Here is a 72,089-nt window from a genome sequence, read left to right as displayed (position 1 = left end):
ATATAAAATGACATCAGGAAGTGAGAGAATTAGATTACGTACATAAATTTTGGAGACTAATTCTTTTGCGCTTAGAATTGAATAATCGAGTTGGGACCCATTAACTTTTCATATTTATGACACAATCAATGCTTGTGCCAAATTTCATGTTTCTATAACATTGGGAAGTGAGAGATTTAGATTATGTATGTAAAATTTGGACGCTAATTCTTTTGCGCATAGAATTGAATAATGGAGTTGGGACCCATTAGCTTTCCCTATTTATGACATAATCAATGCTTGTGCCAAATTTCATGTTTCTATGACATTGGGAAGTGAGAGATTTAGATTATGTACGTAAAATTTGGACGCTAATTCTTTTGCGCATAGAATTGAATAATGGAGTTGGGACCCATTAGCTTTCCCTATTTATGACACAATCAATGCTTGTGCCAAATTTCATGTTTCTATGACATTGGGAAGTGAGAGATTTAGATTATGTACGTAAAATTTGGACGCTAATTCTTTTGCGCATAGAATTGAATAATGGAGTTGGGACCCATTAGCTTTCCCTATTTATGACATAATCAATGCTCGTGCCAAATTTCCCGTTTCTATGACACCGGAAAGTGAGAAAATTACATTCCGCATGTAAAATTTGGACGCTAATTCTTTTGCGCATAGAATTGAATAATGGAGTTGGGACCCATTAGCTTTTCCTATTTATGACATAATCAATGCTCGTGCCAAATTTCCCGTTTCTATGACACCGGAAAGTGAGAAAATTACATTCCGCACGTAAATTTTGGACGCTAATACTTTTGCGCATAGAATTGAATAATCGAGTTGGGACCCATTAGCTTTCCCTATTTATGACATAATCAATGCTCGTGCCAAATTTTCCGTTTCTATGACATTAGAAAGTGAGAGATTTAGATTATGTACGTAAAATTTTGACGCCAACTCTTTTGCGCATAGAATTGAACAATCGAGTTGGGACCTATTAACTTTTCCTATTTATGACATAATCAATGCTCGTTCCTAATTTCCCGTTTCTATGACATTGGGAAGTGAGTGATTTAGATTATGTACGTTAAATTTCGACGCCAATTCTTTTGCGCTCGAATTGAATAATCGAGTTGGGACCCAATTTATTTTCCTATTTTGGAGATGATCTATGCTTGCGCCAAATTTCATGTTTCTACGACATTGGGAAGTTGGAGAACTTTTGGCGAATCAGTGAGTGAGTCAGTGAGTGAGTCAGTGAGGGCTTTCAGCTTTATATATATAGACTAGCTGATATACCCGTCTTCGCCCGAGTTAATTTGGTACTGGTGTTTATCTGGTGTTCACACGGAAAATCTTATGAAGTCGTGGTTACTTTAGAGACACTGAGGAAAAACATATGTTCACCATTTTGCATAGTTCTCTGCGTTACCCAGGAAACACCACGTGGAGGTAACCATGCGACGTTTCCTTCATATAAAATGACATCAGGAAGTGAGAGAATTAGATTACGTACATAAAATTTGGACACTAATTCTTTTGCACTTAGAATTGAATAATCGAGTTGGGACCCATTAACTTTTCATATTTATGACACAATCAATGCTTGTGCCAAATTTCATGTTTCTATAACATTGGGAAGTGAGAGATTTAGATTATGTATGTAAAATTTGGACGCTAATTCTTTTGCGCATAGAATTGAATAATGGAGTTGGGACCCATTAGCTTTCCCTATTTATGACACAATCAATGCTTGTGCCAAATTTCATGTTTCTATGACATTGGGAAGTGAGAGATTTAGATTATGTACGTAAAATTTGGACGCTAATTCTTTTGCGCATAGAATTGAATAATGGAGTTGGGACCTATTAGCTTTCCCTATTTATGACATAATCAATGCTCGTGCCAAATTTCCCATTTGTATGACACCGGAAAGTGAGAAAATTACATTCCGCATGTAAAATTTGGACGCTAATTCTTTTGCGCATAGAATTGAATAATGGAGTTGGGACCCATTAGCTTTTCCTATTTATGACATAATCAATGCTCGTGCCAAATTTCCCGTTTCTATGACACCGGAAAGTGAGAAAATTACATTCCGCATGTAAATTTTGGACGCTAATACTTTTGCGCATAGAATTGAATAATCGAGTTGGGACCCATTAGCTTTCCTTATTTATGACATAATCAATGCTCGTGCCAAATTTTCCGTTTCTATGACATTAGAAAGTGAGAGATTTAGATTATGTACGTAAAATTTTGACGCCAACTCTTTTGCGCATAGAATTGAACAATCGAGTTGGGACCTATTAACTTTTCCTATTTATGACATAATCAATGCTCGTTCCTAATTTCCCGTTTCTATGACATTGGGAAGTGAGTGATTTAGATTATGTACGTTAAATTTCGACGCCAATTCTTTTGCGCTAGAATTGAATAATCGAGTTGGGACCCAATTTATTTTCCTATTTTGGAGATGATCTATGCTTGCGCCAAATTTCATGTTTCTACGACATTGGGAAGTTGGAGAACTTTTGGCGAATCAGTGAGTGAGTCAGTGAGTGAGTCAGTGAGGGCTTTCAGCTTTATATATATAGACTAGCTGATATACCCGGCTTCGCCCGAGTTAATTTGGTACTGGTGTTTATCTGGTGTTCACACGGAAAATCTTATGAAGTCGTGGTTACTTTAGAGACACTGAGGAAAAACATATGTTCACCATTTTGCATAGTTCTCTGCGTTACCCAGGAAACACCACGTGGAGGTAACCATGCGACGTTTCCTTCATATAAAATGACATCAGGAAGTGAGAGAATTAGATTACGTACATAAAATTTGGACACTAATTCTTTTGCGCTTAGAATTGAATAATCGAGTTGGGACCCATTAACTTTTCATATTTATGACACAATCAATGCTTGTGCCAAATTTCATGTTTCTATAACATTGGGAAGTGAGAGATTTAGATTATGTATGTAAAATTTGGACGCTAATTCTTTTGCGCATAGAATTGAATAATGGAGTTGGGACCCATTAGCTTTTCCTATTTATGACATAATCAATGCTCGTGCCAAATTTCCCGTTTCTATGACACCGGAAAGTGAGAAAATTACATTCCGCATGTAAATTTTGGACGCTAATACTTTTGCGCATAGAATTGAATAATCGAGTTGGGACCCATTAGCTTTCCTTATTTATGACATAATCAATGCTCGTGCCAAATTTTCCGTTTCTATGACATTAGAAAGTGAGAGATTTAGATTATGTACGTAAAATTTTGACGCCAACTCTTTTGCGCATAGAATTGAACAATCGAGTTGGGACCTATTAACTTTTCCTATTTATGACATAATCAATGCTCGTTCCTAATTTCCCGTTTCTATGACATTGGGAAGTGAGTGATTTAGATTATGTACGTTAAATTTCGACGCCAATTCTTTTGCGCTAGAATTGAATAATCGAGTTGGGACCCAATTTATTTTCCTATTTTGGAGATGATCTATGCTTGCGCCAAATTTCATGTTTCTACGACATTGGGAAGTTGGAGAACTTTTGGCGAGTCAGTGAGTGAGTCAGTGAGTCAGTGAGGGTTTTCAGCTTTATATATATAGACTAGCTGATATACCCGGCTTCGCCCGAGTTAATTTGGTACTGGTGTTTATCTGGTGTTCACACGGAAAATCTTATGAAGTCGTGGTTACTTTAGAGATACTGAGGAAAAACATATGTTCACCATTTTGCATAGTTCTCTACGTTACCCAGGAAACACCACGTGGAGGTAACCATGCGACGTTTCCTTCATATAAAATGACATCAGGAAGTGAGAGAATTAGATTACGTACATAAAATTTGGACACTAATTCTTTTGCGCTTAGAATTGAATAATCGAGTTGGGACCCATTAACTTTTCATATTTATGACACAATCAATGCTTGTGCCAAATTTCATGTTTCTATGACATTGGGAAGTGAGAGATTTAGATTATGTACGTAAAATTTGGACGCTAATTCTTTTGCGCATAGAATTGAATAATGGAGTTGGGACCCATTAGCTTTCCCTATTTATGACATAATCAATGCTTCTGCCAAATTTCATGTTTCTATGACATTGGGAAATGAGAGATTTAGATTATGTACGTAAAATTTGGACGTTAATTCTTTTGCGCATAGAATTGAATAATGGAGTTGGGACCCATTAGCTTTCCCTATTTATGACATAATCAATGCTTCTGCCAAATTTCATGTTTCTATGACATTGGGAAGTGAGAGATTTATATTATGTACGTAAAATTTGGACGCTAATTCTTTTGCGCATAGAATTGAATAATGGAGTTGGGACCCATTAGCTTTCCCTATTCATGACATAATCAATGCTCGTGCCAAATTTCCCGTTTCTATGACACCGGAAAGTGAGAAAATTACATTCCGCATGTAAAATTTGGACGCTAATTCTTTTGCGCATAGAATTGAATAATGGAGTTGGGACCCATTAGCTTTTCCTATTTATGACATAATCAATGCTCGTGCCAAATTTCCCGTTTCTATGACACCGGAAAGTGAGAAAATTACATTCCGCACGTAAATTTTGGACGCTAATACTTTTGCGCATAGAATTGAATAATCGAGTTGGGACCCATTAGGTTTTCCTATTTATGACATAATCAATGCTTGTGCCAAATTTCCTGTTTCTATGACAACGGAAAGTGAAAAAATTACATTCCGCACGTAAAATTTGGACGCTAATTCTTTTGCGCATAGTATTGAATAATGGAGTTGGGACCCATTAGCTTTTCCTATTTATGACATAATCAATGCTCGTGCCAAATTTCCTGTTTCTATGACACCGGAAAGTGAAAAAATTACATTCCGCACGTAAAATTTCGATGCCAATTCTTTTGCGAATAGAATTGAATAATGGAGTTGGGACCCATTAGCGTTTCCTATTTATGACATAATCAATGCTCGTGCCAAATTTCCTGTTTCTATGACACCGGAAAGTGAGAAAATTGCATTCCGCACGTAAAATTTGGACACTAATTCTTTTGCGCTAGAATTGAATAATCGAGTTGGGACCCATTAGCTTTTCCTATTTATGACATAATCAATGCTCGTGCCAAATTTCCCGTTTCTATGACACCGGAAAGTGAGAAAATTACATTCCGCACGTAAAATTTGGACGCTAATTCTTTTGCATATAGAATTGAATAATCGAATTGGGACCTATTACCTTTTCCTTTTTATGACATAATCAATGCTCCTGCCAAATTTCACATTTCTATGACATTAGAAAGTGAGAGATTTAGATTATGTACGTAAAATTTTGACGCCAACTCTTTTGCGCATAGAATTGAACAATCGAGTTGGGACCTATTACGTTTTTCCTATTTATGACATAATCAATGCTCGTGCCAAATTTCCCGTTTCTATGACATTGGGAAGTGAGTGATTTAGATTATGTAGATTAAATTTCGACGCCAATTCTTTTGCGCTAGAATTGAATAATCGAGTTGGGACCCAATTTATTTTCCTATGTTGGAGATAATCTATGCTTGCGCCAAATTTCATGTTTCTACGACATTGGAAAGATGGAGAACTTTTGGCGAGTCAGTGAGTGAGTCAATGAGTCAGTGAGGGCTTTCAGCTTTATATATATAGACTAGCTGATATACCCGGCTTCGCCCGAGTTAATTTGGTACTGGTGTTTATCTGGTGTTCACACGGAAAATCTTATGTAGTCGTGGTTACTTTAGAGATACTGAGGAAAAACATGTGTTCACCATTTTTGCATAGTTCTCTGCGTTACCCAGGAAACACCACGTGGAGGTAACCATGCGACGTTTCCTTCATATAAAATGACATCAGGAAGTGAGAGAATTAGATTACGTACATAAAATTTGGACACTAATTCTTTTGCGCTTAGAATTGAATAATCGAGTTGGGACCCATTAACTTTTCATATTTATGACACAATCAATGCTTGTGCCAAATTTCATGTTTCTATAACATTGGGAAGTGAGAGATTTAGATTATGTATGTAAAATTTGGACGCTAATTCTTTTGCGCATAGAATTGAATAATGGAGTTGGGACCCATTAGCTTTCCCTATTTATGACATAATCAATGCTTGTGCCAAATTTCATGTTTCTATGACATTGGGAAGTGAGAGATTTAGATTATGTACGTAAAATTTGGACACCTAATTCTTTTGCGCATAGAATTGAATAATGGAGTTGGGACCCATTAGCTTTCCCTATTTATGACACAATCAATGCTTGTGCCAAATTTCATGTTTCTATGACATTGGGAAGTGAGAGATTTAGATTATGTACGTAAAATTTGGACGCTAATTCTTTTGCGCATAGAATTGAATAATGGAGTTGGGACCCATTAGCTTTCCCTATTTATGACATAATCAATGCTCGTGCCAAATTTCCCGTTTCTATGACACCGGAAAGTGAGAAAATAACATTCCGCATGTAAAATTTGGACGCTAATTCTTTTGCGCATAGAATTGAATAATGGAGTTGGGACCCATTAGCTTTTCCTATTTATGACATAATCAATGCTCGTGCCAAATTTCCCGCTTCTATGACACCGGAAAGTGAGAAAATTACATTCCGCACGTAAATTTTGGACGCTAATACTTTTGCGCATAGAATTGAATAATCGAATTGGGACCCATTAGCTTTCCCTATTTATGACATAATCAATGCTCATGCCAAATTTTCCGTTTCTATGACATTAGAAAGTGAGAGATTTAGATTATGTACGTAAAATTTTGACGCCAACTCTTTTGCGCATAGAATTGAACAATCGAGTTGGGACCTATTAACTTTTCCTATTTATGACATAATCAATGCTCGTTCCTAATTTCCCGTTTCTATGACATTGGGAAGTGAGTGATTTAGATTATGTACATTAAATTTCGACGCCAATTCTTTTGCGCTAGAATTGAATAATCGAGTTGGGACCCAATTTATTTTCCTATTTTGGAGATGATCTATGCTTGCGCCAAATTTCATGTTTCTACGACATTGGGAAGTTGGAGAACTTTTGGCGAATCAGTGAGTGAGTCAGTGAGTGAGTCAGTGAGGGCTTTCAGCTTTATATATATAGACTAGCTGATATACCCGGCTTCGCCCGAGTTAATTTGGTACTGGTGTTTATCTGGTGTTCACACGGAAAATCTTATGAAGTCGTGGTTACTTTAGAGATACTGAGGAAAAACATATGTTCACCATTTTGCATAGTTCTCTGCGTTACCCAGGAAACACCACGTGGAGGTAACCATGCGACGTTTCCTTCATATAAAATGACATCAGGAAGTGAGAGAATTAGATTACGTACATAAAATTTGGACACTAATTCTTTTGCGCTTAGAATTGACTAATCGAGTTGGGACCCATTAACTTTTCATATTTATGACACAATCAATTCTTGTGCCAAATTTCATGTTTCTATGACATTGGGAAGTGAGAGATTTAGATTATGTACGTAAAATTTGGACGCTAATTCTTTTGCGCATAGAATTGAATAATGGAGTTGGGACCCATTAGCTTTTCCTATTTATGACATAATCAATGCTTGTGCCAAATTTCATGTTTCTATGACATTGGGAAGTGAGAGATTTATATTATGTACGTAAAATTTGGACGCTAATTCTTTTGCGCATAGAATTGAATAATGGAGTTGGGACCCATTAGCTTTCCCTATTCATGACATAATCAATGCTCGTGCCAAATTTCCCGTTTCTATGACACCGGAAAGTGAGAAAATTACATTCCGCATGTAAAATTTGGACGCTAATTCTTTTGCGCATAGAATTGAATAATGGAGTTGGGACCCATTAGCTTTTCCTATTTATGACATAATCAATGCTCGTGCCAAATTTCCCGTTTCTATGACACCGGAAAGTGAGAAAATTACATTCCGCACGTAAATTTTGGACGCTAATACTTTTGCGCATAGAATTGAATAATCGAGTTGGGACCCATTAGGTTTTCCTATTTATGACATAATCAATGCTTGTGCCAAATTTCCTGTTTCTATGACAACGGAAAGTGAAAAAATTACATTCCGCACGTAAAATTTGGACGCTAATTCTTTTGCGCATAGTATTGAATAATGGAGTTGGGACCCATTAGCTTTTCCTATTTATGACATAATCAATGCTCGTGCCAAATTTCCTGTTTCTATGACACCGGAAAGTGAAAAAATTACATTCCGCACGTAAAATTTCGATGCCAATTCTTTTGCGAATAGAATTGAATAATGGAGTTGGGACCCATTAGCGTTTCCTATTTATGACATAATCAATGCTCGTGCCAAATTTCCTGTTTCTATGACACCGGAAAGTGAGAAAATTGCATTCCGCACGTAAAATTTGGACACTAATTCTTTTGCGCTAGAATTGAATAATCGAGTTGGGACCCATTAGCTTTTCCTATTTATGACATAATCAATGCTCGTGCCAAATTTCCCGTTTCTATGACACCGGAAAGTGAGAAAATTACATTCCGCACGTAAAATTTGGACGCTAATTCTTTTGCATATAGAATTGAATAATCGAATTGGGACCTATTACCTTTTCCTTTTTATGACATAATCAATGCTCCTGCCAAATTTCACATTTCTATGACATTAGAAAGTGAGAGATTTAGATTATGTACGTAAAATTTTGACGCCAACTCTTTTGCGCATAGAATTGAACAATCGAGTTGGGACCTATTACGTTTTTCCTATTTATGACATAATCAATGCTCGTGCCAAATTTCCCGTTTCTATGACATTGGGAAGTGAGTGATTTAGATTATGTAGATTAAATTTCGACGCCAATTCTTTTGCGCTAGAATTGAATAATCGAGTTGGGACCCAATTTATTTTCCTATGTTGGAGATAATCTATGCTTGCGCCAAATTTCATGTTTCTACGACATTGGAAAGATGGAGAACTTTTGGCGAGTCAGTGAGTGAGTCAATGAGTCAGTGAGGGCTTTCAGCTTTATATATATAGACTAGCTGATATACCCGGCTTCGCCCGAGTTAATTTGGTACTGGTGTTTATCTGGTGTTCACACGGAAAATCTTATGTAGTCGTGGTTACTTTAGAGATACTGAGGAAAAACATGTGTTCACCATTTTTGCATAGTTCTCTGCGTTACCCAGGAAACACCACGTGGAGGTAACCATGCGACGTTTCCTTCATATAAAATGACATCAGGAAGTGAGAGAATTAGATTACGTACATAAAATTTGGACACTAATTCTTTTGCGCTTAGAATTGAATAATCGAGTTGGGACCCATTAACTTTTCATATTTATGACACAATCAATGCTTGTGCCAAATTTCATGTTTCTATAACATTGGGAAGTGAGAGATTTAGATTATGTATGTAAAATTTGGACGCTAATTCTTTTGCGCATAGAATTGAATAATGGAGTTGGGACCCATTAGCTTTCCCTATTTATGACATAATCAATGCTTGTGCCAAATTTCATGTTTCTATGACATTGGGAAGTGAGAGATTTAGATTATGTACGTAAAATTTGGACACCTAATTCTTTTGCGCATAGAATTGAATAATGGAGTTGGGACCCATTAGCTTTCCCTATTTATGACACAATCAATGCTTGTGCCAAATTTCATGTTTCTATGACATTGGGAAGTGAGAGATTTAGATTATGTACGTAAAATTTGGACGCTAATTCTTTTGCGCATAGAATTGAATAATGGAGTTGGGACCCATTAGCTTTCCCTATTTATGACATAATCAATGCTCGTGCCAAATTTCCCGTTTCTATGACACCGGAAAGTGAGAAAATAACATTCCGCATGTAAAATTTGGACGCTAATTCTTTTGCGCATAGAATTGAATAATGGAGTTGGGACCCATTAGCTTTTCCTATTTATGACATAATCAATGCTCGTGCCAAATTTCCCGCTTCTATGACACCGGAAAGTGAGAAAATTACATTCCGCACGTAAATTTTGGACGCTAATACTTTTGCGCATAGAATTGAATAATCGAATTGGGACCCATTAGCTTTCCCTATTTATGACATAATCAATGCTCATGCCAAATTTTCCGTTTCTATGACATTAGAAAGTGAGAGATTTAGATTATGTACGTAAAATTTTGACGCCAACTCTTTTGCGCATAGAATTGAACAATCGAGTTGGGACCTATTAACTTTTCCTATTTATGACATAATCAATGCTCGTTCCTAATTTCCCGTTTCTATGACATTGGGAAGTGAGTGATTTAGATTATGTACATTAAATTTCGACGCCAATTCTTTTGCGCTAGAATTGAATAATCGAGTTGGGACCCAATTTATTTTCCTATTTTGGAGATGATCTATGCTTGCGCCAAATTTCATGTTTCTACGACATTGGGAAGTTGGAGAACTTTTGGCGAATCAGTGAGTGAGTCAGTGAGTGAGTCAGTGAGGGCTTTCAGCTTTATATATATAGACTAGCTGATATACCCGGCTTCGCCCGAGTTAATTTGGTACTGGTGTTTATCTGGTGTTCACACGGAAAATCTTATGAAGTCGTGGTTACTTTAGAGATACTGAGGAAAAACATATGTTCACCATTTTGCATAGTTCTCTGCGTTACCCAGGAAACACCACGTGGAGGTAACCATGCGACGTTTCCTTCATATAAAATGACATCAGGAAGTGAGAGAATTAGATTACGTACATAAAATTTGGACACTAATTCTTTTGCGCTTAGAATTGACTAATCGAGTTGGGACCCATTAACTTTTCATATTTATGACACAATCAATTCTTGTGCCAAATTTCATGTTTCTATGACATTGGGAAGTGAGAGATTTAGATTATGTACGTAAAATTTGGACGCTAATTCTTTTGCGCATAGAATTGAATAATGGAGTTGGGACCCATTAGCTTTTCCTATTTATGACATAATCAATGCTTCTGCCAAATTTCATGTTTCTATGACATTGGGAAGTGAGAGATTTATATTATGTACGTAAAATTTGGACGCTAATTCTTTTGCACATAGAATTGAATAATGGAGTTGGGACCCATTAGCTTTCCCTATTCATGACATAATCAATGCTCGTGCCAAATTTCCCGTTTCTATGACACCGGAAAGTGAGAAAATTACATTCCGCATGTAAAATTTGGACGCTAATTCTTTTGCGCATAGAATTGAATAATGGAGTTGGGACCCATTAGCTTTTCCTATTTATGACATAATCAATGCTCGTGCCAAATTTCCCGTTTCTATGACACCGGAAAGTGAGAAAATTACATTCCGCACGTAAATTTTGGACGCTAATACTTTTGCGCATAGAATTGAATAATCGAGTTGGGACCCATTAGGTTTTCCTATTTATGACATAATCAATGCTTGTGCCAAATTTCCTGTTTCTATGACAACGGAAAGTGAAAAAATTACATTCCGCACGTAAAATTTGGACGCTAATTCTTTTGCGCATAGTATTGAATAATGGAGTTGGGACCCATTAGCTTTTCCTATTTATGACATAATCAATGCTCGTGCCAAATTTCCTGTTTCTATGACACCGGAAAGTGAAAAAATTACATTCCGCACGTAAAATTTCGATGCCAATTCTTTTGCGAATAGAATTGAATAATGGAGTTGGGACCCATTAGCGTTTCCTATTTATGACATAATCAATGCTCGTGCCAAATTTCCTGTTTCTATGACACCGGAAAGTGAGAAAATTGCATTCCGCACGTAAAATTTGGACACTAATTCTTTTGCGCTAGAATTGAATAATCGAGTTGGGACCCATTAGCTTTTCCTATTTATGACATAATCAATGCTCGTGCCAAATTTCCCGTTTCTATGACACCGGAAAGTGAGAAAATTACATTCCGCACGTAAAATTTGGACGCTAATTCTTTTGCATATAGAATTGAATAATCGAATTGGGACCTATTACCTTTTCCTTTTTATGACATAATCAATGCTCCTGCCAAATTTCACATTTCTATGACATTAGAAAGTGAGAGATTTAGATTATGTACGTAAAATTTTGACGCCAACTCTTTTGCGCATAGAATTGAACAATCGAGTTGGGACCTATTACGTTTTTCCTATTTATGACATAATCAATGCTCGTGCCAAATTTCCCGTTTCTATGACATTGGGAAGTGAGTGATTTAGATTATGTAGATTAAATTTCGACGCCAATTCTTTTGCGCTAGAATTGAATAATCGAGTTGGGACCCAATTTATTTTCCTATGTTGGAGATAATCTATGCTTGCGCCAAATTTCATGTTTCTACGACATTGGAAAGATGGAGAACTTTTGGCGAGTCAGTGAGTGAGTCAATGAGTCAGTGAGGGCTTTCAGCTTTATATATATAGACTAGCTGATATACCCGGCTTCGCCCGAGTTAATTTGGTACTGGTGTTTATCTGGTGTTCACACGGAAAATCTTATGTAGTCGTGGTTACTTTAGAGATACTGAGGAAAAACATGTGTTCACCATTTTTGCATAGTTCTCTGCGTTACCCAGGAAACACCACGTGGAGGTAACCATGCGACGTTTCCTTCATATAAAATGACATCAGGAAGTGAGAGAATTAGATTACGTACATAAAATTTGGACACTAATTCTTTTGCGCTTAGAATTGAATAATCGAGTTGGGACCCATTAACTTTTCATATTTATGACACAATCAATGCTTGTGCCAAATTTCATGTTTCTATAACATTGGGAAGTGAGAGATTTAGATTATGTATGTAAAATTTGGACGCTAATTCTTTTGCGCATAGAATTGAATAATGGAGTTGGGACCCATTAGCTTTCCCTATTTATGACATAATCAATGCTTGTGCCAAATTTCATGTTTCTATGACATTGGGAAGTGAGAGATTTAGATTATGTACGTAAAATTTGGACACCTAATTCTTTTGCGCATAGAATTGAATAATGGAGTTGGGACCCATTAGCTTTCCCTATTTATGACACAATCAATGCTTGTGCCAAATTTCATGTTTCTATGACATTGGGAAGTGAGAGATTTAGATTATGTACGTAAAATTTGGACGCTAATTCTTTTGCGCATAGAATTGAATAATGGAGTTGGGACCCATTAGCTTTCCCTATTTATGACATAATCAATGCTCGTGCCAAATTTCCCGTTTCTATGACACCGGAAAGTGAGAAAATTACATTCCGCATGTAAAATTTGGACGCTAATTCTTTTGCGCATAGAATTGAATAATGGAGTTGGGACCCATTAGCTTTTCCTATTTATGACATAATCAATGCTCGTGCCAAATTTCCCGCTTCTATGACACCGGAAAGTGAGAAAATTACATTCCGCACGTAAATTTTGGACGCTAATACTTTTGCGCATAGAATTGAATAATCGAATTGGGACCCATTAGCTTTCCCTATTTATGACATAATCAATGCTCATGCCAAATTTTCCGTTTCTATGACATTAGAAAGTGAGAGATTTAGATTATGTACGTAAAATTTTGACGCCAACTCTTTTGCGCATAGAATTGAACAATCGAGTTGGGACCTATTAACTTTTCCTATTTATGACATAATCAATGCTCGTTCCTAATTTCCCGTTTCTATGACATTGGGAAGTGAGTGATTTAGATTATGTACATTAAATTTCGACGCCAATTCTTTTGCGCTAGAATTGAATAATCGAGTTGGGACCCAATTTATTTTCCTATTTTGGAGATGATCTATGCTTGCGCCAAATTTCATGTTTCTACGACATTGGGAAGTTGGAGAACTTTTGGCGAATCAGTGAGTGAGTCAGTGAGTGAGTCAGTGAGGGCTTTCAGCTTTATATATATAGACTAGCTGATATACCCGGCTTCGCCCGAGTTAATTTGGTACTGGTGTTTATCTGGTGTTCACACGGAAAATCTTATGAAGTCGTGGTTACTTTAGAGATACTGAGGAAAAACATATGTTCACCATTTTGCATAGTTCTCTGCGTTACCCAGGAAACACCACGTGGAGGTAACCATGCGACGTTTCCTTCATATAAAATGACATCAGGAAGTGAGAGAATTAGATTACGTACATAAAATTTGGACACTAATTCTTTTGCGCTTAGAATTGACTAATCGAGTTGGGACCCATTAACTTTTCATATTTATGACACAATCAATTCTTGTGCCAAATTTCATGTTTCTATGACATTGGGAAGTGAGAGATTTAGATTATGTACGTAAAATTTGGACGCTAATTCTTTTGCGCATAGAATTGAATAATGGAGTTGGGACCCATTAGCTTTTCCTATTTATGACATAATCAATGCTCGTGCCAAATTTCCCGTTTCTATGACACCGGAAAGTGAGAAAATTACATTCCGCACGTAAATTTTGGATGCTAATACTTTTGCGCATAGAATTGAGTAATCGAGTTGGGACCTATTAGCTTTTCCTATTTATGACATAATCAATGCTCGTGCCAAATTTTCCGTTTCTATGACATTAGAAAGTGAGAGATTTAGATTATGTACGTAAAATTTTGACGCCAACTCTTTTGCGCATAGAATTGAACAATCGAGTTGGGACCTATTAACTTTTCCTATTTATGACATAATCAATGCTTGTGCCAAATTTCATGTTTCTATGACATTGGGAAGTGAGAGATTTAGATTATGTACGTAAAATTTGGATGCTAATTCTTTTGCGCATAGAATTGAATAATGGAGTTGGGACCCATTAGCTTTCCCTATTTATGACATAATCAATGCTCGTGCCAAATTTCCCGTTTCTATGACACCGGAAAGTGAGAAAATTACATTCCGCATGTAAAATTTGGACGCTAATTCTTTTGCGCATAGAATTGAATAATGGAGTTGGGACCCATTAGCTTTTCCTATTTATGACATAATCAATGCTCGTGCCAAATTTCCCGATTCTATGACACCGGAAAGTGAGAAAATTACATTCCGCACGTAAATTTTGGACGCTAATACTTTTGCGCATAGAATTGAATAATCGAGTTGGGACCCATTAGCTTTTCCTATTTATGACATAATCAATGCTCGTGCCAAATTTTCCGTTTCTATGACACCGGAAAGTGAGAAAATTAGATTCCGTACATAAAATTTGGACGCTAATTCTTTTGCGCATAGAATTGAATAATGGAGTTGGGACCCATTAGCTTTTACTATTTATGACATAATCAATGCTCGTGCCAAATTTCCTGTTTCTATGACACCGGAAAGTGAGAAAATTACATTCCGCACATAAAATTTGGACGCTAATTCTTTTGCGCATAGAATTGAATAATCGAACTGGGACCTATTAGCTTTACCTTTTTATGACATAATCAATGCTCCTGCCAAATTTCACGTTTCTATGACATTAGAAAGTGAGAGATTTAGATTATGTACGTAAAATTTTGACGCCAACTCTTTTGCGCATAGAATTGAACAATCGAGTTGGGACCTATTAACTTTTCCTATTTATGACATAATCAATGCTCGTGCCAAATTTCCCGTTTCTATGACATTGGGAAGTGAGTGATTTAGATTATGTACGATATATATCGACGCCAATTCTTTTGCGCTAGAATTGAATAATCGAGTTAGGACCCAACTTTTTCTATTTTGGAGATAATCAATGCTTGTGCCAAATTTCATGTTTCTATGACATTGGGAAGTGAGAGATTTAGATTATGTACGTAAAATTTGGACGCTAATTCTTTTGCGCATAGAATTGAATAATGGAGTTGAGACCCATTAGCTTTCCCTATTTATGACATAATCAATGCTTCTGCCAAATTTCATGTTTCTATGACATTGGGAAATGAGAGATTTAGATTATGTACGTAAAATTTGGACGCTAATTCTTTTGCGCATAGAATTGAATAATGGAGTTGGGACCCATTAGCTTTCCCTATTTATGACACAATCAATGCTTGTGCCAAATTTCATGTTTCTATGACATTGGGAAGTGAGAGATTTATATTATGTACGTAAAATTTGGACGCTAATTCTTTTGCGCATAGAATTGAATAATGGAGTTGGGACCCATTAGCTTTCCCTATTTATGACATAATCAATGCTCGTGCCAAATTTCCCGTTTCTATGACACCGGAAAGTGAGAAAATTACATTCCGCATGTAAAATTTGGACGCTAATTCTTTTGCGCATAGAATTGAATAATGGAGTTGGGACCCATTAGCTTTTCCTATTTATGACATAATCAATGCTCGTGCCAAATTTCCCGTTTCTATGACACCGGAAAGTGAGAAAATTACATTCCGCACGTAAATTTTGGACGCTAATACTTTTGCGCATAGAATTGAATAATCGAGTTGGGACCCATTAGCTTTTCCTATTTATGACATAATCAATGCTCGTGCCAAATTTCCTGTTTCTATGACAACGGAAAGTGAAAAAATTACATTCCGCACGTAAAATTTGGACGCTAATTCTTTTGCGCATAGTATTGAATAATGGAGTTGGGACCCATTAGCTTTTCCTATTTATGACATAATCAATGCTCGTGCCAAATTTCCTGTTTCTATGACACCGGAAAGTGAAAAAATTACATTCCGCACGTAAAATTTCGATGCCAATTCTTTTGCGAATAGAATTGAATAATGGAGTTGGGACCCATTAGCGTTTTCTATTTATGACATAATCAATGCTCGTGCCAAATTTCCTGTTTCTATGACACCGGAAAGTGAGAAAATTACATTCCGCACGTAAAATTTGGACGCTAATTCTTTTGCATATAGAATTGAATAATCGAATTGGGACCTATTAGCTTTTCCTTTTTATGACATAATCAATGCTCCTGCCAAATTTCACATTTCTATGACATTACAAAGTGAGAGATTTAGATTATGTACGTAAAATTTTGACGCCAACTCTTTTGCGCATAGAATTGAACAATCGAGTTGGGACCTATGAAGGTTTTCCTATTTATGACATAATCAATGCTCGTGCCAAATTTCCCGTTTCTATGACATTGGGAAGTGAGTGATTTAGATTATGTAGATTAAATTTCGACGCCAATTCTTTTGCGCTAGAATTGAATAATCGAGTTGGGACCCAATTTATTTTCCTATGTTGGAGATAATCTATGCTTGCGCCAAATTTCATGTTTCTACGACATTGGGAAGATGGAGAACTTTTGGCGAGTCAGTGAGTGAGTCAGTGAGTCAGTGAGGGCTTTCAGCTTCATATATATAGACTAGCTGATATACCCGGCTTCGCCCGGGTTAATTTGGTACTGGTGTTTATCTGGTGTTCACACGGAAAATCTTATGAAGTCGTGGTTACTTTAGAGATACTGAGGAAAAACATATGTTCACCATTTTGCATAGTTCTCTGCGTTACCCAGGAAACACCACGTGGAGGTAACCATGCGACGTTTCCTTCATATAAAATGACATCAGGAAGTGAGAGAATTAGATTACGTACATAAAATTTGGACACTAATTCTTTTGCGCTTAGAATTGAATAATCGAGTTGGGACCCATTAACTTTTCATATTTATGACACAATCAATTCTTGTGCCAAATTTCATGTTTCTATGACATTGGGAAGTGAGAGATTTAGATTATGTACGTAAAATTTGGACGCTAATTCTTTTGCGCATAGAATTGAATAATGGAGTTGGGACCCATTAGCTTTTCCTATTTATGACATAATCAATGCTCGTGCCAAATTTCCCGTTTCTACGACACCGGAAAGTAAGAAAATTACATTCCGCACGTAAATTTTGGACGCTAATTCTTTTGCGCATAGAATTGAATAATGGAGTTGGGACTAGAGATGAGCGAACGCGTTCGTCCGAGCTTGATATTCGTGCGAATATTCGGGTGTTCGGGATGTTCGTTATTCGTGACGAACACCATGCGGTGTTCTGGTTACTTTCACTTCCTTCCCTGAGACGTTAGCGCGCTTTTCTGGCCAATTGAAAGACAGGGAAGGCATTACAACTTCCCCCTGCAACGTTTAAGCCCTATACCACCCCCCTGCTGTGAGTGGCTGGCGAGATCAGGTGTTCGCCTAATATAAAAGTCGGCCCCTCCCGCGGCTCGCCTCAGATGCGGTGTGAGTTAGATGAGGGACAGTGCTGTTTATACCGGAGCTGCTGTAGGGAAAGAATTGGTAGTTAGTGTAGGCTTCAAGACCCCCCAAAGGTCCTTATTAGGGCCACTGATAGCTGTGTGTTGGCTGCTGTTAGCAGTGGGATTTTTTTTTTCTCAAAATCGCCTCTGCGGACCGTTGCACCTGGCATTAGGGACAGAAGTGCTGCATAGGCAGGGAGAGTGTTAGGCCTCATGTCCACGGGGAAAATCAGATCCGCTGCAGATTCTACATGTAGAATCTGCAGCGGGTCCCTCCTGCCCCGCGGACATGAGCGCCGAAAATAAGAATTTAAAAGTATTTACCATCCGGCGCGGGCGGAGAAGATCAGCTGTTTCTCACGGCCGGATCTTCATTTTCGGCCGGCGGATGAATTCCTGACGCCGGCGGCACGTCGCCGGCACGTCGCCGACGTGCCGCGCGCATGCGCCGGGCACATCCGCCGAGCCGAAGCAAGGGAGATGCGGCCGTGAGGAACAGCTGATCTTCCCCGCCCGCGCCGGATGGTAAATACTTTAAATTCCTATTTTAGGTCTCCCGCGGATCCGGACGGCTTCCATAGGCTTCAATAGAAGCCCGCGGGAGCCGTCCCCGCGGGAGACCCGCACGAAAATGGAGCATGGTCCGGATTTTTCCATGCTCCATTTTTTTTTAAATCACTTTTATTGACGATCCGCGGGTATTTATCTACCCGCGGGTGGTCAATGCATCCCTATGGGATGCGGATCCGCACGCGGGAGATCCGCTGCGGATCCTAAATCATATTTTGCCCGTGGACATGAGCCCTTAGGAGTGAGTGTAGCCTTCAAGAACCTCAACGGTCCTTTCTAGGGCCATATTTATCCGTGTGCAGTACTGTCCAGGCTGCTGTTGGCTGTGCTGCATTTTTTTTGGGCTTCTCAAAATCGCCTCTGCAGAGCATTCCACCCTCCATTGATACTGCAGGGAAAGAATTGTATAGGCAGGGCCACAACACAGTTATTATTCATAGAATATACGCAGTGCTGCCTGTTGGTGGGAAAAAACTGAAAACAAATCTATTTGTCCAGCCTCTGTCCGTCCTTACGGGCGGTGGACACGTGTGAGCTGCGTGAAAAACATTGCTAAATCATACGCAGCCAGCTACGCTTTACTGCTGGGTTCGCCATTTGCTTTCCTTAATTGGGAAAAAAAATACCTGCTCTCCAAGAGTTATAATAACTCTGCTACCCTCACGTTCTGTGACACATAAGCAGGGACACAGCACAGTTATTAAACTTCTCAGGTTCATTGAATATACGCAGTGCTGCCTGTTGGTGGGAAAAAACTGAAAAGAAATCTATTTGTCCAGCCTGTGTCCGTCCTTACGCCTGTGGAGACGTGTGAGCTGCGTGAAAAACATTGCTAAATCATACGCACCCAGCTACGCTTTACTGCTGGCTTCGCCATTTGCTTTCCGTAATTGGGAAAAAAAAATACCTGCTCTGCCACAGTTAATAACTCTGCTACCCTCACGTTCTGTGACACATAAGCAGGGACACAGCACAGTTATTAAACTTAGATAATTCATTCACTAGAGGCAGTGGGGCCTTTCGTTTTCCAAAAAGGGCAAAAATTATATTTGGCCTGCAGTCTTGCGCCAATTTATTTCCTGCCTGGGAAATCTAATCACTGGTAATACAGCATGCTGAGGGGTAGGGGTAAGCCTAGAGGACGTGGACGTGGACGTGGCCGAGGACGCGGAGGGCCAAGTGAGGGTGTGGGCACAGGCCAAGCTCCTGATCCAGGTGTGTCGCAGCTGTCTGCTGCGCGATTAGGAGAGAGGCACGTTTCTGGCGTCCCCACATTCATCGCCCAATTAATGGGTCCACGCGGGAGACGGTTATTAGAAAATGAGCAGTGTGAGCAGGTCCTGTCCTGGATGGCAGAAAGTGCTTCGAGCAACCTATCGTCTACCCGCAGTTCTGCGCCGTCCACTGCTGCCAATCCGAATCCTCTGTCTGCTGCTCCTCCTTCCTCCCAGCCTCCTCACTCCACTACAATGACACCTGCTCAGGAGCGGGAACACTCCCAGGAACTGTTCTCGGGCCCCTGCTTAGATTGGGCAGCAGCGGTTCCTCTCCCACCAGAGGAGTTTATCGTCACTGATGCCCAACCATTCGAAAGTTCCCGGGGTCCGGGGGAAGAGGCTGGGGACTTCCGCCAACTGTCTCAACAACTTTCTGTGGGTGAGGAGGACGATGACGATCAGACACAGTTGTCTTGCAGTGAGGTAGTAGTAAGGGCAGTAAGTCCCAGGGAGCAGCGCACAGAGGATTCGGAGGAAGAGCAGCAGGACGATGAGGTGACTGACCCCACCTGGTGTGCAACGCTTACTCAGGAGGACAGGTCTTCAGAGGGGGAGTCAAGGGCATCAGCAGGGCAGGTTGCAAGAGGCAGTGCGGTGGCCAGGGGTAGAGGCAGGGCCAGACCGAATAATCCACCAAGTGTTTCCCAAAGCGCCCCCTCGCGCCATGCCACCCTGCGGAGGCCGAGGTGCTCTAAGGTCTGGCAGTTTTTCACAGAGACGCCTGACGACCGACGAACAGTGGTGTGCAACCTTTGTCGCGCAAAGCTCAGCCGGGGAGCCAACACCAACAGCCTCACCACCACCACCATGCGCAGACATATGATGGCCAAGCACCCCGCAAGGTGGGACGAAGGCTGTTCACCGCCTCCGGTTTGCACCCCTGCCTCTCCCCCTGTGCCCCAACCTGCCACTGAGATGCAACCCCCCTCTCAGGACACAGGCACTACCGCCTCATGGCCTGCACCCACACCCTCATCTCCGCTGTCCTCGGCCCCATCCAGCAGTGTAGTTCAGCGCACCGTTCAGCCGTCGCTTGCGCAAGTGTTCGAGCGCAAGCGCAAGTACGCCGCCACGCACCCGCACGCTCAAACGTTAACCGTCCGCATCGCAAAATTCATCAGCCTTGAGATGCTGCCGTATAGGGTTGTGGAAACGGAGTCCTTCAAAAGTATCATGGAGGCGGCGGCCCCGCGCTACTCAGTTCCCAGTCGCCACTACTTTTCCCGATGTGCCGTCCCAGCCCTGCACGACCACGTCTCCCGCAACATTGTGCGCGCCCTCACCAACGCGGTTACTGCCACGGTCCACTTAACTACGGACACGTGGACAAGCACAGGCGGGCAGGGCCACTACATCTCCCTGACGGCACATTGGGTGAATTTAGTGGAGGCTGGGACAGAGTCAGAGCCTGGGACCGCTCACGTCCTACCCACCCCCAGAATTGCGGGCCCCAGCTCGGTGGTGGTATCTGCGGAGGTGTATGCTTCCTCCACTAAAGCACCCTCCTCCTCCTCCTCCTCCTCTGTCTCACAATCAAGATGTGTTAGCAGCAGCATGTCGCCAGCAGTCGGTGTCGCGCGGTGTGGCAGCACAGCGGTGGGCAAGCGTCAGCAGGCCGTGCTGAAACTACTCAGCTTAGGCGATAAGAGGCACACGGCCCACGAACTGCTGCAGGGTCTGACACAGCAGACCGACCGCTGGCTTGCGCCGCTGAGCCTCCAACCGGGCATGGTCGTGTGTGACAACGGCCGTAACCTGGTGGCGGCTCTGCAGCTCGGCAGCCTCACGCACGTGCCATGCCTGGCCCACGTCTTTAATTTGGTGGTTCAGCGGTTTCTGAAAAGCTACCCACGCTTGTCAGACCTGCTCGTAAAGGCGCGCCGGCTCTGCGCACATTTCCGCAAGTCCCACACGGACGCTGCCACCCTGCGCACCCTGCAACATCACTTTAAGCTGCCAGTGCACCGACTGCTGTGCGACGTGCCCACACGGTGGAACTCTACGCTCCACATGTTGGCCAGGCTCTATGAACAGCGTAGAGCTATAGTCGAATACCAACTCCAACATGGGCGGCGCAGTGGGAGTCAGCCTCCTCAATTCCTTTCAGAAGAGTGGGCCTGGTTGGCAGACATCTGCCATGTCCTTGGTAATTTTGAGGAGTCTACCCAGGTGGTGAGCGGCGATGCTACAATCATTAGCGTCACCATTCCTCTGCTATGCATCTTGAGAAATTCCCTGCAAACCATAAAGGCAGCTGCTTTGCGCTCGGAAACGGGGGCGGGGGAAGACAGTATGCCGCTGGATAGTCAGGGCACCCTCCTGTCTATTTATCAGCGCGTACAGGAGGAGGAGGAGGAGGAGCATGAGGAGGAGGGGGAAGAGACAGCTTGGGCCGCTGCTGACGGTACACCGGCTGATTGCCTGTCATCCTTTCAGCGTGTATGGCCTGAGGAGGAGGAGGAGGAGGAGGAGGAGGAGGATCCTGAAAGTGATCTTCCTAGTGAAGACAGCCATGTGTTGCGTACAGGTACCCTGGCACACATGGCTGACTTCATGTTAGGATGCCTTTCTCGTGACCCTCGCGTTGCACGCATTCTGGCCACTACGGATTACTGGGTGTACACACTGCTCGATCCACGGTATAAGGAGAACCTGCCCACTCTGATTCCCGAAGAGGAAAGGGGTTCGAGAGTGTTGCTATACCACAGGACCCTTGCGGACAAGCTGATGGTAAAATTCCCAGCCGACAGCGCTAGTGGCAGAAGGCGCAGTTCCGAGGTCCATGTTGCAGGGGATGTGCGTAGATCGAGCAGCATGTACATCCCAGGCAGTGCAACAGTCTTTAAGGGCCTGGCCAGCTTTATGGCTCCCCACCAAGACTGTGTCACCGCTCCCCAGTCACGGCTGAGTCGGCGGGAGCACTGCAAAAGGATGGTGAGGGAGTACGTAGCGGATCGCACGACCATCCTTGGTGACGCCTCTGCCCCCTACAACTACTGGGTGTCGAAGCTGGACACGTGGCCTGAACTAGCCCTGTATGCCCTTGAGGTGCTTGCTTGTCCTGCGGCTAGCGTCTTGTCGGAGAGGGTGTTTAGTGCGGCTGGGGGAATCATCACAGATAAGCGTAGCCGCTTGTCAACCGACAGTGCCGACAGGCTAACACTCATCAAGATGAACAAAGGCTGGATTTCCCCAGACTTCTGTTCTCCACCAGCGGACAGCAGCGATACGTAAGCAATACGTAGGCTGCACCCGCGGATGGAAGCTACGTTCTCTCTCACCATCCAAAACGGGGACATTTCTGCTTCATCAATCTGTGTCTAATATTCCTCCTCCTCCTCCTCCTGCTCCTCCTCGTGAAACCTCACGTAATCACGCTGAACGGGCAATTTTTCTTAGGGCCACAAGGCTCACTCAAATAATTTTTCTGAACAATTTTTATAAGTTTCAATGCGCTTAAAAGCATTGGAACTTTAACTTGAACCAATTTTTCGTTACACTGGGCTGCCTCCAGGCCTAGTTACCACTTAAGCCACATTAACCAAAGCGATTAATGGGTTTCACCTGCCCTCTTGGCTGGCCATGGCCAATTTTTGGGATGTACATTAGTACTGTTGATACAGCAATTTTTGTGGGCCCTCGCCTACAGTGTAATCAAATTAATTTTTAGCCCACCTGCATTACAGCTGACGTTACCTCAGCTGTGTTGGGCAATGCAATGGGATATTTTTGTGTACCGCCGGTGGGTTCCAGGGAGCCACCCATGCTGTAGGTGCACACTGAGTTTTTAATACTTCTGTACACTTCTAAAGAACCCGTCTGACTGGGGCATGCAGTGTGGGCCGAAGCCCACCTGTATTACGCACGACATTACTACCTCAGCTGTGTTGGGCAATGCAATGGGATATTTCTATGTACCGCCGGTGGCTTCCTGGCACCCACCCAGGCAGTGGGTCCACAGGGAGTTAAACCTACATGTGTCCACTTGTAAAGAACCCCAGTCTGACTGGGGCATGCAGTGTGGGCCGAAACCCACCTGCATTAACCCTTTCCAGTCCACTGTGTGACCTGTGAAGACATTAGGGTTTAAGGCTGTACAGCTCCGTTGTTGGTAGACGTCCGTCGGGGTTCTCTTACTGTATATTGCCAGCCTCTCTGCTGTCGGAGCCTATCCTACGTGTCAGCTCATGCAGTACTGGCTTTAGCCAGCATATAGCGCCGTTGTATAACAGCAGAAAAAGAGTAAGCCCCCTAGGAAAACCATATACAAATTGGATTGGAAAGGGTTAAGCACAACATTACTACCTCAGCTGTGTTGGGCAATGCAATGGGATATTTCTATGTACCGCCGGTGGCTTCCTGGCACCCACCCATGCTGTAGGTGCACACGGAGTTTTTACTACATCTGTACACTTATAAAGAACCCCAGTCAGACTGGGGCATGCAGTGTGGGCCGAAGCCCACCTGCATTAAGCACGACATTACTACCTCAGCTGTGTTGGGCAATGCAATGGGATATTTCTGTGTACCGCCGGTGGGTTCCAGGGAGCCACCCATGCTGTGGGTCGACAGGGACTTCACAATAGGGAGTTGTACCTGCCTGTGTCTATGAATTAAAAAGCCCGGTCTGACTGGGGCATGCAGACACCTTGACAGAATGAATAGTGTGTGGCACATAGGTTCCCCATTGCTATGCCCACGTGTGCAGCTCCTGATGGCGGTGGCACAGGATTCTATTTCTCATTGCTTCTGTACAGCATTGTGGGCTATCGCTCCGCCACTTTTAAAGAGGGTCGCTGCCTAGCCGTGCCAACCTCTGCAGTGTGTGCCTGCGGTCCCTCGTCATGGCAGACGCAATTCTAAATAGACATGAGCGTGGTGTGGCATGAGGGCAGCTGAAGGCTGCGCAGGGACACTTTGGTGTGCGCTGTGGGGGGGAGGGGGGGCGGTTGGGCAGCATGTAACCCAGGAGAAGTGTCAGTGGAGTGTCATGCAGGCAGTGATTGTGCTTTGTTGGAGGTAGTGTGGTGCTTAGCAAAGGTATGCCATGCTAATGAGGGCTTTTCAGAAGTAAAAGTTGTTGGGAGGGGGGGGGGCCCACTCTTGCCGGTATTGTGGCTTAATAGTGGGACCTGTGAACTTGAGATGCAGCCCAACATGTAGCCCCTCGCCTGCCCTATCCGTCACTGTGTCATTCCCATCACTTTCCTGAATTGCCCAGATTTTCACACATGAAAACCTTAGCGAGCATCGGCGAAATACAAAAATGTTCTGGTCGCCCATTGACTTCAATGGGGTTCGTTGTTCGAAACGAACCCTCGAGCATCACGGGAAGTTCGTTACGAATAACGAACACCCGAACATTTTGGTGTTCGCTCATCTCTAGTTGGGACCCATTAGCTTTCCCTATTTATGACATAATCAATGCTTGTGCCAAATTTCATGTTTCTATGACATTGGGAAGTGAGAGATTTAGATTATGTACGTAAAATTTGGACGTTAATTCTTTTGCGCATAGAATTGAATAATGGAGTTGGGACCCATTAGCTTTCCCTATTTATGACACAATCAATGCTTGTGCCAAATTTCATGTTTCTATGACATTGGGAAGTGAGAGATTTAGATTATGTACGTAAAATTTGGACGCTAATTCTTTTGCGCATAGAATTGAATAATGGAGTTGGGACCCATTAGCTTTCCCTATTTATGACATAATCAATGCTCGTGCCAAATTTCCCGTTTCTATGACACCGGAAAGTGAGAAAATTACATTCCGCATGTAAAATTTGGACGCTAATTCTTTTGCGCATAGAATTGAATAATGGAGTTGGGACCCATTAGCTTTTCCTATTTATGACATAATCAATGCTCGTGCCAAATTTCCCGTTTCTATGACACCGGAAAGTGAGAAAATTACATTCCGCACGTAAATTTTGGACGCTAATACTTTTGCGCATAGAATTGAATAATCGAGTTGGGACCCATTAGCTTTCCCTATTTATGACATAATCAATGCTCGTGCCAAATTTTCCGTTTCTATGACATTAGAAAGTGAGAGATTTAGATTATGTACGTAAAATTTTGACGCCAACTCTTTTGCGCATAGAATTGAACAATCGAGTTGGGACCTATTAACTTTTCCTATTTATGACATAATCAATGCTCGTTCCTAATTTCCCGTTTCTATGACATTGGGAAGTGAGTGATTTAGATTATGTACGTTAAATTTCGACGCCAATTCTTTTGCGCTAGAATTGAATAATCGAGTTGGGACCCAATTTATTTTCCTATTTTGGAGATGATCTATGCTTGCGCCAAATTTCATGTTTCTACGACATTGGGAAGTTGGAGAACTTTTGGCGAATCAGTGAGTGAGTCAGTGAGTGAGTCAGTGAGGGCTTTCAGCTTTATATATATAGACTAGCTGATATACCCGGATTCGCCCGAGTTAATTTGGTACTGGTGTTTATCTGGTGTTCACACGGAAAATCTTATGAAGTCGTGGTTACTTTAGAGATACTGAGGAAAAACATATGTTCACCATTTTGCATAGTTCTCTGCGTTACCCAGGAAACACCATGTGGAGGTAACCATGCGACGTTTCCTTCATATAAAATGACATCAGGAAGTGAGAGAATTAGATTACGTACATAAAATTTGGACACTAATTCTTTTGCGCTTAGAATTGAATAATCGAGTTGGGACCCATTAACTTTTCATATTTATGACACAATCAATTCTTGTGCCAAATTTCATGTTTCTATGACATTGGGAAGTGAGAGATTTAGATTATGTACGTAAAATTTGGACGCTAATTCTTTTGCGCATAGAATTGAATAATGGAGTTGGGACCCATTAGCTTTTCCTATTTATGACATAATCAATGCTCGTGCCAAATTTCCCGTTTCTATGACACCGGAAAGTGAGAAAATTACATTCCGCACGTAAATTTTGGATGCTAATACTTTTGCGCATAGAATTGAATAATCGAGTTGGGACCTATTAGCTTTTCCTATTTATGACATAATCAATGCTCGTGCCAAATTTTCCGTTTCTATGACATTAGAAAGTGAGAGATTTAGATTATGTACGTAGAATTTTGACGCCAACTCTTTTGCGCATAGAATTGAACAATCGAGTTGGGACCTATTAACTTTTCCTATTTATGACATAATCAATGCTTGTGCCAAATTTCATGTTTCTATGACATTGGGAAGTGAGAGATTTAGATTATGTACGTAAAATTTGGACGCTAATTCTTTTGCATATAGAATTGAATAATCGAATTGGGACCTATTAGCTTTTCCTTTTTATGACATAATCAATGCTCCTGCCAAATTTCACATTTCTATGACATTAGAAAGTGAGTGATTTAGATTATGTACGTAAAATTTTGACGCCAACTCTTTTGCGCATAGAATTGAACAATCGAGTTGGGACCTATTAAGTTTTTCCTATTTATGACATAATCAATGCTCGTGCCAAATTTCCCGTTTCTATGACATTGGGAAGTGAGTGATTTAGATTAAGTACATTAAATTTCTACGCCAATTCTTTTGCGCTAGAATTGAATAATCGAGTTAGGACCCAATTTATTTTCCTATTTTGGAGATGATCTATGCTTGCGCCAAATTTCATGTTTCTACGACATTGGGAAGTTGGAGAACTTTTGGCGAATCAGTGAGTGAGTCAGTGAGTGAGTCAGTGAGGGCTTTCAGCTTTATATATATAGACTAGCTGATATACCCGGCTTCGCCCGAGTTAATTTGGTACTGGTGTTTATCTGGTGTTCACACGGAAAATCTTATGAAGTCGTGGTTACTTTAGAGATACTGAGGAAAAACATATGTTCACCATTTTGCATAGTTCTCTGCGTTACCCAGGAAACACCATGTGGAGGTAACCATGCGACGTTTCCTTCATATAAAATGACATCAGGAAGTGAGAGAATTAGATTACGTACATAAAATTTGGACACTAATTCTTTTGCGCTTAGAATTGAATAATCGAGTTGGGACCCATTAACTTTTCATATTTATGACACAATCAATTCTTGTGCCAAATTTCATGTTTCTATGACATTGGGAAGTGAGAGATTTAGATTATGTACGTAAAATTTGGACGCTAATTCTTTTGCGCATAGAATTGAATAATGGAGTTGGGACCCATTAGCTTTTCCTATTTATGACATAATCAATGCTCGTGCCAAATTTCCCGTTTCTATGACACCGGAAAGTGAGAAAATTACATTCCGCACGTAAATTTTGGATGCTAATACTTTTGCGCATAGAATTGAATAATCGAGTTGGGACCTATTAGCTTTTCCTATTTATGACATAATCAATGCTCGTGCCAAATTTTCCGTTTCTATGACATTAGAAAGTGAGAGATTTAGATTACGTACGTAAAATTTTGACGCCAACTCTTTTGCGCATAGAATTGAACAATCGAGTTGGGACCTATTAACTTTTCCTATTTATGACATAATCAATGCTTGTGCCAAATTTCATGTTTCTATGACATTGGGAAGTGAGAGATTTAGATTATGTACGTAAAATTTGGACGCTAATTCTTTTGCATATAGAATTGAATAATCGATTTGGGACCTATTAGCTTTTCCTTTTAATGACATAATCAATGCTCCTGCCAAATTTCACATTTCTATGACATTAGAAAGTGAGTGATTTAGATTATGTACGTAAAATTTTGACGCCAACTCTTTTGCGCATAGAATTGAACAATCGAGTTGGGACCTATTAAGTTTTTCCTATTTATGACATAATCAATGCTCGTGCCAAATTTCCCGTTTCTATGACATTGGGAAGTGAGTGATTTAGATTATGTGGATTAAATTTCGACGCCAATTCTTTTGCGCTAGAATTGAATAATCGAGTTGGGACCCAATTTATTTTCCTATTTTGGAGATGATCTATGCTTGCGCCAAATTTCATGTTTCTACGACATTGGGAGGTTGGAGAACTTTTGGCGAATCAGTGAGTGAGTCAGTGAGTGAGTCAGTGAGGGCTTTCAGCTTTATATATATAGACTAGCTGATATACCCGGCTTCGCCCGAGTTAATTTGGTACTGGTGTTTATCTGGTGTTCACACGGAAAATCTTATGAAGTCGTGGTTACTTTAGAGATAATGAGGAAAAACATATGTTCACCATTTTGCATAGTTCTCTGCGTTACCCAGGAAACACCATGTGGAGGTAACCATGCGACGTTTCCTTCATATAAAATGACATCAGGAAGTGAGAGAATTAGATTACGTACATAAAATTTGGACACTAATTCTTTTGCGCTTAGAATTGAATAATCGAGTTGGGACCCATTAACTTTTCATATTTATGACACAATCAATTCTTGTGCCAAATTTCATGTTTCTATGACATTGGGAAGTGAGAGATTTAGATTATGTACGTAAAATTTGGACGCTAATTCTTTTGCGCATAGAATTGAATAATGGAGTTGGGACCCATTAGCTTTTCCTATTTATGACATAATCAATGCTCGTGCCAAATTTCCCGTTTCTATGACACCGGAAAGTGAGAAAATTACATTCCGCACGTAAATTTTGGATGCTAATACTTTTGCGCATAGAATTGAATAATCGAGTTGGGACCTATTAGCTTTTCCTATTTATGACATAATCAATGCTCGTGCCAAATTTTCCGTTTCTATGACATTAGAAAGTGAGAGATTTAGATTATGTACGTAAAATTTTGACGCCAACTCTTTTGCGCATAGAATTGAACAATCGAGTTGGGACCTATTAACTTTTCCTATTTATGACATAATCAATGCTTGTGCCAAATTTCATGTTTCTATGACATTGGGAAGTGAGAGATTTAGATTATGTACGTAAAATTTGGACGCTAATTCTTTTGCATATAGAATTGAATAATCGAATTGGGACCTATTAGCTTTTCCTTTTTATGACATAATCAATGCTCCTGCCAAATTTCACATTTCTATGACATTAGAAAGTGAGTGATTTAGATTATGTACGTAAAATTTTGACGCCAACTCTTTTGCGCATAGAATTGAACAATCGAGTTGGGACCTATTAAGTTTTTCCTATTTATGACATAATCAATGCTCGTGCCAAATTTCCCGTTTCTATGACATTGGGAAGTGAGTGATTTAGATTAAGTACATTAAATTTCTACGCCAATTCTTTTGCGCTAGAATTGAATAATCGAGTTGGGACCCAATTTATTTTCCTATTTTGGAGATGATCTATGCTTGCGCCAAATTTCATGTTTCTACGACATTGGGAAGTTGGAGAACTTTTGGCGAATCAGTGAGTGAGTCAGTGAGTGAGTCAGTGAGGGCTTTCAGCTTTATATATATAGACTAGCTGATATACCCGGCTTCGCCCGAGTTAATTTGGTACTGGTGTTTATCTGGTGTTCACACGGAAAATCTTATGAAGTCGTGGTTACTTTAGAGATACTGAGGAAAAACATATGTTCACCATTTTGCATAGTTCTCTGCGTTACCCAGGAAACACCATGTGGAGGTAACCATGCGACGTTTCCTTCATATAAAATGACATCAGGAAGTGAGAGAATTAGATTACGTACATAAAATTTGGACACTAATTCTTTTGCGCTTAGAATTGAATAATCGAGTTGGGACCCATTAACTTTTCATATTTATGACACAATCAATTCTTGTGCCAAATTTCATGTTTCTATGACATTGGGAAGTGAGAGATTTAGATTATGTACGTAAAATTTGGACGCTAATTCTTTTGCGCATAGAATTGAATAATGGAGTTGGGACCCATTAGCTTTTCCTATTTATGACATAATCAATGCTCGTGCCAAATTTCCCGTTTCTATGACACCGGAAAGTGAGAAAATTACATTCCGCACGTAAATTTTGGATGCTAATACTTTTGCGCATAGAATTGAATAATCGAGTTGGGACCTATTAGCTTTTCCTATTTATGACATAATCAATGCTCGTGCCAAATTTTCCGTTTCTATGACATTAGAAAGTGAGAGATTTAGATTACGTACGTAAAATTTTGACGCCAACTCTTTTGCGCATAGAATTGAACAATCGAGTTGGGACCTATTAACTTTTCCTATTTATGACATAATCAATGCTTGTGCCAAATTTCATGTTTCTATGACATTGGGAAGTGAGAGATTTAGATTATGTACGTAAAATTTGGACGCTAATTCTTTTGCATATAGAATTGAATAATCGATTTGGGACCTATTAGCTTTTCCTTTTAATGACATAATCAATGCTCCTGCCAAATTTCACATTTCTATGACATTAGAAAGTGAGTGATTTAGATTATGTACGTAAAATTTTGACGCCAACTCTTTTGCGCATAGAATTGAACAATCGAGTTGGGACCTATTAAGTTTTTCCTATTTATGACATAATCAATGCTCGTGCCAAATTTCCCGTTTCTATGACATTGGGAAGTGAGTGATTTAGATTATGTGGATTAAATTTCGACGCCAATTCTTTTGCGCTAGAATTGAATAATCGAGTTGGGACCCAATTTATTTTCCTATTTTGGAGATGATCTATGCTTGCGCCAAATTTCATGTTTCTACGACATTGGGAGGTTGGAGAACTTTTGGCGAATCAGTGAGTGAGTCAGTGAGTGAGTCAGTGAGGGCTTTCAGCTTTATATATATAGACTAGCTGATATACCCGGCTTCGCCCGAGTTAATTTGGTACTGGTGTTTATCTGGTGTTCACACGGAAAATCTTATGAAGTCGTGGTTACTTTAGAGATAATGAGGAAAAACATATGTTCACCATTTTGCATAGTTCTCTGCGTTACCCAGGAAACACCATGTGGAGGTAACCATGCGACGTTTCCTTCATATAAAATGACATCAGGAAGTGAGAGAATTAGATTACGTACATAAAATTTGGACACTAATTCTTTTGCGCTTAGAATTGAATAATCGAGTTGGGACCCATTAACTTTTCATATTTATGACACAATCAATTCTTGTGCCAAATTTCATGTTTCTATGACATTGGGAAGTGAGAGATTTAGATTATGTACGTAAAATTTGGACGCTAATTCTTTTGCGCATAGAATTGAATAATGGAGTTGGGACCCATTAGCTTTTCCTATTTATGACATAATCAATGCTCGTGCCAAATTTCCCGTTTCTATGACACCGGAAAGTGAGAAAATTACATTCCGCACGTAAATTTTGGATGCTAATACTTTTGCGCATAGAATTGAATAATCGAGTTGGGACCTATTAGCTTTTCCTATTTATGACATAATCAATGCTCGTGCCAAATTTTCCGTTTCTATGACATTAGAAAGTGAGAGATTTAGATTATGTACGTAAAATTTTGACGCCAACTCTTTTGCGCATAGAATTGAACAATCGAGTTGGGACCTATTAACTTTTCCTATTTATGACATAATCAATGCTTGTGCCAAATTTCATGTTTCTATGACATTGGGAAGTGAGAGATTTAGATTATGTACGTAAAATTTGGACGCTAATTCTTTTGCATATAGAATTGAATAATCGATTTGGGACCTATTAGCTTTTCCTTTTAATGACATAATCAATGCTCCTGCCAAATTTCACATTTCTATGACATTAGAAAGTGAGTGATTTAGATTATGTACGTAAAATTTTGACGCCAACTCTTTTGCGCATAGAATTGAACAATCGAGTTGGGACCTATTAAGTTTTTCCTATTTATGACATAATCAATGCTCGTGCCAAATTTCCCGTTTCTATGACATTGGGAAGTGAGTGATTTAGATTATGTGGATTAAATTTCGACGCCAATTCTTTTGCGCTAGAATTGAATAATCGAGTTGGGACCCAATTTATTTTCCTATTTTGGAGATGATCTATGCTTGCGCCAAATTTCATGTTTCTACGACATTGGGAGGTTGGAGAACTTTTGGCGAATCAGTGAGTGAGTCAGTGAGTGAGTCAGTGAGGGCTTTCAGCTTTATATATATAGACTAGCTGATATACCCGGCTTCGCCCGAGTTAATTTGGTACTGGTGTTTATCTGGTGTTCACACGGAAAATCTTATGAAGTCGTGGTTACTTTAGAGATAATGAGGAAAAACATATGTTCACCATTTTGCATAGTTCTCTGCGTTACCCAGGAAACACCATGTGGAGGTAACCATGCGACGTTTCCTTCATATAAAATGACATCAGGAAGTGAGAGAATTAGATTACGTACATAAAATTTGGACACTAATTCTTTTGCGCTTAGAATTGAATAATCGAGTTGGGACCCATTAACTTTTCATATTTATGACACAATCAATGCTTGTGCCAAATTTCATGTTTCTATAACATTGGGAAGTGAGAGATTTAGATTATGTATGTAAAATTTGGACGCTAATTCTTTTGTGCATAGAATTGAATAATGGAGTTGGGACCCATTAGCTTTCCCTATTTATGACACAATCAATGCTTGTGCCAAATTTCATGTTTCTATGACATTGGGAAGTGAGAGATTTAGATTATGTACGTAAAATTTGGACGCTAATTCTTTTGCGCATAGAATTGAATAATGGAGTTGGGACCCATTAGCTTTCCCTATTTATGACATAATCAATGCTCGTGCCAAATTTCCCGTTTCTATGACACCGGAAAGTGAGAAAATTACATTCCGCATGTAAAATTTGGACGCTAATTCTTTTGCGCATAGAATTGAATAATGGAGTTGGGACCCATTAGCTTTTCCTATTTATGACATAATCAATGCTCGTGCCAAATTTCCCGTTTCTATGACACCGGAAAGTGAGAAAATTACATTCCGCACGTAAAATTTGGACGCTAATTCTTTTGCGCATAGAATTGAATAATCAAGTTGGGACCCATTAGCTTTTCCTATTTATGACATAATCAATGCTCCTGCCAAATTTCACGTTTCTATGACATTAGAAAGTGAGAGATTTAGATTATGTACGTAAAATTTTGACGCCAATTCTTTTGCGCATAGAATTGAACAATCGAGTTGGGACCTATTAACTTTTCCTATTTAGGACATACTCAATGCTCGTGCCAAATTTCCCGTTTCTATGACATTGGGAAGTGAGAGATTTAGATTATGTACGTTAAATTTCGAGGCCAATTCTTTTGCGCTAGAATTGAATAATCGAGTTGGGACCCAATTTCTTTTCCTATTTTGGAGATAATCTATGCCTGCGCCAAATGTCATACTTCTACGACATCGGGAAGTTGGAGAACTTTTGGCGAGTCAGTCAGTCAGTCAGTGAGTGAGTGAGTCAGTGAGGGCTTTCAGCTTTATATATATAGACTAGCTGATATACCCGGCTTCGCCCGAGTTAATTTGGTACTGGTGTTTATCTGGTGTTCACACGGAAAATCTTTTGAAGTCGTGGTTACTTTAGAGATACTGAGGAAAAACATATGTTCACCATTTTGCATAGTTCTCTGCGTTACCCAGGAAACACCACGTGGAGGTAACCATGCGACGTTTCCTTCATATAAAATGACATCAGGAAGTGAGAGAATTAGATTACGTACATAAAATTTGGACACTAATTCTTTTGCGCTTAGAATTGAATAATCGAGTTGGGACCCATTAACTTTTCCTATTTATGACACAATCAATGCTTGTGCCAAATTTCCCGTTTCTATGACACCGGAAAGTGAGAAAATTAGATTCCATACATAAAATTTGGACGCTAATTCTTTTCTGCATAGAATTGAATAATGGAGTTGGGACCCATTAGCTTTTCCTATTTATGACATAATCAATGCTCGTGCCAAATTTCGCATTTCTCTGACACCGGAAAGTGAGAAAATTAGATTCCGTGCGTAAAATTTGGACGCTAATTTTTTGCGCATAGAATTGAATAATGGAGTTGGGACCCATTAGCTTTTACTATTTATGACATAATCAATGCTCGTGCAAAATTTCCTGCTTCTTGGACACCGGAAAGTGAAAAAATTACATTCCGCACGTAAAATTTGGACGCCAATTCCTTGGCGCTAGAATTGAATAATGGAGTTGGGACCTATTAACTTTTCCTATTTATGACATAATCAATGGTCGTGCCAAATTTCCCGTTTCTATGACACCGGAAAGTGAGAAAATTACATTCCGCACGTAAAATTTCGACGCCAATTCTTTTGCGCTAGAATTGAATAATCGAGTTGGGGCCCATTCGCTTTTCCTATTTATGACATAATCAATGCTCGTGCCAAATTTCACGTTTCTATGACACCGGAAAGTGAGAAAATTACATTCCGCACGTAAAATTTGGACGCTAATTCTTTTGCGCATAGAATTGAATAATCAAGTTGGGACCCATTAGCTTTTCCTATTTATGACATAATCAATGCTCCTGCCAAATTTCACGTTTCTATGACATTAGAAAGTGAGAGATTTAGATTATGTACGTAAAATTTTGACGCCAATTCTTTTGCGCATAGAATTGAACAATCGAGTGGGGACCTATTAACTTTTCCTATTTAGGACATACTCAATGCTCGTGCCAAATTTCCCGTTTCTATTACATTGAGAAGTGAGTGATTTAGATTATGTACGTTAAATTTCGACGCCAATTCTTTTGCGCTAGAATTGAATAATCGAGTTGGGACCCAATTTCTTTTCCTATTTTGGAGATAATCTATGCCTGCGCCAAATGTCATACTTCTACGACATCGGGAAGTTGGAGAACTTTTGGCGAGTCAGTCAGTCAGTCAGTCAGTCAGTGAGTGAGTGAGTCAGTGAGGGCTTTCAGCTTTATATATATAGACTAGCTGATATACCCGGCTTCGCCCGAGTTAATTTGGTACTGGTGTTTATCTGGTGTTCACACGGAAAATCTTATGAAGTCGTGGTTACTTTAGAGATACTGAGGAAAAACATATGTTCACCATTTTGCATAGTTCTCTGCGTTACCCAGGAAACACCACGTGGAGGTAACCATGCGACGTTTCCTTCATATAAAATGACATCAGGAAGTGAGAGAATTAGATTACGTACATAAAATTTGGACACTAATTCTTTTGCGCTTAGAATTGAATAATCGAGTTGGGACCCATTAACTTTTCCTATTTATGACACAATCAATGCTTGTGCCAAATTTCATGTTTCTATGACATTGGGAAGTGAGAGATTTAGATTATGTACGTAAAATTTGGACGCTAATTCTTTTGCGCATAGAATTGAATAATGGAGTTGGGACCCATTAGCTTTCCCTATTTATGACATAATCAATGCTCGTGCCAAATTTCCAGTTTCTATGACACCTGAATGTGAGAAAATTACATTCCGCACGTAAAATTTGGACGCTAATTCTTTTGCGCATAGAATTGAATAATCGAGTTGGGACCCATTAGCTTTTCCTATTTATGACATAATCAATGCTCGTGCCAAATTCCCGTTTCTATGACACCAGAAAGTGAGAAAATTACATTCCGCACGTAAAATTTGGACGCTAATTCTTTTGCGCATAGAATTGAATAATCGAGTTGGGACCCATTAGCTTTTCCTATTTATGACATAATCAATGCTCGTGCCAAATTCCCGTTTCTATGACACCAGAAAGTGAGAAAATTACATTCCGCACGTAAAATTTGGACGCTAATTCTTTTGCGCATAGAATTGAATAATGGAGTCGGGACCCATTAGCTTTTCCTATTTATGACATAATCAATGCTCCTGCCAAATTACCTGTTTCTATGACACTGGAAAGTGAGAAAATTACATTCTGCACGTAAAATTTGGACGCTAATTCTTTTGCGCATAGAATTGAATAATCGAGTTGGGACCCATTAGCTTTTCCTATTTATAACATAATCAATGCTCGTGCCAAATTTTCCGTTTCTATGACACCGGAAAGTGAGAAAATTAGATTCTGTACATAAAATTTGGACGCTAATTCTTTTGCGCATAGAATTGAATAATGGAGTTGGGACCCATTAGCTTTTACTATTTATGACATAATCAATGCTCGTGCCAAATTTCCTGTTTCTATGACACCGGAAAGTGAAAAAATTACATTCCGCACGTAAAATTTGGACGCCAATTCTTTTGCGCTAGAATTGAATAATGGAGTTGAGACATATTAACTTTTCCTAATTATGACATAATCAATGCTCGTGCCAAATTTCCCGTTTCTATGACACCGGAAAGTGAGAAAATTACATTCCGCATGTAAAATTTGGACACTAATTCTTTTGCGCATAGAATTGAATAATCGAGTTGGGACCCATTCGCGTTTCCTACTTATGACATAATCAATGCTCGTGCCAAATTTCCCGTTTCTATGACACCGGAAAGTGAGAAAATTACATTCCGCACGTAAAATTTGGACGCCAATTCTTTTGCGCTAGAATTGAATAATCAAGTTGGGACCCATTCGCTTTTACTATTTATGACATAATCAATGCTCGTGCCAAATTTCCCGTTTCTATGACACCGGAAAGTGGGAAAATTACATTCCGCACGTAAAATTTGGAAGCTAAATCTTTTGCGCATAGAATTGAATAATGGAGTTGGGACCCTTTAGCTTTTCCTATTTATGACATAATCAATGCTCGTGCCAAATTTCCCGTTTCTATGACACCGGAATGTGAGAAAATTACATTCCGTACGTAAAATTTGGACGCTAATTCTTTTGCGCATAGAATTAAATAATGGAGTTGGGACCCATTAGCTTTCACTATTTATGACATAATCAATGCTCGTGCCAAATTTCCTGTTTCTATGACACTGGAAAGTGAAGAAATTACATTCCGCACGTAAAATTTCGACGCCAATTCTTTTGCGCTAGAATTGAATAATTAAGGTGGGACCTATTAACTTTTCCTATTTATGACATAATCAATGCTCGTGCCAAATTTCCAGTTTCTATGACACCAGAAAGTGAGAAAATTAGATTCCGCACGTAAAATTTGGACGCTAATTCTTTTGCGCATAGAATTGAATAATCGAGTTGGGACCCATTAGCTTTTCCTATTTATGACATAATCAATGCTCGTGCCAAATTTCCCGTTTCTATGACACCGGAAAGTGAGAAAATTACATTCCGCAAGTAAAATTTGGACGCTAATTCTTTTGCGCATAGAATTGAATAATCGAATTGGGACCCATTAGCTTTTCCTTTTTATGACATAATCAATGCTCGTGCCAAATTTCACGTTTCTATGACATTGGGAAGTGAGAGATTTAGATTATGTACGTAAAATTTTGACGCCAATTCTTTTGCGCATAGAATTGAATAATCGAGTTGGGACCCATTAACTTTTCCTATTTATGACATAATCAATGCTCGTGCCAAATTTCCTGTTTCTATGACATTGGGAAGTGAGTGATTTAGATTATGTACGTTAAATTTCGACGCCAATTCTTTTGCGCTAGAATTGAATAATTGAGTTGGGACCCAATTTCTTTTCCTATTTTGGAGATAATCTATGCTTGCGCTAAATTACATGTTTCTACGACATCGGGAAGTTGGAGAACTTTTGGCGAGTCAGTCAGTGAGTCAGTCAGTGAGTCAGTCAGTGAGTCAGTCAGTGAGTCAGTCAGTCAGTGAGTCAGTCAGTCAGTCAGTGAGTCAGTGAGGGCTTTCAGCTTTATATATATAGATAACCTTGTAGAAGGATTCCACAGTATAATAATATTTGTAGATGATGCAAACTAAGTAAAGTAACACAAGAGAGGACATAATATAGTTGCAAATAGACCTGAATAAGTTGGGGGGCTTGGGCAGAAAAGTGGTAATGAGGTTTAGTGGTGATAAATATGAGGTTATGCACATGGGCAGGGGAAATACATATCACTGATACACAGATGTAGTAATTATTATCACAAATTGAGCATTGTGATTTACTTGATTTATAGCACTGCAGTATATTGTAGTTGAGTTATAACCTGTGTAGTGAATTAAGGGGTAAAGTCCTGGATGGTGTATATATACCACGGAGATTACTAAACTCCAGGATATAAATCCGGAGTTTGCATGAGACAGGGGCTGTCCGGGTCACACATATATTCCAGTCTAGGAAGTACCTGAACCTGGAACACAGCTGAAACATAATTGAAAAAGGAGCAGGAAAAGCTTAGTAAGGCCGCCTGCACACGGGCGGAAATCCCGCGGCGGGATTTCCGCCACTGAAAGTTTGCATAGGAGTGCATTACATTATGCACTCCTATGCAGACAAACCGCAGCATGTCCTATTTTTGTGCGGGGCTCGCACTCACCCGGCCGCTGGCTCCGGTCTGCGCATGCGCCGGCTGCGCGGCAGCCGGCACATGAAAGAGCCGGGGCCGCCAGGCGCGGGTGAGTACGCGCTCGTCTCTGCAGGCTCTCGGGTCGGCTCCCGCAGCGAGAATTCTCGCTGCCGGATCCGACCCGCTCGTCTGCAGGCGGCCTAAGAGAGAGATTTTGGCAGAGTGTGTTCAGCCAGACCAGAGAGAGGACAGACTGTGTGCAGAGTCCCTAAAAAGCCAGGTGCAGTTAACCTGGAGAGCTGAGGGAAGCAAAACCCTGAGAAAAAGGGTTGGGTGAGAATCCCTGCATAAGATTACAAAGACTGTTATTTTGTGTGCCTTATGGACATTATATGGCTGGAGAAAGCCTGTATTTGTTTATGACTGAGAGTTTGGCAATAAAACACCCTGCTTTAGCATCACCTGCCTCTGCTGCCGCCCGACTTCCTACAGCGGAAACATACCTGTTGTGGATCCTGCTTACACCTGTTAAGTGTCATATTAACATTTGCTATATTTGTATGCCAAATGGGAAACTACTTGGTAAAACTGAAATTGAAAAAGGACTTAGGGGTTTTAATTAATTGTAAACTTAATTGCAGCGACCAGTGTTGGGCAGCGACTACCAAGGCAAATAGGAACATGGGGTGTATGAAAAGGGGAATAGGTTCACATGATGAGACCTTTGTTCTTCCTCTTTACAAGTCACTGGTAAGACCACACATGGAATATTTTGTAAAGTTTTGGACACTGGTGCTCACGAAGGATATATTAAATTAAAGTAATGGAATATGTGAACTACAATACCCAGAGAGGTTATTAAAATTGGGGTTATTCAGTTAAAAAAAAAATAAAGCTATGGGGCGACTTAAAAACCATGTTTAAATATATCAGGGCTCAATACAAAGATCTCTCCGAGTATCTATTTATACCTAGGACTGTGACTGTAACAAGGGGGCATCCTCTACGACTAGAGGAAAAAAGGTTTTTTACACCAGTGTAGAGGGGGGTTCTTTACTCTAAGAGCAGCGAGACTATGGACCTCTATGCCTGAGGATGTGGTGATGGCGAACTCAAGGAGGGGGGGGGGGGGGCTGAATGCCTTTCTTAAGTGTAACAGTATTTATGTTATAGTCACTAGCTTACTTCAGAAAAGGAGTTGGGAAGGAATTATGTGGATAGTACAACATTTTTGCAGTAGCATTTTTTGCACACTCCTGTTCTTGTATCAGTTTCCTTAGCACAGTACAAAATAATGCAAATTAAAGGAACACTAAGGCGGTCCATGCACTTTGGATATATATCTGCCAAACACCGATTTCAGTAGGACTGGTCTCCCATCTAAGTCTGGGTTCACAGCAGTGGTAATGTTTTCCATCAACAGTAAATGACTATCATTAAATCTTTGTTAGATGAATATTAAAGGGTCTATTTGGTGACAAATACCATTTAAATTAGTAATTAAAAAGTAGGTGTGCTTCACACCCCCAAACAGCAAGATTCTTGTCTAAGACCCCATTTACGCTAACAGATGATCACTTAAAAGTCACTCAAACGACAGTTCAAGTGACAGTTTTGAGCGACCATCTTTGCATAGTCTATGGTAGCCGCTATCACTCGGTGAACAATACAGCTGTTTTGCATAATCAAACAGCTGTATTGTTCTCTGTGATTACAGCTCGCGTCCCACTGTGAACTACCAGTGGGACACGGACTGTAAGAATCTTAACAGCCTGCACCTCTGAGTTCATCGCTCAATTCAAGAAAACTAGAATGAAGTGATGAACGATTCATGCACGAACATTGCACGACAGCCGTGCATTTAGACCTAACGATTCTTGCTCAAAAGACTGCTTTGAACAAATTTTAAGTGAGAATCATTGGGTCTAAATGGGCCTTAATAGTTGTCTGGCATCGCAGCTTATCTTGATTCAAATGAATAGAACTCAGCTGGAATATAGCCAACGATCCCGAAGAATGGGCCAATTTCTAGAAAAGAAAAAAAAGGAAACCAGTTTTCTAATCCTGAAAAAAAACATAAAATCTATTTTTGTACTAATCCTTTTTGTGAAATAGCCTTATTGTGTGGAGTATGAATTTGTTAAACTCATTTCTCACTTCTAATTTTTAATTAAAGACTTAGCATTCTCATTCAAGTTTTGTAACACACTTTTATCAAAAATACTAAATATTTTAGTCAAAAATACTAAATATTGCACTAGATGTATCATGTGGCTTGTCATCCTATATATGCTTTTTTATGCAAGAATAGTACTGAGCAGCCCACCCTCTTAATATAAGGAAGGCGTTTGAGTGGCTGTTCATCGGTGTCTTGCACCTGTGCGGTGGCTCCTCCATAGAGCAGTTTGGCTGTCTGCATGTTTGGGATGTGGCTTTTATACCTGCCCTCCTGTATCAATATTTTAGTACGTATATGGCTGCTTTCTGTGATTTTTTTCTCAGTAGTTTTCAGACACCAGAGAAAACAGAATTTTATCTGTTGCAAAAGTTACCAAAATTAAGTTACATAAAGGTGCATTAGAACATAAGCTATATGCAAACCTATACAATGTATACTTATTTCAGATACAGTTTATATACTGTATGCTGTGTTGGGTTTTTATCAAGCCTTTTGCCTTTAATTGCACTCACCCTACATCTCCCAAAATTGATGTTCCTACACATGGCCAAGCTGAACTGCTTCTTTTCCAAATAACTTTGCTTCATTTTTATTTTTGTGTCTCAATGACGCTTAGTCAGCAGATTATAGCCTCAAGTTCATAAAGTCTTGTGACAAACACATGATAAATGACAGGGACCTGTCCTTCACTGATCTTTTTACTGATGTACCCTGTCACTGACAACTCCAAGGTCAGTCATGGTGTTTCGCCTGTGACTGGGCCTATTAGGGTTAATGAGGTGTAAGAGACAAGCAAGGTAGCTACAGTAGCACAGAAAGAGTTGGATGAGTGACGACATTTGACTCTGGATGCGGCTTTACTTTTCTAAACAAGGGCTTAAGGTAGCTGTCTGCGGTACTTAAATGATTTCTATTAAATACAGGCTGTCCCAAAAAATGTATTCACACGTTGAAAGATTATTTATAAAGTCAGTTCATTTGTTCATACAAAAATGAATAATTCTTTTTGCCTAATTGTTTTTGTCTTTTTTCCTATGCCTGTTTTCAAACTGATGACCACTCTTGTCCAGCCGCTGCACATATCTCGAAGCAGTGAATTTGTAAATATCAAGAATCATTTATTTTGGTAGATGTGCCCATTCTTGTTCAATGGCTTCCCTCAATTTGTTGACTGCTGCTGCTTTTTTATGTGAACTTAATCTTTTAAGTGTCCCCATAAAAAAGACTAGGGGTGTAAAGGCTGAAGAATGCGAGGGGATGGAGGGGTCGGGGGTTTATTCTACTAAACCTCTTCGTCCAATCCATCTGTTTGGCAGATTGTCATCAAGGTAGGTCCTTATGCCACGATGGTAGTGTTGGTTGTGCTCCATCTTGTTGGAATAAAACTCAACATCCTTGAAGTCCTCTTGAATGCGTGGCATGACAGATTGCTGCAGCAAGTTCAAGTAAACCGCACCAGACACAACAGCTTCAAAAAAGAATGGTCCAACTAATCCCTATTTCTTGATAATCCACACCACACTAAAACTTCTGGAAAATAAACATGATGTTGCTCTATAATATACAAATTCTCAGGTCCCCAGTAGGTACAATTGTGGCTGTTAATTGAGCCATTTAATTTAAATGTAGTCTCATCGCTCCAAGACGTCTTTCTTAGAAACCTTCTCATCCTCTGCACATCTTGCAAAGCGCGACTTGCAAAACTGCACTGTCTGGTCTGGATCATCTTCATTGAGAGCATGGACCATTCTTGGAATGTAACTTTTCCAATCACAGCGCTTCATAATGCGATGGACCCTGGATGTTGAAATTCCTGTCTCCTGACCCGCTTGCCACACAGATTTTCTTGGACCCTGGAGATACTTTTCCATTAAATTTTCTTGTTTTGTGGGGCTTGTCGATGTCTGTGGTCTTCTGGAATGTTTCTTGTGAAAATTCTGAACAGATCCATCTGCTAAAAAGTTATTACTAGAGATGAGCAAGCATATTCGGTAAGGGCAATTACTCGAGCGAGCATTGTCCTTAGCAAGTGCCTGCCCGCTCGGGAGAAAAGATTCGGGTGCCGGTGTCAGGGTAAAATTCTAAGTACAGCACCAATCAGGCCCACCCCACTTGCCCCGCTGCCGGCGGAGAGAAGAAAACACCACACGGAGGTCTGGTATCGTTTCTCACACGGGACATGGCTCTCCTTTATTACAGATTACATGAGATCTTATACCCTTTGTCTCATCACCAGCAAGGGGTGATGGGCTCATAACCATATATGGGAAGTCCGGATTTACGGCCTGAGACAGTGAAAACAGTCATTATCTTGATATGGCGCCTCTGGCTTATGTACAGAAAATCACGTATTCGGGGCTCAGGTTACCCAGTCAGAGGTGGAAGAGATAATTGCGTCCTGTCCGCCCAACAAAAGTCCAGGCCCTGATGGCCTACCTATCCAGTATTATAAATCCTTTCTCCCCATTTTAAAACCTAAATTAACAGAGTTATTCAACAATTTGATGGAGGGGGGCTCCCTGCCGAGACAATCTCAGGAGGCGCACATCACTCTGATCCATAAGGAGGGCAAAGACCCGGAGTTGTGCGGTAGTTACTGCCCGATTTCTCTTATAAATCAAGACATGAAACTGTGGGCTAAGCTCCTAGCAAAAAGGATGGAGCCCTTCATGACAACTTTAATAGACAGGGAACAGACGGGTTTTGTCAGTGGAAGGGAGGGGAGGGATAACTGCATCAGATTGCTAAACGCAGCACGATACGCACAACGCCATAGAATACCCCTAGCCTTAGTAAGCACGGATGCAGAAAAGGCGTTTGATAGGGTAGACTGGCGATATATGGAGGGGGCCCTGCACTCCTTTGGTTTTCCATTGGAGTTCATCAGGGCGATTTTCTCTCTCTATACATGTCCACACGCCAGGCTTAAAATCAATGACACTCTCTCCCCTCCCTTCGACATAAAAAATGGTACTCGGCAGGGGTGCCCCCTTTCCCCCTCTCTGTTTGTCCTGGCCTTGGAGCCACTACTGCTTAAGGTCAGACAGGACGCTGGAATCAGAGGTCTCCATATCAACAAGCATGTGCTCTCCGTAGCAGCATTTGCGGATGATATAGTTTTCCTAATAACTGACCCCCAAAAGAGCCTACCCAGGCTAACAGAAGTGCTCGAAGGATTCGGCCTTGCTTCTAATTTCAAAATCAATTACACAAAATCGACTATTCTGAATGTCTCTATTCCAAAGGTCCAGACTGACGCATTGAGAGCCAACTCCCCCTTCAATTGGACGAATTCCTCAATTGATTACTTGGGTATCAAACTATCCCGGCAAGCGGAAGATCTCTATGGTGCAAATTTTACTCCACTGTTAGACCAGGTCAAAAGCCTCCTAAAGAACTATGATATACCATTTGTGTCATGGTTCGGCAGGAAAAACATTATTAAATCATACATACTTCCTATTATTCTGTATAAAATCAGAATGTTACCGATTCATTTGCTGACCAGTTTCTTCAAAACACTACGCACTGCGTTCACGGGATTCATTTGGAGGCGGAGGAGGCCAAGACTGGCCTACTGTCTGATGGTCAGGAGGAGATCAGAGGGGGGGATTGACCTCCCAAACCTGTTGGACTTTTATCGCGCCACCCAACTTCGATACTGGGTCGATCTAACCCAACCTCATAGAGACAGCCTGCTGACCACATTAGTGGAAGGCTACAATAGAGATCAACTGCTGGAAGACCAGTGGCTCCCCACTAATTAAGTGACAGAGATGAAACAAAACTGGTGCAAAGGGAAACTGGCTTAGTTGCCCATAGCAACCAATTAGGTCTCTGCTTTTTGTTTCAGAGGTGGAATCAGATTGGTTGCTATGGGAAACTAAGCCAATTTTCCACTGCACCAGTTTCCCAGCCCCCCTTCCTCCAATGAGTTAGTGAGTTATAAGCTGGTAAAGCGTGTATACATTTAGGGACATCTGTATTTATATCTACTTTTGAAACATTACAGTATGTCTTCCTGGCAAGACTGCAAGCATCTCACTTGCCTGGTTGACAGAGAGGGAAATATAGAACCATTTATATAACTTGTGTGAAATTCAGTGAAATAAACAGGTTCACAAATGGATACAGTTCATATTTTATATATTTATATACATGTGTGTGTTTGTATGTATATCTATCTATATATATATATATATATATATATATATATATACATACATACATACACATACACACACATTGCATTATATCACACTAAATGTAACTAGGTGCCCACTTTATCAGAGACACCTATCTAGTTGTGATTTCATTAAGTGTTGAAATTGTTGTGCAGGAATATTGGCTCATGTGGACAGGGAGCTTCTTGCAGATACCGCTAATTAGATGGCAGTACTTAACAGCTTGCAGGAAGAGTTCAATTTATGCTGGTTGCACCAAATTCTCACCCTCCAATCACCTTGGTGCAACAGAAATCTTGATTAATCTGACCAGGCAATGTTTTTCCACTTCTCAGTGATCCAGTTTTTGCCCTCTATTGACCATTGGAGTCTTGCCTCTCTGTTGGTCTTAGGCAACAATACCACTCGAACTGGGTATCTGCTGATGTAGTCCATCCATGCTAAGGAACAAAGAGTTGTGTGTTCAGACATCTCAGTTGAAGAACCAGCATTATATTCAGCTAGCATTTTGCTTGACTGTGTACCGCCTGTTCATCAGAACAATTCTTGACATCCTCATCTAACCCTTTTCATCAACAAGTTGTTTATGTCCACAGGATTCCCTTTTGCTGGATGTTTTTCCCTATTGCACTACTCTCAGTATTCTCTCGACATGGATTGTCAATTTCTGAAATACTGTCCCTAGCTCATCTAGTACAGATAACCATGCCTTATTGGAAGTAGCTCAGATTGCTTGATTTTCACATTAGAATGTGAATTCATACTGAAACTGATCCACAAAAAACTTGATTTATGCTGGACTCCAGGGTCACTGGTCCAATTTCTATACAAGGAACCAACATTCGCGAAAGGGCAGGTTTTTCTAATAAATTGGTCATTTAGTACATACATACCTTATACTCTGCATTGCTTTGTGTTAATAAAAAAAAATGTACATCTAATAAGTCATAAAGGAAATGTGTCAAATCAGTAGTAACCTTATCTTCCAAAAGGTAGAAGAGAAAACAAGGGGATCTGCTATCTTGGACCTAATTCTTACCAACAGGGAGGAAATGGTTGAGGAAGCAGGGCCTTAGGAGGCAGTGATCATGCTAGGAAAGCAAGACGTGAGAAGACTCAGAATTCAAGGTTAGATTTCAGAAAGGCAGATTTTATAGAACTCAAAAAGAGTGTAGGAAGGATCCAGTGGCTGGATGTTCTTTAAGAGGGAAATGTCCAAGAAGCTTGGGAAATATTGTGAATGGAGATTCTCAAATCACAATCCTTAACAGTCCCTAAAAGAAGCAAGAATGGGAAGCATCTAAAGGGACCAGGATGGATGAACACAGAACTTAAATATATGCTAAAAAGTAAAAATAAAGTTTTATCAAATGGAAAAAGGGGGCATATAATGCAGTCTGCTGAAACTATAGGGCAAGTGTCAGAAAAGCTAAAGCTATTAATGAATTGAGGTTTGCAACAAAGGCCAAAAGCAATAAAAAAGAATTTCAGGGATATGTCAAAAGCAAAAAAAAAAGTTAACCCCTTTGTGACGGCCCCATAGTGTTTTAGGGGGGTGTCAGGGGGGCGGCGTGGTGGAGCGGGGGGTAGCAGTGGGTAACAGGGGGGAGCTCTCTCTCTCTCCCCCCCCCCACTTCCCTCTGCAACCCCCCGCTCACCCCTGGCGCCCCCCGAATCTTTTCACCCGAGTAGGCAGTTACTCGAAAAAAGCGATGCTCAATTGCGAAATAGCCCTAAATGAGTACGTTCGCTCATCTCTAGCTGCTGTTGATTCAAAGCTGCATTTAAATCTGACCAATGTTCGGGGTTCCCATATGCACCCCCCACGGTGAGATCAGGGGGAGCTGTGCAGGTGTTATGGCAGCCAGGGGCCTTCTGAAGTGCCCCATGGCTGTCTTGGTAGACTGCCCACCAAGCCGTCCATGTGGGGTTTCTTGGTAGGCTGCCTGTCAGAATACAGTATGATGTAATGCTATTGCATTACATCATACTGCAGGAGCGATCAAAGCATTGCTGGTTGTGGTCCTCCCTGGAGACTAAAAGAAAGGGTAAAAACAAAAACAATAAAATTTTACTAATTGTTTAAAAAAAAATTATAAAAGTAAAAAAAAAACCTTTTGCCATATTTGCAATAAAAGAATCTAAATAATAAACTAAAAATACGTAGTTGATATTGCTGCATCTGTAAAACTGTATTATTACCCGGTATGGTGAACGTCATCTGAAAAAATACAGAAAGAATGCCAGAATTGCGCTTTTTTGGTCACCCTATCTCCAAGAAAAAAATGTAATAAAAACCGATGAAAAAGTCATTTGTATTCAAAAATGGTTCCAACAGAAACAACACGACGTACCGCATAAAATGAGCCCTAACACAACTATGTCAACGAAAAATAAAAAAGTTATTGTGCACAGGAAATGGAGACAGGAGATAATTTTTAAAAATTAGATACCTTTAAAAAAAATACAAGTTGTACAGCAAAATAAGTTTGGTATCATAGTAATCATACCGACCCATAGAATAAAGTTATCAGGTCATTCTTGTTGCAGTTTGTGCGCCGTAGAAACAGGACGCACTGAAAGATGGCGGAATGTGTTTTTTTTTCCATTTCTCTCCACTTTAAAAAAAAAAAAAGTTTTTCAGTACATTATATGGTATAATAAATAGCACCATTGAAAAATACAACTCGTCCCGCAAAAAACAAGCCCTCAGACAGTGACGTTGATGGATAAATAAAGAAGTTATGATTTTTTTAAAAGGGAGGAGAAAAAAACTAAAATGGAAAAAAGCGTAAAAGCTCCATCACTAAGGAGTTAAAGATGCTGTAGAATGTTTATGGTATGGAAATGTTGAATTGTTCAAAAATAATGTTGGGAAGACTAAACTTTTAAATTCCTATTTTGCATTTGTTTTTTCTCAGAAATTTAATGCAATATCATCTGATCTTCTCTGTGCTATTGAAGGAATAAAAGAATGCAGGCTATCTATAAACTGAGAATATTGGAATTCCCAGAATATTGGAGAAGGGCAAATGTCCCTATACCGGGAAAGATCTTTGAACAAATTATTAAACAGCATGCATGCAAGTACTTGTATGAGAATGGAGTAATTAACCAGAGCCAGCATGGGTTTGTAACAAACAAATCATGCCAAACTAATCTAATTTCCTTTTATGACAGAATCATGGGCTGGGTTGAGCAGGAAAATTCAGTAGATATAGTTTATCTTGACTTTAGTAAAGCATTTGTAAAAAAAATGGCCAAATATGGGATTGACAAGGCAACTGTTCGGTGGATTCACAACTGGTTGAATGATCATACTCAAAGAGTGGTCATAAATGGCTGCACATCCAACTGGAGTACCACAAGGCTCTGTCCTGGGCCCAGTGTTGTTCAACATTTTTATAAATTATCTGGAGGAAGGAATTGAGGAGAAACTGATCAAATTTACAGATAACACAAAGCTAGGAGGAGTAGCTAACACTAAAGAATAGAGAGGATTCAAAAAGATCTAGAAAAGCTTGAACAGTGGGCGGTGACTAACTGAATGGTGTTTAACAGGGAGAAATGCAAAGTCCTACATCTGGGCAAGAAAAATGAAAAAGCCTACAAAGAATGTAAGGAATTGGGCTAAGTAGCAGCACATGTAAAGCTAGTTGCGATAATGTTAAGCAAGATTTTTTCCCTCCCCAGATAAAGCCAGACACCTGCCTTTGTAATTTAGCTAAAGTAGACTTAGATATAGATACAGGTAAGGTCCTGAAGGTATATAATAGTTTGGGTTAAATTTTCATTTTATACATCATTATTCTGCCATACCAGGTCAGGCACACCTTGGAGAGACGATCCATCTCCCTCTGTAAGGATGCAAACACTGGGGGGAAGTTTTCTCTCTCTCTCTATATATATATTCACAAGGGGAGTGGTTAAGTTTACTCCCAAATATGGGAGGCTTTTTTCTTGATAGCTGAAAGGGCATTCTGATAAAATCTCTGTTTTAGATCTCTAGTTAAATTCATGCCTAGTGTTTGTGTTTCCCCCACATTAAGTTTATAGTAGGATACCTGACTAAATGGATCAAGTATCCGTTGGGAGGCTCATTAATTCTAGATGTCTTGACAACGTTAGGATTATGTCATCAGCAAATAAGCCAATTCTGTGTTGCCTGGAATACCCCTTATCTCCATATCGGATCTTATGATCTCGGCTAACGGCTCTATCGTTAGAACAAACAGTAGCAGAGCCAGTGGGCACCCCTGTCTTGTTCCATTTGTTATGGCTAAGGGTTTGGATATGGTACCGTCAACCAACATCCCCGCAGAGGGGTTGGAGTACAGGGTGTGGATGGCACTAATCGCCCCTTCCCCGAGGCCAAAGTGCATCAGAGTTTCAAAAGCATAGCCCCAATTAATTCTATCAAAGGCCTTCTCCACATCAAAGGCCAACATTGCTGCAGGTAGCCTGGAGGATTCCACCAGTGCATGAGGTGTAGGATTCTTCTCGTGCCATCCGAGGCCTGCCTGCCCTTAACGAAGCCTATCTTGTGCGAGCGGATTATATTGGGGAGTAGCTTTAAGAGTCTGCCCGCCAGCGCTTTAGCATAAATCTTTATGTTTGTGTTAAGCCGTGAGATTGGTCTAAAATTTGTCCGGCTCATTAGGTTCCTTTCCAGGCTTAGGTAGTGAGTAGCAGGACATGTGAAAAAGATTTGGGTATACTAGTAGACTGCAGACTGAACATGAGTCAATAGTTTGATGCAACAGCAAAAAAAGCAAACACAATTCTAGGATGTATTAAGAGAAGCATAGTGTCTAGATTGAGTGAGGTAATTATCCCCATCTACTCTTCTTTGGTCAGACTTCATATGGAATACTGAGCAAGACTGACAAACTGGAGCAAGTTCGGAGGAGAGTTACCAGGATGGTGAGCGGTCTGCAAACCAGAGGATCTGGGAATGTTTAGCTTGCAAAGAAGAAGGCTGAGAGGAGACTTAATGGCGGTCTACAAATATCTGAAGGGTTCTCACAGTCCAGAGGGATCGGCGCTATTCTCATTTGCACAAGGAAATACTAGAAGCAATGGGATGAAACTGAATCGGAATAGATACCGATAAGATATTAGAAAAAACTTTCTGTCAGTGAAGCTGATCAATGAGTGGAGCAGGTTGCCATGGGAGGTGGTGAATTTTCCCTCAATGGACATCTTCAAACAGAGGCTGGACAGACATCTGTCTGGGATGATTTAGTGAATCCTGCATTGAGTAGGGGGTTGAATCAGATGACCCTGGGGGTCCCTTCCAACTCTATGATTTTATGAATTTTTTATGATTCATACTTTCCCAAAGCTTGCAATGTGCTGTAGCCTCTATTGTCATACTGTTTTACCACATAGGTGACAAAACTTGAAGTCATGATGGAGTAGCCAACCAGAATAGATAGTGCCACTAGTGTATTCACCAAGATGGTGGTCCTGCAAAAAGACAAGAATGAGACTGTGAGGTAGGAGCATGCACCCAGCAGATTGGAGCTGTATAGTATTAGGGCTCCTTCATCTCTCGGCTATTACTTATGAATACAAACACAGAGAGGACGGCTACACAGTTGTTAAAGAGATAAATAATGGTGCCTGGAAAACCAGACAGGTAAATACATCTTCTGCATTACTGCAGCACGGCTTTTAAATTATGAGTGTGACCATAATACCCAGAAACATATTAAAGCCCTAACAGAAAGAAGTCTTTCTAGAAATCTGGAATCCCAGAGGAGCATGAGGCGACATAAAAGACAGCAATATATTTTGTGTGAGGCTGCATTCTTTTTTGTGCAATGACATTTCTTTTCTGCTATGGCTTTAACTAATTTACAGAGAAGTTATTTTGCCATCCCTAATTAACTAATCATTGTTCTGCAACGCCCCAAATAGTTCTAAATAGTAATACAATAGAAAAGATGTACAGCATTTACAATACATACAGTATTTGTCTTGAAGGGCATCTAGCTCATAAAGTGATACTACATGCCCGATGCCTTGGGGTCACACTGGACTCTGACCTCTCCTTTACCCCCCATATCAAATCTCTGGCCCAAACATGCCACATGCACCTCAGAAATATTGCTAAAATACGTCCGTTCCTAACCACGGACACGCTAAAGACACTCGTGGTCGCCCTCATTCACTCCCGGCTTGACTACTGCAAGTCGCTACTCATCGGCCTCCCCTGTATTAGACTCGCTCCACTCCAATCCATACTAAATGCAGCAGCTAGGCTCATTTTTCTATCCAGTCGTTACTCAGACTTCTCTGCATTATGCCAGTCGCTGCATTGGCTGCCCATCCACTGCAGAACTAAATTTAAACTCCTCTACCTCACTCACAAAGCTCTGCATGGCGCCGCACCAGCATACATCGCCTCCCTCCTGTCAGTACACCACCCAGCCCGCTCACTCCGATCGGCTAACACACTTAGACTAAACACCCCTGTAATACGAACTTCACATGCTCGCCTACAGGACTTCACCAGAGCAGCACCCATCCTCTGGAATGCTCTACCCTAAGGCATCCGGATAATTCCCAATGCATGAAATTTCAGACGTGCCTTAAAAACGCACCTCTTCAGGGAAGCATACCAAATTTGATCTGCACATGAAATTTCCTACTGCCTGTGTTCCCCACCCCTTGCACCTCCTGTACCACCCGCAACCCATTTGTGTCTAACCCAATGTACCTCATATTGTAATTGTAGTATTGTTTTGCATTTATCCATGCCAGAAAGCGCTGCGGAATAAGTAGGCGCTATACAAATAAAGATTATTATTATTACTAAGGTTATAACTAGAGATGAGCGAGCACCAAAATGCTCGGGTGCTCGTTACTCGGGACGAAATTATCGCGATGCTCGAGGGTTCGTTTCGAGTAACGAACCCCATTGAAGTCAATGGGCGACCCAAACATTTTTGTATTTCGCCGATGCTCGCTAAGGTTTTCATGTGTGAAAATCTGGGCAATTCAAGAAAGTGATGGGAACGACACAGCAACGGATAGGGCAGGCGAGGGGCTACATGTTGGGCTGCATCTCAAGTTCACAGGTCCCACTATTAAGCCACAATACCGGCAAGAGTGGGCCCCCCCCCCCTCCCAACAACTTTTACTTCTGAAAAGCCCTCATTAGCAATGCATACCTTAGCTAAGCACCACACTACCTCCAACAAAGCACAATCACTGCCTGCATGACACTCCGCTGCCACTTCTCCTGGGTTACATGCTGCCCAACCCCCCCGCACGACCCAGTGTCCACAGCGCACACCAAATTGTCCCTGCGCAGCCTTCAGCTGCCCTCATGCCACGCCACACTCATGTCTATTTATAAGTGCGTCTGCCATGAGGAGGAACCGCAGGCACACACTGCAGAGGGTTGGCACGGCTAGGCAGCGACTCTCTTTAAAAGGGGCGGGGCGATAGCCCACAATGCTGTACAGAAGCAATGAGAAATATAATCCTGTGCCACCGCCATCAGGAGCTGCACACGTGGGCATAGCAATGGGGAACCTATGTGCCACACACTATTCATTCTGTCAAGGTGTCTGCATGCCCCAGTCAGACCGGGCTTTTTAATTCATAGACACAGGCAGGTACAACTCCCTATTGTGAAGTCCCTGTGGACCGACAGCATGGGTGGCTCCCTGGAACCCACCGGCGGTACATAAAAATATCCCATTGCAGTGCCCATCACAGCTGAGGTAGTAATGTCATGTTTAATGCAGGTGGGCTTCAGCCCACACTGCATGCCCCAGTCAGACTGGGGTTCTTTAGAAGTGGAAACAGATGCATTTATAATTCCCTGTGGACCCACAGCATGGGTGGGTGCCAGGAAGCCACCGGCGGTACATAAAAATATCCCATTGCATTGCCCATCACAGCTGAGGTAGTAATGTTGTGCTTAATACAGGTGGGCTTCGGCCCACACTGCATGCCCCAGTCAGACTGGGGTTCTTTACAAGTGGACAGATGTAGTAACAACTCGCTGTGGACCCACAGCATGGGTGGGTGCCAGGAAGCCACCCGCGGTACATAAATATATCCCATTGCATTGCTCAACACAGCTGAGGTAGCAATGTCGTGCTTAATACAGGTGGGCTTCGGCCCACACTGCATGCCCCAGTCAGACTGGGGTTCTTTACAAGTGGAAACAGATGCATTTATAATTCCCTGTGGACCCACAGCATGGGTGGGTGCCAGGAAGCCACCGGCGGTACATAGAAATATCCCATTGCATTGCCCTACACAGCTGAGGTAGTAATGTCGTGCTTAATGCAGGTGGGCTTCGGCCCACACTGCATGCCCCAGTCAGACTGGGGTTCTTTACAAGTGGACACATGTAGGTTAAACTCCGTGTGCACCTACAGCATGGGTGGCTCCCTGGAACCCACCGGCGATACACCAAAATATCCCATTGCATTGCCCAACACAGCGGATGTAACGTCAGCTGTAATGCAGGTGGGCTAAAAATTCATTTGATTACACTGTAGGCGAGGGCCCACAAAAATTGCTGTATCAACAGTACTAATGTACATCCAAAAAATTGGCCATGGCCAACCAAGAGGGCAGGTGAAACCCATTAATCGCTTTGGTTAATGTGGCTTAAGTGGTAACTAGGCCTGGAGGCAGCCCAGTTTAACGAAAAATTGGTTCAAGTTAAAGTTTCAACGCTTTTAAGAGCATTGAGACATATAAAAATTGTTTAGAAAAATTATATGAGTGAGCCTTGTGGCCCTAAGAAAAATTGCCCGTTCAGCGTGATTACGTGAGGTTTCAGGAGGAGGAGCAGGAGGAGGAGGAGGAATATTAGACACAGATTGATGAAGCAGAAATGTCCCCATTTTGGATGGTGAGAGAGAACGTAGCTTCCATCCGTGGGTGCAGCCTACGTATTGCTTACGTATCGCTGCTGTCCGCTGGTGGAGAAGAGAAGTCTGGGGAAATCCAGGCTTTGTTCATCTTGATGAGTGTAAGCCTGTCGGCACGGTCGGTTGACAGGTGGGTACGCTTATCCGTGATGATTCCCCCAGCCACACTAAACACACTCTCTGACAAGACGCTAGCCGCAGGACAAGCAAGCACCTCCAGGGCATACAGCGCGAGTTCAGGCCACGTGTCCAGCTTCGACACCCAGTAGTTGTAGGGGGCAGAGGCGTCACGGAGGACGGTCGTGCGATCGGCTACGTACTCCCTCACCATCCTTTTACAGTGCTCCAGCCGACTCAGCCTTGACTGGGGAGCGGTGACACAGTCTTGCTGGGGAGCCATAAAGCTGGCAAAGGCCTTGGAGAATGTTCCCCTGCCTGCGCTGTACATGCTGCCTGATCTCTGCGCCTCCCCTGCTACCTGGCCCTCGGAACTGCGCCTTCGGCCACTAGCGCTGTCGGATGGGAAGTTTACCATCAGTTTGTCCACCAGCGCCCTGTGGTATAGCATCATTCTTGAACCCCTTTCCTCTTCGGGAATGAGAGTGCAAAGGCTCTCCTTATACCGTGGATCGAGCAGTGTATACACCCAGTAATCCGTAGTGGCCAGAATGCGTGTAACGCGAGGGTCACGAGAAAGGCATCCTAACATGAAGTCAGCCATGTGTGCCAGGGTACCTGTACGCAACACATGGCTGTCTTCACTAGGAAGATCACTTTCAGGATCCTCCTCCTCCTCCTCCTCCTCAGGCCATACACGCTGAAAGGATGACAGGCAAGCAGCATGGGTACCGTCAGCAGTGGGCCAAGCTGTCTCTTCCCCCTCATGCTCCTCCTCCTCCTCCTCAACGCTCTGAGATATAGACAGGAGGGTGCTCTGACTATCCAGCGACATACTGTCTTCCCCCGGCTCTGTTTCCGAGCGCAAAGCGTCTGCCTTTATGCTTTGCAGGGAACTTCTCAAGATGCATAGCAGAGGAATGGTGACGCTAATGATTACAGCATCGCCGCTCACCACCTGGGTAGACTCCTCAAATTTTCCAAGGACCTGGCAGATGGCTGCCAACCAGGGCCACTCTTCTGTAAATAATTGAGGAGGCTGACTCCCACTGCGCCGCGCAAGTTGGAGTTGGTATTCCACTATAGCTCTACGCTGCTCATAGAGTCTGGCCAACATGTGGAGCGTAGAGTTCCACTGTGTGGGCACGTTGCACAGCAGTCGGTGCACTGGCAGAATAAACCTATGTTGCAGTGTCCGCAGGGTGGCAGTGTGCGTGTGGGATTTGCGGAAATGTGCGCAGAGCTGGCGCACCTTTCCGAGCAGGTATGACAAGTGGGGGTAGCTTTTCAGAAAGCGCTGAACCACCAAATTAAAGACATGGGCCAGGCATGGCACGTGCGTGAGGCTGCCGAGCTGCAGAGCCGCCACCAGCTTACGGCCGTTGTCACACACGACCATGCCCGGTTGGAGGCTCAGCGGCGCAAGCCAGTGGTCGGTCTGCTCTGTCAGACCCTGCAGCAGTTCGTGGGCCGTGTGCCTCTTCTCTCCTAAGCTGAGTAGTTTCAGCACGGCCTGCTGACGCTTGGCCACCGCTGTGCTGCCACGCCGCGTGACACCAACTGCTGGCGACGTGCTGCTGACACATCTTGATTGCGAGACAGAGGTTGCGTTGGAGGAGGAGGAGGAGGAAGGTGCTTTAGTGGAGGAAGCATACACCGCCGCAGATACCACCACCGAGCTGTGGCCCGCAATTCTGGGGGTGGGTAGGACGTGAGCGGTCCCAGGCTCTGACTCTGTCCCAGCCTCCACTAAATTCACCCAATGTGCCGTCAGGGAGATATAGTGGCCCTGCCCGCCTGTGCTTGTCCACGTGTCCGTTGTTAAGTGGACCTTGGCAGTAACCGCGTTGGTGAGGGCGCGTACAATGTTGCGGGAGACGTGGTCGTGCAGGGCTGGGACGGCACATCGGGAAAAGTAGTGGCGACTGGGAACCGAGTAGCGCGGGGCAGCCGCCGCCATCATGCTTTTGAAAGCCTCCGTTTCCACAAGCCTATACGGCAGCATCTCTAGGCTGATCAATTTTGCAATGTGCACGTTTAACGCTTGAGCGTGCGGGTGCGTGGCGTCGTACTTGCGCTTGCGCTCAAACTGTGGCACTAGCGACGTCTGGACGCTGCGCTGAGAGACATTGCTGGATGGGGCCGAGGACAGCGGAGGTGAGGGTGTGGGTGCAGGCCAGGAGACGGTAGTGCCTGTGTCCTCAGAGGGGGGTTGGATCTCAGTGGCAGGTTGGGGCACAGGGGGAGAGACAGTGGTGCAAACCGGAGGCGGTGAACGGGCATCGTCCCACCTTGTTGGGTGCTTGGCCATCATATGCCTGCGCATGCTGTTGGTGGTGCCTCCCCAGCTGATCTTGGCGCGACAAAGGTTGCACACCACTGTTCGTCGGTCGTCAGGCGTCTCTGTGAAAAACTGCCACACCGTAGAGCACCTTGACCTGTGCAGGGTGGCATGGCGCGAGGGGGCGCTTTGGGAAACAGTTGGTGGATTATTCGGTCTGGCCCTGCCTCTACCCCTGGCTACCGCACTGGCTCGGCCTGTGCCCACACCCTCACTTGGCCCTCCGCGTCCTCGGCCGCGTCCACATCCTCTAGGCCTATCCCTACCCCTCAGCATGCTGTATTACCAGTGATTTGATTTCCCAGGCAGGAAAGAAATTGGCGCAAGGCTGCACTCAACCGTAGCTGGTTGCGTCTGATTTTTTTACGTTCTCCACGCAGCACACACGTACCCAGAGCCCTTAGGACTGACAGAGGCAGGGCAAATATACTTTTTTCCCTTTTGTTAAAAAAGAAAAGGCCCACTGCGTCTATTCAATGACTAATATAACTGTGTTGCGGCCCTGCAAAAGTGTCACAGAACTTTACTGTTGCAGAGTTATTAACTGTGGCAGAGCAGGTATTTCCCAGGCAGGAAAGAAATTGGCGCAAGGCTGCACTCAACCGTAGCTGGTTGCGTCTGATTTTTTTACGTTCTCCACGCAGCACACACGTACCCAGAGCCCTTAGGACTGACAGAGGCAGGGCAAATATACTTTTTTCCCTTTTGCTAAAAAAGAAAAGGCCCACTGCATCTATTCAATGACTAATATAACTGTGTTGCGGCCCTGCAAAAGTGTCAAAGAACTTTACTGTTGCAGAGTTATTAACTGTGGCAGAGCAGGTATTTCCCAGGCAGGAAAGAAATTGGCGCAAGGCTGCACTCAACCGTAGCTGGTTGCGTCTGATTTTTTTACGTTCTCCAAGCAGCACACACGTACCCAGAGCCCTTAGGACTGACAGAGGCAGGGCAAATATACTTTTTTCCCTTTTGTTAAAAAAGAAAAGGCCCACTGCGTCTATTCAATGACTAATAACTGTGTTGTGGCCCTGCCTACACAATTCTGTGCCTGTAGTATCAATGCAGGGTGCAATGCTCTGCACCGCCGATTTTGAGAAAAAAAAAAAAAAAGCAATACAGCTAACAGCAGCCTGCACAGTACTCCACACAGTTAAATGTGGCCCTAGAAAGGACCGTTGAGGTTCTTGAAGCCTACACTCACTCCTAACACTCTCCCTGCCTAAGCACCACTTCTGTCCCTAATACCGGGTGCAATGCTCTGCACTGCCGATTTTGAGAAAAAAAAAAAATTTCTCCACTGCTAACAGCAGCCTGCACACACGTAGATGTGGCCCTAAGAAGGACCGTTGGGGTTCTTGAAGCCTACACTCACTACAAATACTCTCCCTACAGCAACTCCAATAGAACTGGACTTTCCCTCAGCTAACTCACAAGGCATGTGTGGTGAGCCGCGGGAGGGGCCGACTTTTATACTCGGGTGACATCTGATCGCCCCAGCCACTCACAGCAGGGGGGTGGTATAGGGCTTGAACGTCACAGGGGGAAGTTGTAATGCCTTCCCTGTCTTTCAATTGGCCAGAAAAGCGCGCTAACGTCTCAGAGAGGAAACTGAAAGTAACCGGAACACCGCGTGGTACTCGTTACGAGTAACGAGCATCCCGAACACCCTAATATTCGCACGAATATCAAGCTCGGACGAGTACGTTCGCTCATCTCTAGTTATAACATAATGGGTGCACACTGTATTCACTGTAATAGCTGCACTAATAGTTCAGGGAGCAGTGCTCTGCATCTGTTTACCAGCCAGATTTAACAGAATAATATGTGGCGAACCCCCTATATCTATAGTGAACCATCATCGACTATACACTGCACATCGTTAGTGCCAACTGCACCTAATTGGGAAGGGAGGCATGAATTTTTCATGTTATCACCCCTCATCCTGTAGATGTTGTGATTTATGGCTATGTAAATGTTATGACATTATATTTTCCTCTCTCTACATTCCAGCAGTCATAACTTTTTTGACTTTTATACTTCCATAGCTGTATGAGACCATGTATTTTTACAATACATACAGACTTTTCCAATACTACCTTTGCTTTAGGTGAATTAAAGACTCCAATTTCTTATGATATTCCAATTTCTCTTGTCATCCAGGAAAAAATGTATGATACATGTATACTTTTTTAAGATGTAAGCCTATGGATGACTGATGGTTTATGTCGAAAACATCTATCACAGTCATGCAGTGTAAAACTTGTATATATTTAAACATGTACATTTTGTTTAATGTGTGAGCCTTGGGTAACTGATGGATGATATCTGTCAGAGGCATCCATCAGACGTATACTTTTTTCTTTTATTTTGCACCTCGCATCTTAGGGAGTACTTGCGTTAAAGGAAGTCTCTGAGAGAGAGAGAGGGGAAGGGGGAAGAGCCGACAGGTATATTTTGGGTGTTTCAAATTTTATAAAAATAGCAGAAGAATTGAGTACTCCTTGAACTGAATGACTACACTCGTTTTCCTAGTGTAATCAAGTAAGTTCTTCTGTTTATTCCATTAACAATCAAAAGTGTGTGTGTATATATATATGTGTGTGTGTATATATATATATATATATATATGTATATATATATATATATATATATTTATATATATATATATATTTATTTATATATTGTAGGCAGTTAAAGGGTGAAGTTGTGGATGGAGTATATCTCCCTCCCAGGCTTTTAGTCTGGACAGAGTGGCGATCCAGTCCACAACTTCAGCCTGGTTCTCAGAGAACTCAGCTGTAGGCACTGACAATGTTACTGAGGCATAAAAGACTGCAGCTTTAAGGAGTCAGTCTCTGACAAGCTTAGGAGGGAGTACAACCTTACAGCGTGGACCTGAGGAAACCTCTGAGCACCCTGTGTGGTGCATCTCTGCATATGTTATGTTGAATGGACTTTTTGTAGCTTTGCCTGGAGTATGCTTTACAGAATAAAACTAAAGTAAGTTTTATGCACTTTCTAGTCCAGAGTTTCATTGCTGCCCCCACCCCCTGGAGGACTTTGTTACAATGTATATGACATTTGCTATGAGGCTAGAACACGCCTCATTTGTAATAATTATAATTTATTCTAATTCATTTATTATAATTGGTTATTACAACTAACAAAAAAGATGACATCTTAGTTGTCAGGCAGGCTTTGCTGAGGCCGATTGGCACTATGTATCATGAGATCTCTTTAAAATGGACTTCTCATGGGGAACAGATGCTGATATCATCTAAGGTTGTGTAGAGCCTCGCGTGGCACAGAGTGTAAGCTCTCGGCCTCTGGTTACACCCACATAGGGTGGCCCCAGCCCAACCCTATGGCCTCTATTTTAACCCTGGGTCTGAAGGTAGGGGACTGCATTCTGTATACCAGGAAAGCTATAGCATAAGGAAACATGACACAAATATTTAGTCATATCTGAGATGGATTTCCTTTAATAACATAAATTACAAATCTGTGTATTATGGACCCATGAATCAATTATATGACCCATTACATTAGGTATGCACTGAATGCAACAGCAAAGAGGTATACAACTCACCATTACACCACAAAGTATACAGAAAGGTAAACAAAGTCAATATGCACTGAACCAGGAACCACAAAGCCAATGAAACTATTCCTAGTGTTTATTTTGCCTGAGTGTCTGTACTAACTTTTTTATTTATATTTCAATAAATTCTGAATTATCAATTAGGTTGAAACAACACATATCCTCAAATTTCTCACATCCATGATTGAATATCATTAATGATAGCATTGTTCTGTAGAACAGCTTTTTGAGTACCTTATACATCTACCAGTAAGAAGTCAAGAGCCTGTGAGGTAGCATTAAGGGCTCTTGCCATATCACATGCTATACCATTTGCTAACCTGCCATTAGTTATTGCTAGTCCCCAGACCCCCACTATTGATGCTCCCAGACCTATTACTGCACTATGACTCAACAGTGTGGGAAGTCTCTCACAGGTTTTATCTAGCTGACCTTTTCACTCTAAATTGTAGTCAGGTGCTTGATACATGACAATATTTCAGTGTGACAAAGTACAAAACATACTGGCCTATGCCACTCTTGAACAACTGTAAAGTCATATTGCACTATTGTATATTAGTTCATAACAACTTGATTAGCCAGCCCCAATACTGTGAAAATTTGATAATCTAGACAATCTGTAGCTTTAACTAACTAATCCCTCATTTGTAGTATAAGCAAATGAACCATCTTGTTAGCCATGCCCATAGACAATACCTGAAGTGTACCATTTGGCCATGGCCAATTATCTGCAGCTCTATTGAAGAGTGTGTATTTAGAGCTTACTGTTTATGATAGACCAAATTAGCATGGCTACTACCATGTGATCTGCAGGAGCACCAAGAATTTTATTAAATATGACCTGATCTCCTCCATGATGAGGAGTATAGGCACAAAGGGCATAGAGGAGAACACTATAGACGCATGGGTACATATGCAGCAATTTCCCCTACCCCTAAATTTTTCTGTGTCCTCAAATACTGCAGTAAGTACTTTGTGAAATATAACAAACTTATTGTCCCAGTTACTTATCAACATATTATTCAAGCACCAAACTCATGGTACTATAATTAGAGATGAACGAGGGGACTCGTCCGAGCTAGCTTGATGCTCGTTCGAGTATTAGGGTGTTCGAGATGCTCGTTACTCGAGACGAGCACCACGCGGTACTTGACTCCATTACATTTCCATCCCTGAGAAATTTGCACGCTTTTCTGGCCAAAAAAGCACAGGTAAGGCATTACAACTTCCTCCTGTGACGTTCCAGCCCTATCCCACCCCCTTGCAGTGAGTGGCTGGGGAGATCAGATGACACCCGAGTATTTAAATCTGCCCTGCCCGCGGCTCACCACAGATGCAAGCTGAGAGAGATCAGGGACAGTGCTGTCTTGCTGTAACTGCTATAGGGAGAGTGTTAGGTGTTATTTCAGTCTTCAAGAACCCCAACGGTCCTTCTTAGGGCCACATTTGACCGTGTGCAGTACTGTTGAGGCTGCTTTTAGCAGTGTTGCACTTTTTTTTTTTTTTTGTATATCGGGCGTGCAGACCATAGCGTCCTCAGTCTGCAGTCATTTTACAGAGTATAGGGGCAGTACTGGTGAGGCAGGGACAGTGGTACAGGGAAAGAGGTATACTGGCTATATAGGCAGTGGGCTTTTTCAAAAAAATTGGGTAAAAATACTATATTTGGGCTGCCTGTGACCGTCTTCAGTTTACTGCGTGTCTGCTGGGGGTAGTAGTCGCTAATTAATACCCAGCTAAGCGTTACAGCAGGCTTGCGCATAATTGTTTCCTGGCTCTGCTGCGCCCGTTACATGATCGCCGTCATCGCGCCACAGGGAAACAGTATACGTAATATACGCTGCATACGGTGTCTGTCTGGTTTTTCACCTCACCATTTTAAAAAATAGAAGCAAAATACTTAAGGCCTATGACTGGCCTTTGGCCACTTGACTGGTTCTGCGCTGTGAATTCCAGTAGCTCAGTCATACGCACCTAGGTCTCACTACAGGCTTGCGCATAATTGTTTCCTGGCTCTGCTGTGCCCGTTACATGATCGCTGTCATCCCGCCACAGGGAAACAGTATACGTAATACACGCTGCATATGGTGTCTGTCTGGTTTTTCACCTCACTATTTTAAAAAATAGAAGCAAAATACTTAAGGCCTACCACTGGCCTTTGGCCACTTGACTGGTTCTGTGCTGTGAATTCCAGTAGCTCAGTCATACGCACCTAGATCTCACTACGGGCTTGCGCATAATTGTATCCTGGCTCTGCTGTAAGCGTAGTCAGCCTCCAACCACAGGCCAATAAGCGGCACATTTAATTACAGCGTTCTGTTTCTGCTCTACTCGTAATACACCATGCTGAGGGGTAGGGGTAGGCTTAGAGGACGTGGACGGGGGCGAGGACGTGGAGGCCCAAGTCAGGGTGTGGGCACAGGCCGAGCTCCTGGTCCAGGTGTATCGCAGCCGACTGCTGCGGAATTAGGAGAGAGGCAAGTTTCTGGGGTCCCCAGATTCATCTCACAATTAATGGGTCCACGCGGTAGACCTTTATTAGAAACTGAGCAGTGTGAGCAGGTCCTGTCGTGGATGGCAGAAAGTGCATCCAGCAATCGACCACCCAGTCTTCTATGCCGTCCACAGCTGCAACTCTGAATCCTCTGGCTGCTGCTCCTCCTTCCTCCCAGTCTCCTCACTCCATGAAAATGACACATTCTGAGGAGCAGGCAGACTCCCAGGAACTGTTCTCGGGCCCCTGCCCAGATTGGGCAACAATGGTTCCTCTCCCACCAGGGTCCGGGGGATGAGGCTGGGGACTTCCGGCAACCGTCTCAAGAGCTTTCAGTGGGTGAGGAGGACGATGACGATGAGACACAGTTGTCTATCAGTGAGGTAGTAGTAAGGGCAGTAAGCCCGAGGGAGGAGCGCACAGAGGATTCGGAGGAAGAGCAGCTGGACGATGAGGTGACTGACCCCACCTGGTTTGCTAAGCCTACTGAGGACAGATCTTCAGAGGGGGAGGCAAGTGCAGCAGCAGGACAGGTTGGAAGAGGCAGTGCAGTGGCCAGGGGTAGAGGCAGGGCCAGACCGAATAATCCACCAACTGTTTCCCAAAGCCCCCCCTCGCGCCATGACACCCTGCAGAGGCCGAGGTGCTCAAAGGTGTGGCAGTTTTTCACTGAGAGTGCAGACGACCGACGAACTGGGGTGTGCAAGGTTTGTTGCGCCAAGATCAGCCGGGGAGCCACCACCACCAGCCTCACCACCACCAGCATGCGCAGGCATATGATGGCCAAGCCTGCGGTTTGCACCACTGACTCTCCCCCTGTGCCCCAACCTGCCACTGAGATCCAACCCCCCTCTCAGGACACAGGCACGACCGTCTCCTGGCCTGCACCCACACGCTCACCTCCGCTGTCCTCGGCCCCATCCAGCAATGTCTCTCAGCGCAGCGTCCAGCCGTCGTTAGCGCAACTGTTTGAGCGCAAGCGCAAGTACGCCGCCACGCACCCGCACGCTCAAGCGTTAAACATGCACATAGCCAAATTGATCAGCCTGGAGATGCTGCCGTATAGGCTTGTGGAAACGGAGGCTTTCAAAAACATGATGGCGGCGGCGGCCCCGCGCTACTCGGTTCCCAGTCGCCACTACTTTTTCCGATGTGCCGTCCCAGCCCTGCATGACCACATCTCCCGCAACATTGTACGCGCCCTCACCAACGCGGTTACTGCTAAGGTCCACTTAACAATGGACACGTGGACAAGCACAGGCGGGCAGGGCCACTATATCTCCCTGACGGCACATTGGGTGAATTTAGTGGAGGCTGGGACCGAGTCAGAGCCTGGGACCGCTCACGTCCTACCCACCCCCAGAATTGTGGGCCCCAGCTCGGTGGTGGTATCTGCGGCGGTTTATGCTTCCTCCACTAAACCACCCTCCTCCTCCTCCTCCTCCTCCTACGCAACCTCTGTCTCGCAATCAAGATGTGTCAGCAGCAGCACATCGCCAGCAGTCGGTGTCGCGCGGCGTGGCAGCACAGCGGTGGGCAAGCGTCAGCAGGCCGTGCTGAAACTACTCAGCTTAGGAGAGAAGAGGCACACGGCCCACAAACTGCTGCAGGGTCTGACAGAGCAGACCGACCGCTGGCTTTCGCTGCTGAGCCTCCAACCGGGCATGGTCGTGTGTGACAACGGCCATAACCTGGTGGCGGCTCGGCAGCCTCATGCACGTGCCATGCTTGGCCCACGTCTTTAATTTGGTGGTTCAGCGGTTTCTGAAAAGCTACCCACACTTGTCAGACCTGCTCGGAAAGGTGCGCCGGGTCAGCGCACATTTCCGCAAGTCCAACACGGACGCTGCCACCCTGCGGACCCTGCAACATCGGTTTAATTTGCCAGTGCACCGACTGCTGTGCGACGTGCCCACACGGTGGAACTCTACGCTCCACATGTTGGCCAGGCTCTATGAGCAGCGTAGAGCTATAGTGGAATACCAACTCCAACATGGGCGGCGTAGTGGGAGTCAGCCTCCTCAATTCTTTACAGAAGAGTGGGCCTGGTTGGCAGACATCTGCCAGGTCCTTGGAAACTTTATGTCACTGTATGTCACTGGATAGTCAGAGCACCCTCATGTCTATATCTCAGCGCGTTTTGGAGGAGGAGGAGGAGGGGGAAGAGACAGCTTGGCCCACTGCTGAGGGTACCCATGCTGCTTGCCTGTCATCCTTTTTAGGGTGTATGGCCTGAGGAGGAGGAGGAGGATCCTGAAAGTGATCTTCCTAGTGGGGACAGCCATGTGTTGCGTACAGGTAACCTGGCACACATGGCTGACTTCATGTTAGGATGCCTTTCTCGTGGGTGTACACACTGCTCGACCCACGGTATAAGGAGAACCTTTCCACTCTCATAACCGAAGAGGAAAGGGGTTCGAGAGTGATGCTATACCACAGGACCCTGGTGGACAAACTGATGGTAAAATTCCCATCCGACAGCGCTAGTGGCAGAAGGCGCAGTTCTGAGGGCCAGGTAGCAGGGGAGGCGCGGAGATCAGGCAGCATGTACAGCGCAGGCAGGGGAACACTCTCCAAGGCCTTTGCCAGCTTTATGGCTCCCCAGAAAGACTGTGTCACCGCTCCCCAGTCAAGGCTGAGTCGGCGGGAGCACTGTAAAAGGATGGTGAGGGAGTACGTAGCCGATCGCACGACCGTCCTCCGTGACGCCTCTGCTCCCTACAACTACTGGGTGTCGAAGCTGGACACGTGGCCTGAACTCGCGCTGTATGCCCTGGAGGTGCTAGCTTGCCCTGTGGCTAGCGTCTTGTCAGAGAGGGTGTTTAGTGCGGCTGGGGGAATCATCACGGATAAGCGTACCTGCCTGTCAACTGACAGTGCCAACAGGCTTACACTCATAAAGATGAACAAAGCCTGGATTTCCCCAGACTTCTCTTCTCCACCAGCGGACAGCAGCGGTACCTAAACAATACGTAGGCTGCACCCGCGGATGGAAGCATCGTTCTCTATCACCATAAAAAACGGGGACCTTTTAGCTTCATCAATCTGTGTATTATATTCATCCTCCTCCTCCTGTTCCTCCTCTTGAAACCTCACGTAATCACGCCGAACAGGCAATTTTTCTTAGGCCCACAAGGCTCAGTCATATTACTTTTGTAAACAATGTTTATACGTTTCAATTCTCATTAAAGCGTTGAAACTTGCACCTGAACCAATTTTTATTTTAACTGAGCTGCCTCCAGTCCTAGTTACAAATTAAGCCACAGTAACCAAAGCGATTAATGGGTTTCACCTGCCCTCTTGGTTGGGCATGGGCAATTTTTCTGAAGTACATTAGTACTGTTTGTACACCAATTTTTTTGGGCCCTCGCCTACAGTGTAATCCTAGTAATTTTTATGGGCTTCGCCTGCACTCATGCTACAGCAAGGTGTGTGGGGTTGGTCTACACTTTTGCTACATAAATGTAACTACTGAAATGTGAAAGAGACTGTTATCTCCCTAAACTGCTGCAACGGGAATGTTACTGTGGCCTGTCTTGACTGCTACTACTACTGAAATGGAACTAAGACTATGCTCCCCCTATATTGCTGCTTCGGAGTTGTTACTGGGGCCTGTTTTGACTGCTACTACTACTGAAATGGAACTAAGACTGTGCTCCCCCTATACTGCTGCTTCGGAATTGTTACTGGGGCCTGTCTTGACTGCTACTACTACTGAAATGGAACTAAGACTGTGCTCCCCCTATACTGCTGCTAGTGATATGTTATTGGGGCCTGTCCCTCATGTTACTAATTCTGGGCTCTGACTATACCGCCGCTAATGCTATGTCACTGTGGTGTGGAAACGGAGGCTTCCCAGAGACATGATGGTGGCGAGGCCATTTCCCACCAACGCGGTTACTGTTAAGGTACATATTACCAGTCTGACTGGGGCATGCACTGTGGGCCGAAGCCCACCTGTATTGTATGTGACGTTAGCTCTGCTGAGCAGGGCACTGCAATGGGATACATTTATGTACCGCAGATGATTTCTAGGGAGCCACCCATGCTGTGGGTCCACAGGGACTTCACATTAGGGATTTGTACCTGCCAGTGTCTATGTATTAAAAACCCCGGTCAGACTGGGGCATGCAGTGTGGGCCGAAGCCCACGTGCATTTAATCTGACGTTACCTCAGCTGTGCTGGGCAATGCAATGAGATTTATTTATGTACCACCGGTGGCTTCCTGAGACCCACCTATGCTGTCGGTCCACACGGAGTTGTAACTGCATGTGTCTACTTATAAAGAACCCCAGTCTGACTAGGGCATGCAGTGTGGGCCGAAGCCCACCTGCATTTAATCTGACGTTACCTCAGCTGTGCTGGGCACTGCAATGGGATTTGTTTATGTACCGCCGGTGGGTTCCAGGGAGCCACCCATGCTGTGGGTCCACACGGACTTCACATTAGGGAGTTGTACCTGCCTGTGTCTACTTATAAAAAACCCCAGTCTGACTGGGGCATGCAGTGTGGGCCGAAGCCCACCTGCATTTAATCTGATGTTACCTCAGCTGTGCTGGGCAATGCAATGGGATTTATTTATGTACCGCCGGTGGGTTCCAGGGAGCCACCCATGCTGTGGGTGCACACGGAATTTCCGTTGCGGAGTTGTACCTGCCAGTGACTATTTATAAAAAAAACCCGGTCTGACTGGGGCATGCAGTGTGGGCCGAAGCCCACCTGTATTTAATCTGACGTTAGCTCAACTATCCGGGGCATTGCATTGGGACAAACTACAGGAGCAATACAGCGCTAATGAGAGGTGCACAGCTATGCTAGCATTGAAGTCCGCTGTAGGCCTGCGATTACTGAGGGTTTGTGCAGAGGGCTATGTCCTGGGTGCAGTGAAAGTCCGCTTCCTGCCTAGGATTGCTGAAGCTGTGGGCTGAGGCCTATGTCGTGGGCGCGGTGCAAGTCTGCCATGTTTGGCTGCTCAGATCAATTTTTTGTTCATGTCTTGGGTTTCCTAGGACCCACCTATGCTGTTGGTGCAAACTTAGCTCCCATCGCGGTGTTTGACCTGTCTGGCACAAAGACACTGACTGACTTGGGTAGGGGGCAGAGCGCAGACGGCTTTCCCCTTGCAGTGTCGATTGAGCTATGCGACACCTTGACAGAATATTTATGTACAGCCGGTGGGTTCCAGGGAGCCACCCATGCTGTGGGTGCACACGGAATTCCCATTGCGGAGTTGTACCTGCCTGTGACTATTTATAAAAAAACGCGGTCTGACTGGGGCATGCAGACACCTTGACAGAATGAATACTGTGTGGCACATGGATTCCCCATTGCTATGCCCACGTTTGCAGCTCCTGACGGAGGTGGCACAGGATTGGAGTTCTCATTGCTTCTGTACAGCATTGTGGGCTATTGCCCCGCCCCTTTTAAAGAGGGTCGCTGCCTGGCCCTGCCAACCCTCTGCAGTGTGTGCCTCCGGTTCCTCCTCATGGCAGACGCACTTATAAATAGACATGAGGGTGGTGTGGCTATGAGGCCAGTGTGTGGCATGAGGGCAGCTGAAGGCTGCGCAGGGACACTTTGGTGTGCGCTGTGGACACTGGGTCGTGCGGGGGGGGGGGGGGTTGGGCAGCATGTTACCCAGGAGAAGTGGCAGCGGAGTGTCATGTAGGCAGTGATTGTGCTTTGTTGGAGGTAGTGTGGTGCTCAGCTATGGTATGCCTTGCTAATGAGGGTTTTTCAGAAGTAAAAATTGTTGGGAGGGGGGGGCACTCTTGCCGCTATTGTGGCTTAATAGTGGGACCTGGGAACTTGAGATGCAGCCCAACATGTAGCCCCTCGCCTGCCCTATCCGTTTCTGTGTCGTTCCCATCACTTTCTTGAATTTCCCAGATTTTCACAAATGAAAACCTTAGTGAGCATCGGCGATATACAAAAATGCTCGAGTCGCCCATTGACTTCAATGGGGTTCGTTACTCGAAACGAACCCTCGAGCATCGCGGAAAGTTCGACTCGAGCAACGAGCACCCGAGCATTTTGGTGCTCGCTCATCTCTAACTATAACCATAACTTAAAGGATACACATAGTCTAAAGGGGATTTGATTCTTTTCGGATGGAGACTCATACAGTGGTTAGTATGAACCCAATTATCTTTTGCTTCAATTTGACTGAAGAGGCAGTGGTCAACTGGATCTGGTATGGTCCAGCAAATCTCTGCTCCAGACTTTTTTTCCCGATATGTCTCCTGACATGCCGGGACTTGAGAAAAGTATAGGCCTGTTACAGGGGCCCTACCAAACAAACCTTGATAGGGACTCAACTCAGTCTTATGGCCAGGCACAGGATTGATTAGAGGGCTACTAAAATGTGTACCTCTATTAATTTTTATGACTTCTGGTACACCATACATATATCTATATCTACATATATAACTACTTAATTTGGCAATCTTTTAGCCCGAATTTTGGAATTGACATTTTTAGTTATTTTATTTTACAAGCCATGCGTCTAGCTGTATGCAGTCAATCTGCTGTCACTGAAACAGATAGTCTGGCTCGCAGCGTAGAGTTACTTTGACCAATTGGCCTGGATTGTCATGAGCGCATACCATGCAGCTCTGTACAAACTGGGCCATAGCAGTGTTGAACCCTGAGGTAATTCGAACAGAAGACACTATACCATACATTACTTCCTTGGATTAATGGCTTCGGTGTGAAATAATGGAGTAGACTGTGCAGGGGAGGCACAGGAGATAGTTCTTACTTCTGACCTCATCAATGTTCTGTCCACTCTTCCTTCTTCTGCCAGTTTTCTTTGTCTCCCCTTTGAGGCCGGTTTCTGCAATTTAAGCAACAGAGAGATAATAGGTGCCACCAGTTTAATGGCCGTTACCTCAGTCAAGGAGAGTCAGGTTGCTACATCTACTCTCCGGTTCTTTAGAGCCTCAGGAGTTACATCCTTGGTGTGAGCCTGGACCTTGATGACAACTACCTGTGTGGGAAGAGCTAAAGCCTTGTACAACAAAGACACTGCTTCTGCATTCTAGATTAGTTTACCTGATGATTAGAGATGAGCGAGCACCAAAATGCTCGGGTGCTCGTTACTCGGGACGAAATTTTCGCGATGCTCGAGGGTTCGTTTCGAGTAACGAACCCCATTGAAGTCAATGGGCGACTCGAGCATTTTTGTATATCGCCGATGCTCGCTAAGGTTTCCATTTGTGAAAATCTGGACAATTCAAGAAAGTGATGGGAATGACACAGCAATGGATAGGGCAGGCGAGGGGCTACATGTTGGGCTGCATCTCAAGTTTCCAGGTCCCACTATTAAGCCACAATAGCGGCAAGAGTGCCCCCCCCCAACAACTTTTACTTCTGAAAAGCCCTCATTAGCAATGCATACCTTAGCTAAGCACCACACTACCTCCAACAAAGCACAATCACTGCCTGCATGACACTCCGCTGCCACTTCTCCTGGGTTACATGCTGCCCCCCCCCCCCTGCACGACGCAGTGTCCACAGCGCACACCAAAGTGTCCCTGCTCAGCCTTCAGCTGCACTCATGCCACACGCTGGCCTCATAGCCACACCACCCTCATGTCTATTTATAAGTGCATCTGCCATGAGGAGGAACCGCAGGCACACACTGCAGGGGGTTGGCACGGCTAGGCAGCGACCAGCTTTAAAAGGGGCGGGGCGATAGCCCACAATGCTGTACAGAAGCAATGAGAAATATAATCCTGTGCCACCTCCATCAGGAGCTGCACACGAGGGCATAGCAATGGGGAACCTATGTGCCACACAGTATTCATTCTGTCAAGGTGTCTGCATGCCCCAGTCAGACCGCGGTTTTTTATAAATAGTCACAGGCAGGTACAACTCCGCAATGGGAATTCCGTGTGCACCCACAGCATGGGTGGCTCCCTGGAACCCACCGGCTGTACATAAATGTATCCCATTGCAGTGCCCATCACAGCTGAGGTAACGTCCGATTAAATGCAGGTGGGCTTCGGCCCACACTGCATGCCCCAACCTGACCGGGGTTTTTAATTCATAGACACAGGCAGGTACAACTCCCTATTGTGGATGGGTGCCAGGAAGCCACCGGCGGTACATAAATATATCCCATTGCATTGCCCATCACAGCTGAGGTAATGTCATGTTTAATGCAGGTGGGCTTCGGCCCACACTGCATGCCCCAGTCAGACTGGGGTTCTTTAGAAGTGGACACATGCAGTTAAAACTCCGTGTGGACCGACAGCATGGGTGGCTCCCTGGAACCCACCGACGGTACATAAATATATCCCATTGCAGTGCCCAGCACAGCTGAGGTAATGTCATGTTTAATGCAGGTGGGCTTCGGCCCACACTGCATGCCCCAGTCAGACTGGGGTTCTTTAGAAGTGGACACATGCAGTTACAACTCCGTGTGGACCGACAGCATGGGTGGCTCCCTGGAACCCACCGGCTGTACATAAATGTATCCCATTGCAGTGCCCATCACAGCTGATGTAACGTCAGCTTTAATGCAGGTGGGCAAAAAATTAATTGGATTACACTGTAGGCGAGGGCTCCAAAAAATTGGTGTACTAACAGTACTAATGTACGTCAGAAAAATTGCCCATGCCCAACCAAGAGGGCAGGTGAAACCCATTAATCGCTTTGGTTAATGTGGCTTAATTTGTAACTAGGCCTGGAGGCAGCCCAGTTAAAATAAAAATTGGTTCAGGTGCAAGTTTCAACGCTTTAATGAGCATTGAAACGTATAAAAATTGTTTACAAAAATTATATGAGTGAGCCTTGTGGGCCTAAGAAAAATTGCCCGTTCGGCGTGATTATGTCAGGTTTCAGGAGGAGGAGCAGGAGGAGGAGGATGAATATTATACACAGATTGATGAAGCTAAAAGGTCCACGTTTTTGATGGTGATAGAGAACAATGCTTCCATCCGCAGGTGCAGCCTACGTATTGTTTAGGTATCGCTGCTGTCCGCTGGTGGAGAAGAGAAGTCTGGGGAAATCCAGGCTTTGTTCATCTTGATGAGTGTAAGCCTGTCGGCACTGTCGGTTGACAGGCGGGTACGCTTATCTGTGATGATTCCCCCAGCCGCACTAAACACCCTCTCTGACAAGACGCTAGCCGCAGGACAAGCAAGCACCTCCAGGGCATACAGCGC

Source organism: Eleutherodactylus coqui, chromosome 8 (assembly GCF_035609145.1).
Source record: "Eleutherodactylus coqui strain aEleCoq1 chromosome 8, aEleCoq1.hap1, whole genome shotgun sequence".
NCBI classification, from domain to species: domain Eukaryota; kingdom Metazoa; phylum Chordata; class Amphibia; order Anura; family Eleutherodactylidae; genus Eleutherodactylus; species Eleutherodactylus coqui.
The sequence above is the reverse complement of the archived record's forward strand: the minus strand, read 5'-3'. Positions refer to the sequence as shown.